This window comes from Ananas comosus, linkage group 10 (assembly GCF_001540865.1).
Source record: "Ananas comosus cultivar F153 linkage group 10, ASM154086v1, whole genome shotgun sequence".
NCBI lineage: Eukaryota > Viridiplantae > Streptophyta > Magnoliopsida > Poales > Bromeliaceae > Ananas > Ananas comosus.
Window position 1 is genome coordinate 2,202,404 of NC_033630.1, and position 72,089 is coordinate 2,274,492.

At 34.9% G+C, this 72,089-nt stretch overlaps 6 protein-coding genes across 9 annotated transcripts in view; 4 read left to right on the forward strand and 2 right to left on the reverse strand.

The window, feature by feature from the left end:
* LOC109716557 (tubby-like F-box protein 1) lies at window positions 5,558-9,945 on the forward strand. 2 transcript variants are annotated; one of them, XM_020242072.1, is made up of 4 exons: window positions 5,558-6,081; window positions 6,608-6,695; window positions 8,658-8,787; window positions 8,979-9,945. In XM_020242072.1, the coding sequence occupies exons 1-4, from the start codon at window positions 5,722-5,724 to the stop codon at window positions 9,583-9,585; spliced, it is 1,185 nt and encodes a 394-aa protein (XP_020097661.1). In that variant the 5' UTR covers window positions 5,558-5,721; the 3' UTR covers window positions 9,586-9,945. The 2 variants fall into 2 exon arrangements, with proteins under 2 accessions (XP_020097661.1, XP_020097662.1); XM_020242073.1 differs by having other exon boundaries at window positions 5,564-6,081; window positions 9,012-9,945.
* LOC109716614 (transcription factor LUX) lies at window positions 26,473-27,188 on the forward strand. The gene has a single exon (XM_020242150.1). The coding sequence runs from the start codon at window positions 26,736-26,738 to the stop codon at window positions 27,186-27,188; it is 453 nt and encodes a 150-aa protein (XP_020097739.1). The 5' UTR covers window positions 26,473-26,735.
* On the forward strand, window positions 27,350-29,276 carry LOC109716685. Of its 2 annotated transcripts, none has more exons than XM_020242231.1 (4): window positions 27,350-27,436; window positions 27,730-27,943; window positions 28,034-28,406; window positions 28,684-29,276. In XM_020242231.1, the coding sequence occupies exons 1-4, from the start codon at window positions 27,379-27,381 to the stop codon at window positions 29,059-29,061; spliced, it is 1,023 nt and encodes a 340-aa protein (XP_020097820.1). In that variant the 5' UTR covers window positions 27,350-27,378; the 3' UTR covers window positions 29,062-29,276. The 2 variants fall into 2 exon arrangements, with proteins under 2 accessions (XP_020097820.1, XP_020097821.1); XM_020242232.1 differs by having other exon boundaries at window positions 28,037-28,406.
* LOC109716452 (F-box/LRR-repeat MAX2 homolog) lies at window positions 37,032-39,708 on the reverse strand. Its single transcript, XM_020241915.1, has one exon. It carries the CDS (start codon window positions 39,380-39,382, stop codon window positions 37,229-37,231), a length of 2,154 nt encoding a protein of 717 aa, XP_020097504.1. The 5' UTR covers window positions 39,383-39,708; the 3' UTR covers window positions 37,032-37,228.
* LOC109716732 (epidermis-specific secreted glycoprotein EP1-like) lies at window positions 57,031-58,554 on the reverse strand. The gene is made up of 2 exons (XM_020242290.1): window positions 57,569-58,554; window positions 57,031-57,424 (listed from the first exon to the last, which is right to left on the reverse strand). Exons 1-2 carry the CDS (start codon window positions 58,458-58,460, stop codon window positions 57,033-57,035), a joined length of 1,284 nt encoding a protein of 427 aa, XP_020097879.1. The 5' UTR covers window positions 58,461-58,554; the 3' UTR covers window positions 57,031-57,032.
* Window positions 70,667-72,089, forward strand: part of LOC109715940 (SCAR-like protein 2) — a 7,605-nt gene continuing 6,182 nt past the window's right edge. Inside the window, exon 1 of one of the 2 annotated variants that reach the window (XM_020241174.1) lies at window positions 70,667-71,223. In XM_020241174.1, coding sequence (XP_020096763.1) covers window positions 71,066-71,223 — 158 coding nt within the window. In that variant the 5' untranslated portion in view covers window positions 70,667-71,065. The remainder of the gene's footprint in view (window positions 71,224-72,089) is intronic. The other variant, XM_020241175.1, reaches the window with a different exon arrangement.

Genomic DNA, 72,089 nt, shown 5'->3' on the forward strand with positions numbered 1-72,089 from the left:
AGAGCTCCTGAAGAGCCACGAGCTCAAACCCCAAGGCCCAAGACAAGTGCTGGGCCTCGGGGTTCGGATCGTGTTGGCGCGGCCCAAGGCAGTTGTCTTGGGCTTTGGGGCTCGGGCCGTGTTGGCGAGGCCCAAGCGGACCGTTCCGAGCCATAGGCCTCTCCTCATCCTGGCACGGCCTACCGGGCCGTACCGGGCCGGAGAGCCCAAAGGTAGAGGCCCCGCATGGCTCTGAAACTCAGGCTGAGCCGGGCCGTCACGGGTGCTACAGCACTCATGCCGTGCTGCAGCCTGGCTTGAGGCCGTGCTGGGCCAAGCGGTCCATGGGCCGCCCGACCCGTTTTACATCCCTAAGTCGAATGCAGTACTGATATTTTTAACACGCTCCATGGGCACGCGGTAGGCCCTCTAGCATGTAGCATGTACCCTGTTTGTGGTTGTGTAAGAATTAGATAAAATTGATTTGAATGATCCAACACTAAGCCCGATGAGAATTGAACGTAACCAAATTAAAAGAATCAAATAAAATCAATTTGGACAATCCGATGAAATTAGTTAAAAATTGGATGAAATTAGCTGAAACAAACTCGAATCAAAGATATGTTGAGGCGGGTGTGAAACAAGTACTAATATCATAGAAAATAATCATTTTTCTCTAGGATAGAGAGATACACACTCACATTTATATACACAACAATTATACGAGACTAACATTTTTAACAAATACCTGTTTAATTATCAAATACACAAAATCAGTGATAAAACGTCTTTATTTAAAGAAACTCTTATGTATGGGTATGGAGGAGCAAATCAGTTTCATTTTGTATAAAGCAAACTCGACATGGTGTATATATTAACGAGCAAAACACAATCTGAATCCCCAAACTAGAGGGGGTGGTTTGTTTTGGATGGACTCAAGAGGCGAACCAGCCAATGCATGTACCTTACAGCAGTTGGTGTTGAAAGGTAGTACTCCAGAAATTATATAGGATCTACATCTAATGTTGTTTCAGGTACTCGCGACATCGCTCAAATCGTTTGCGAAGTTGAGGATAAGGAGCTGGGGCTATCGAGGGCCGTGGTTCGTAAACAAACACGTCCTTAGCTTGCGAACCAAAAGACATGCGTGTTTCCGATAATGCTAATAGGCCCAATAGTACGAAACTGCATATGAGACTACGTACATGGAAATGCTCCTTTCGTCTAAGATGGGAGAGTTCTAAGTGCAATGCACCACTTTTAGCATACCTAAATATAATAAAATAAGCTCTCACTAAAACACCACTAGCTTGGTACATGCGATTTTGATCCATTGTTATCATCTCATATTATGAATCTTTATTATTATTGTTATACATCATTAATTATGACCAGACACGCCCATGTGCACTCATTTTGGCATCACATCATTGGATTTTTTTTTTATTTTTTTTTAAAATTTTTACTTTTTTTTATTGTTCTTATATATAATCAAATCGCTTTCGTAAAAAAAAATAAAAAAAAAAAAATTATACATCCTATATCAATCGAGAAGAACAAAACTCGCTACTTTATCGATGGCAATGTGAACACCCAGAGAGTAAACAAAGACTCTTTAGAATGTACAATTTAGATTTCGTTGTCACAAATAATGGAGTATTAAAATAGGTGCCAAACGATAAGATATTAAAAAAGACACCTATGTCACAAATTTATTGTACGAATTACCAGATTAGGGTTCCCAACAAGCACACCAATTATACCTAAACACCAAATTGGTGCACTTAGACTCATGTCTTTTTTATCCTTTTTTTTTTTTTTTTCTTTTTGTCGTTTACTTATACAAAGTAACTTAGCCATTGGCCATTTCAAAATTGGTCCTTGAAGTTTACTTTTCTCTGATTCTTTAATAGCGGACAAAATTTTGTCCAAATTTTAAAATAAGGTGTAAACCATATCATCCGAATTTCATTAAAAAGTAATATTAATTGTTGACATAGTACAACAGAATTAGATTATGGAGACACATTTTGAATACATTTTTATGTAAGTGTTTTATTTATATCAAAATCTTTTTTAAAAAATATATTAAGAACTAAATATAAAGTCCAATCCAACCAAAAATAAAAAATTTCTCTACTCAACTAATCTCATCCAGTTCACTCGACCGATTACAAATAGAAAAGAAAAAAAAAAAATTTATCACCATCTCCCCTTCTCCTCCTCTGCCGCCGTAGTTGACAAGGCAAGGTTCCGGTGGTTGGAGTTTGGCAGCGATCGAGGATCTCGCAGGAACTGTAGAGGGCTACGATCGCCACGTGTCCCTCCGCTGCAGGTCGCTAGAGGAGTGAGTGTCAAACATTAAGGCGGCCCCACATATAACGACCCCACATATAACAACACTTTTAAAAAATATCGTTAATTTAGCCAGCGATATTTTTTTTGACCTATACCGATATTTAAAAATATCGTTATACACCGTTTTTATTCTAGCGACACATATCGCATCTCTACAGCACAGGGTGATCCCACTTTCTTATATCCATCTACCATTAATACACATCAAATTAATAACTTGCATTTAAAACTCCGTCAAAATTTTGGTGAAAATTCATCCACAGTTATATAAATTCAATCGAAAAACTAAATTTCAGACAAAATTTTGACGAAATAGTTTGACATATCCCGTTAGTTCTATAATTGAACAACTATACAAATCACAAGTTATATAATATATCTAAATTTAAATAAAAGCTTTTTTAAAACTGTTTGTCAACTAGTGTTTGTAAAATTTTACTAGTAATTTTACAAATTCTTATAAAGTTTTGGGGCAAGAATAATAAGATAATTAATGATTTAAATAACAAAAAAAAGTGAAGCTTCTTTCAAAATAAGGGCCCCACGATTAAACTCAAAAGTCCACGCGCGAGAAATTGAGTCCTTAAAATCGATTACAAAACAAACGTTACAAAATTAACGGCTAAATCAGAGCGCCCCCAACTACTTTTCAACTCCATCGTACGGTCAACGCCGCGAGGAGACCGTGGACACCATCATTCCCTCTCCCTTATTTATTATTAGATTAAATTAATTTAAATTAAATCCACAACTAATCAGTGTTTTATTTAATTACACCGCCGAGCCACTAATTAAAGGCGTTCTTGATCCTCCTAACTTTTCTCTCCCGCGCAACAATTCCCTTTTATGTTTTATAAATATTATTATATATTATTATTATTATTCTCGAGAAGCTTTTTTTTTTTATTATTTTTGAGTATCCAAATGCATATTTTCCTCTGAAAAATAAAACAAAATTATTCTCATATAGTAATATAGTTAAAAAAAACTATTCTTGCGTTTTCTTACAAGATAAAATAAAAGTGTTTGTTTAGAAAAATTATTATATGTAAGTTAACTATTATTATAAAATATATTTTTTAGGACTGCGGCATACGAATTGATCAAAAGGTTTATGTTGCACGTAAAAAAACATTCAATCAACCGGCTCCACTTCAGTAAAAATGACGGAAAATTTAGAAATTTTTTCAGCACAATAGAAAAAGTTGTGATTAAAATTTCAGTTTTAAAAACAATAATCATATATTAGAAATTATAATATTGACCATTCAAAGATATTGTCTAATAGATTTAGTCAAAAGTATAAAAAATCACAATAATAGTAATTTCTGCTCCCAAGAATCAAGCATTTGAGCCCTAGATTAGCAATTAAGATAACAACTATTAGCCTAGTGGTTAGTTAATGATACTTTTATCACGAGTTCAACTTTTCAACAGTACATAGATAGTGTACACGACTAACTTTTTAGTTTTTAGATTAAATACTATTCTATCTTTCTTTACTAAACCTTTCATATTTAAGGTAAACTCGGTGCTGTCGAATATACCGTTATTCTACTTTGCGATATTCAAGGCGCCGCAATGGGTTCTGAACCGTATAGAAGCCTTGAGAAGATCCTTCTTCTGGAAAGGATGGCCCAAAATTTCAGGGGGTTCATGTCTAGTCGGATGGAAATCGATATGTAAAAGCAAAAAGGAAGGGGGATTGGGGATCAAGGAGATGGAAGCAATGAATACGGCTCTATTAACCAAATGGTGGTGGCGTTTCTTCAAAGAGCCGCAGCTGCTTTGGGGGAGGTTGATTAAATCGTTATACTATACTAGAAGACGGCCGTTACACGAGGGAAGAGCCTTCAGACCATACTCCCAGTGGTGGAGAAGTGTGATGAGATGTCGAGAGGTATTCAAATGTGGCGTTTCGTAATGTGCCGGTGACAGAGTAAAAACCTCAAACGGTCCAGATATTTCGGATTGAAGAAAAGCCCACTGAGTACTTCATTCCTGAACTCACATTCCAATATTGTCAATAAGGACTCACAAGTTCAACAATGGCGGAATAAAAAGGTGAGATGGCGATTTGATAACCAAACCTAGATATAAATTACGCCTAGGACAATCGCCACCAATGAATGTTTGTTCAAAAACCTACTTCCGTCGATATTGTCCATCGACACACCAGACACAATCAAATGGAATGTGACTTCGGCGAATCGAAAGTTTACTGGTTAAATCCCTATTACATTCATCACCGTGATCAGTTAGAGAGACTCTATGTACGTCCACTCTCTGGAGCTCCAAATTCCGACAAAATCAGAATATCATTTGACCTCCTTCGTAAAAATTGCTTGACCGCGGACAGATTAATCTCGACAAGCCAGCAAATGTCGAACATAAAATGTGTAACTTTTGCGCTAATAGCTAAACATGTGATCACACTATTTCGGATTGGTTTTCGTCAAAAGATACCTTTTAAATTCAATACGGACTGCAATAATAAGCGATCGAAACAGGGATTCCGCTCGCTTTTGGTCAAGATAGGGACATCCGCGAATGCCGGCTGCGTAGAGAAAAATCTAACCCGTTTGTGCAATCTGGTGGGTGGTCAGGACAGAGCGAAACAACATTATCTTTCGGGAGGTGAGTCCCAACGCTACCAGGGCGCTTGAACGAGTCAACTCCTTGAATAGAGACTGGACCGAGATTCCTTGACCCTTCAGGATTATCCCCTCCCTTCGTGAGGTGTTTAAAGTTACCCCGTTGTCTAGTCTTACTCTCACATAACGGTAGGTGCAGTGTTCTTTACTTTTTTTTGGTCGGTTTTTTTTTTTGTCGGTCTTTCTTGTACCTGTTTGTCGGTCTTTCTTGTATCCATTCGGACCTTTTAGGAGACCCTAGCTGTCTCCAACTTGTACGCTTAGTTCATTTCGCTTAATGAATGAAGCAGATAGCTTGCTACCTTGTTCTCAAAAAAAAAAAAAAAAAATTGACGGTAAATACCATCCACATGCTTTTGGAAGCGCTCTAATTAGGCGTCAATTAATATTGCTCTTATAACATAACATTATATAATAGTACAAGGAAAGATATAAATACTTTTTTAAAAAATAATGCTACTTTATATACCTAAAAATAGGTCCCCCACACGTCCAATGGACGGAGTTGAATTACTAGTTATATTAAGTGACCAGGAAATGAAAAGCTTCGAAAACCAACATTTTCTTGTGTATTTAAAAAGGCATCATGGGCCGCTGAGCCTCAAAGGCCCAAAAAGTTGGCGCGTTCCCTTCTGCTTGTCCCTGTTTCCCAGCGTTGCCCTCCGTTTCACTCCCCCTTCCACTTTAGGCGCCGCCTCTCGACCGAATCGAGCTGCTTCGAGCCACGGCAATGTCGCGGCGAAGCGCTTTTTACTTCGCGAAGAGCTTCTCCTCTCGCCGCGGCGCGATCTCCCCCTCCTCCTCCTCCTCCTCCTCCTCCTCCTCGGAGATCTCGGAGCATGGACGGGGCCTCGCCGTCGCCGGAGACGACGAGGGTGCGGCGGCGGAGGAGGGGCGGTGGGCGAGGATGCTCCCGGAGCTACTGCGGGAGATCATAAGGAGGGTGGAGGCGAGCGAGGAGCGGTGGCCGCTGCGGAAGAGCGTGGTGGCGTGCGCCTGCGTGTGCCGGAGGTGGCGCGAGGTCGCCACGGCCGCGGTGGCGCCGCCGCGGATCACCGGAAAGATCACGTTCCCTTCTTCCCTCAAGCAGGTGGAGCTAGGGTTTCTTTCTGTGGTCCCCCTCCTCTTATCGATTTACCCCTTTTTTAAGTTGATTGACATGGATTCCATCGCAAAATCATAGTTCTATTTGATTGTTCCTGCGATTTTCTTATGAAGGTTTTCTCGTTCCTTCTTCCGATTCCTTATTCATTTTGGCGGTATAGTGTTGCTGGACGATGGATTGCGTGAGTAGTGCTTTTGAGAGAAGTACTACGCTAAAATTCCTTAAACATATTTTCTCTATGGAAGTAGAAGCACCAAATTGGAGGTTCTACTTTTGGACTTTAGAATCTAATATCTGATTCCTGCAGTAGCAGAAGCATCATGATCAAACTTTCATATTTGTCAAACACTACTAAACACGGCTAAAAATGACATTTGGTAAAAGCAGAAGCAGAAGCGAAATCAAACAGGCACTTATTGATTGAACTATTTAGATTAGCTTTCCTTTTTATTATATTTATTGGGAATTTCTTTTCTTGACTAATATCTAGTTGATTTGATGTCAATAACAGCCGGGTCCGCGGGAACTTCCGATCAAGTGTTTTATAAAGAGGAGCAAGAAGAACTCCACTTTCTATCTCTACCTCAGCTTGACCCACAGTATGTGAAAATTCCAACTCAATTCGTATTTCTCTCTACAGGATCTTTTTCCATTGCCTTGTAGAATAGGGTAGATATTGGTCTGCATTGACTAAGTTTTACTTCTCCATAGATGGTTTGCAGTGCTCCATCAGCATGAAAAGTCAAAATCTGACCTTTGTGTTGTTTGAATTCAACGTTGCCATCGCCATAGCACTGTTCTTGTTATTAGTAGCATTCAAGTTTGTTAGTCTCAACACACCTCTAGAAGCTCTTTGCACATCTTAATCAGATGAATAAAATGTATGTGTAGTTGTTTTACTATCTCGATATTGTAACTTAGCCCTTATGCTCTTCATCCAAATGCTTTAATGCACAAAATTTTGTCCGTATTGCGTATTCATCCTTGACAGTTTGAAAATCTGACTTCCATTCTAAAATAATCTTTTAGTCCTACTTGAAATAAATTGGAGCGAGTCATTATGCCATGATGGGTTAAAATGGTCATTTTATGAGAAAAAGAGACTTGCATTGATGGCAAGGGAATAAAGTGCAATATATAGGAAATTTTGTCAATATCAAAGAGAAACATCTGGAAATTGTGTTATAATTGGTGAATAAAATGACTTGGTTGAGCCTAATATGACTAATCAGAGATGGTCAAGGTGAACATTTATCTATTCAAGTACGGACCACAACTTGGCTTTTTGTTAGCGGACTGCAACAGACACAGAACAATGTCCTTCCAGTACTTAGGCAGAGGTCAATATCCATGTGATGTGGTGGGTTGGGAGACGTTAAATGGTCTGTAATAAGTTGCAGTACATTTGAATATTGTATCTAAACAATTTTGCCCATAAGTAGTATCTTTTTCAGATGACTTAGATGAATCTGTTGGCTATGCTCAATTTTGATTGATAATGGTAATGCATGAACAAATGTAGTATTACTTGTTGGTTTTGTCCATTTTAATCCTAGGCATAAAGATTTTATGTGGAATTCACCCATATTTGTCTATACAGTTAAGGGGAAAGCCCTTGTTTCTGTTATACCTGGATAAATATTAACTTTCCAGTTATTTCTGTACATTCATGATGATTAATATTAGTTCAAACAAAAAAAAAATGATGACTAATAGTAGTGACTCTACTTTAAATGCCATTTGCTCATTAGTTTAGAGCTTTTGAAGGTAATAAAAATTTACGCTTCTTGGTTTATATCTAAATAGCTTGATTTATATGTACTACTATCTGGACTATGTCCCAATTGCTAAACTGCTAAATTTTTATATTGGTTTTTTCTCATTTTCTAGCTTGCCCAAGAAATTAGTTTCCTTCCTAATGATACCAACTTGTAGATTTACATGTACATATCTTTGTCACATTCTAATGGTAGGTACTTCTACACAGAGTTTGTTAAAATCTGTGCTTCTTACCTACAAAATAATGGTTAACTGCTGCTTTTCTCTGTGGTGTTATTTATTTGTTGATAGTGATGTTTTATTGTAACTGCTTTGAAATATCTCTTGTACATTCTGAAAAGATCTGTTTCCTTAGCCATTTCAACCTCCTGTTTGGTAAGTGAAGGGATCATAATAATAACCAAACAAGAAGTTCAGTTGCAACGCTATTTAGTTGTTGTCGTGACCCCGTGCGGTACTTCCGCTCTAGAACCATTTTAATGATGATATTTGACTGTAATAAGCAGCGAACAAAACAATTTATGGTGTCTATTAATCATCGAGTAGATGATATTGATTTTTGTTATGATGGCATGAGAATGGATGATACTGGTTTTTTGTTTCATTAATTCTGATATCGCATTGTACTATCTTGTCAAAGTCTCAGCTTGATAGAAGATGGTTTATACAATAGATTTTTCAGTTCTAGTAATAATCTTTTTTCTTTTAACTCCAATTTCCCTCCCTTGTTTTGCCACCAGTAGGAAGTCCAGCTTATATCATCTATTCTTGCATTCTTGCAGCACTTGTAGATAAAGGAAAGTTTCTCTTGGCAGCTCGGAGATATAGGTATGGCGCCTATGTTGAGTACATAATCTCTCTTGATGCTGATGATCTGTCGCAAGGAAGTAGCGCATATATGGGGAAGTTAAGGTGAGCTTGTTTGTTATCATCTTCAGTATTTTTAAGCACCTACACACACCACAATTGTAGCATCCCCTGCTTTTCCTCCTTTTTTCTTTCATTTGCAATAAATAGCACTGTGTTTTAAATTTGTTTTATCCTATCTAGAAATATCAATTGATATATTCAGATATTTTACATACGTACTGTAATTCCTTCAGGTCAAAAGCTATCTTTTCTCTTTCTTCTCACAGATCAGATTTCCTGGGCACAAAATTCACAATTTACGACAGCAACCCACCATTCAGTGGTGCAAAAGCCTCGTGTACCCGAGCTAGTCGTCCATTTGCCTCCAAGCGGATAAGCCCACAACTCCTATCTGGAAATTTCGAAATCGGTCAGGCATCTTACAAACTGAACCTCCTGAAATCAAGAGGGCCTCGAAGAATGCTGTGCACACTACAATCTCCTTATTCAGCCCACAAACCTTTGGGCAAGGAAGAACCACATAAGTTCTCAAAAGCAGAAAACCTGGATTCCGGCTTCATAGTTCTGCGGAACAAAGCTCCGAGATGGCACCAGCACTTACAGTGCTGGTGCTTGAACTTCCATGGACGGGTCACGGTTGCCTCGGTGAAGAACTTCCAGCTGGCGGCCACGGCCGACCCGAGCCAAGAAGGTGGCGTGGGTGACGAAGAGACCGTGCTGCTCCAATTTGGTAAAGTCGGGGACAATTTGTTCACCATGGATTACAGGGAGCCGCTCTCAGCTTTCCAGGCGTTTGCAATTTGCCTAACCAGCTTCGGCACGAAATTTGCCTGCGAGTAAAGCGTTCACTTGCTAGTCGTTTTGCTTGTGGTGCTTTTATGCTGCTGTGGCACTGATGTTGGGAGATAGGTATTTCGCTATCTTGCTATGTATCTTACACTAATCGCGTCGAAAGTGTTAACAACTGTGATAAATGTAGACTCTAAGCTACCATAAAGAAATGAAAAGAACATCTATCATATGCTTCTTTTGCGCGGCAACAAACACATCCCCCCAGCGAATACTAGAAAATCAACAAGGTTTCCTGACTGGCCATGGTTCTCGCCATGAGAAAATCCTGATGTGCGCTTCGGGAAGGTGTTTGTTGACGCGTAAAGAAGTGTTAGTAGTTCTTGTATTTAGTCCATCTTTATCATATTATACCTGGTTTAATCCATTCATACTATCTCATTTTGAGAATACTCTGCGGTTTTCAGAAATCTATTTGATTGCGTTAAAGAGTAGTAACAAGCAACATAAAGGGCCCAGTAAAATAGCTTAAGAAAAATAGGGTCTACATGCTTTCTTGTTGACCAGAGAGGATGTGTGGACAATATGATAATTTAGGAGGCATTTTAAAATTTAAATCATACTAAATTAAGTTAAGAAAGTATATAAAAGGCATAACCAAGGTGATATAAAACAAGGTTATTGTGTTGTTCGTTCATTTGTAACTCTAATTATAACTAGAGGGTTCATGTTCTGAATTTTGTCAGAAACAAATAAGAAATTTCTCTTGTAAGCCCTACAATTAACCACTGCTTGGCTCTTTTCTCTTCAATCTTTTGGCAGAAAAATGCATTTTCTTCTTCTTTTTTTTTTTTATGTTTGAGAATAACGAATAATGAATAGGCTGCTTGTACACCCCACATTCTCTATCGAATCAATTGTTTATGTAATAATAATAATAAGAAACCAACCGTCCCTAGAGCAAGTGACAAAGAATTTGGTGGTTGATACATGAGACCCAAGTTCGAATCCTAGTTGATTCACATTTCCAGCTAAGTTTATTTTTAAATAAAATAAACGAAATGGGTAGTGTGCTATCTATCTCTCAAAAAAAAATAATAGAAACAAATTCAAATTTTAGGCGTATGATATACAATGTTACTGACCGTACATACGTACGTTGGTTAAGTGTCTGATAATTGATATCCAAAGTTTTATATTTAAAACTTAGTTATTTTGTATTTCAAACTAAATTTATTTTTGAAAAAAAAAAATAGTGTTACTTTCCTGCTTACATGATGCATGGGCCTTCTGGGCCCATTTGAGTGGTTCTAATGATTACATAATCCAACTAAAGCGTCCAGCTTCTGGGTTTTACTCTATCAAGGTTGTTTTCACGAGTAGGTCTTGTGTGCTGTTAGGAGTACGGAGGTTTCCGTGCTCCTAAGCAGTTTTCGATAATAGAGCTTTCGAATCGACGATCGGCTTCGTTAGACTTGATCTAGCGTATTTGAAGTATCTAGAAAATAAATTTTACGATTTTTCAATATCATTTACCTAGCGATCGAAAGAGTTCAAAATCAACGGTTGAAAATAAAAATCTCCCAAAAAATGGTGATATAGCACTAAAATTTTCGATCAGAGATATTGATCTTGCTATAAATAGCATAAAAAATTTTCTAGCAAAATTTCATCCGATTTGAATACTTTTACACCGTTAAACTTGCAAACGGTATATATCAACCATTAAAAATTGTTGATTTTAAACCCTTTTGATCGCCAGGTAAATGATATCGAAAAACAGCAAAATTTATTTTCTAGATACTTCAAATATATTAGATCAAGTCTAACGGAGCCGATCATCGATTCGAAAACTCCAGCATCGAAAACGGCTTAGGAGCACGGATGCCTCCATACTCCGAATAGCACACAAGACCTACTCTTGTTTTCACTTTACAAGTGCAAAAGATATCCAGCTTTGTGACATTCGAACTACGGAATTTTTGGATTAGTGCAAAGATCCCCAATCTCGGAAGGAACAAATCATGGAATTATCTTAACACACATAAATACAAACATCTCTCCATTGTTTTATGCCCGTGTCAGATTATATATATAGGGATGAGCGTCGTGCGACAAAATGAAGACCATATATAGTTATATACTCAATGCATATTGTATATATTGAGATATATATGTACATATATAATAATTGGGACCAGAGAAAGAACGGGGTTAAGGACACAGTGGGTGAGCTCGGGCTAATAAAATGCCTACGTTTGCGGCGGGTCTTTAGCCAATGCAGACGAGCTTCGGTTCTCGACGATCCACCGTTGTCGGGTGATGGGCGTCAGTGCGCAAAAAGACAATCTTTTTTTAAGTGCGAGTACACGCACCCCTCATGTGGAAACTATATATTGAGAGAGAGAGAGAGAGAGAGAGAGAGAGGAAAAGGTTACCACTAAAATCTCTGCTTAGCACGCTTACCATTGTTTATTACTGGGAAAAGAATATTTTGGTAACTCCTAACCATTAGAGTTTCAACATGTTAGCAAACTCACGTAACATTTTAAGTATTGCATGTATTTATGAACTAATTAAAATTTTTCATGTCATGCATGCAAACAAATATATTGAATCAACGTTATAAAAAGGCTGGAGTAGTATATTTATTTATTTGTTCAAAAATCAGCATATAAATTTTAAATGTTGCTTATATGCTTGCAATCCCACGAGACATGTAACAGTACTATAGCATGAGTATCCAGGTCTTTAGTTTTCTTTTTTTCACATAGGAATATTTAACGCTCTTTATTCAACCAGTGTTTTTAATTTTAAATAGTAAAGTATAAGTAAAAAAATATAATTTGATGAGAAGAACTTAAACGAAGAACATGCAAACTCTTTCCCTGTAGAAATTGATCATCTCATAAGTGGGGGCGTAGTGAGGAATATTGTTCCGTTCCCTCTTAATTAGGTGTCCTAAGATCTTAAGAGTAGGGTCATCTCATGTGCTCTGCTTAAAAGGGTAGGTTTAAGTTGGTGAAAATAATAGGTAAAAATCGTTGAGGGAATATCTTGCTTTGTGTCTTTTTATTATATCCCAAGGTACTTTTAGAATAGAGCATTAATTAATTAATGCTTCCTCTACAACGTCCAGGGACGGAGCAACAATTTTAAATTTTGAAAGGGCCAATCAAAAAATTTATTTTAATGATTATATATTGAAAATCAGTAATTGATGATTAAATGTGTTTTTTTTTTCAGAAAAAAATTGATACAACCACCTTTGAATATCACTCCTTTTTTTTTTCCTTTAAACAATTAATTAGGGTCGAATAAACCTATAGAGATTGTTATAATCCTAGGATGAAGGATTGCACAGATATATTACAATCCAAAATGGATTGTAAACATGGTCTACAACCAAAAAGGATTGCAGGATTATAACACTTAATCTAAGAAATATTATAATTCTACCCTCTTGATTTATGCAACTATTCTTGAAGTTTAGTTATAATATAATTAAAAAGACTAAATAAGTCGTAAGATTAGAAATAAACCATCGGTCCCTAATTTTTATCTAATTTTTTGGCTCAAGTTTTTAAATTTTTAATATCGTAATTAAGTTCCTTATATTTTTATTTATTTAATTAAACTTTTACTATAAAAATTTTCATTCTCATGGCAAGATTTGGTGATGGCATAGTAAATATAAATATTTACAAGTATAAATTAGTGTATATATATAACAAGAAAAAGAAAATGCCAAGCAATAAGCTGGCTTTGCTCATGAGAATATTCTCAATTTTGTATAAATACACATCAACTACGCAAGGAACAAACATAAATGTAGTTGATAATTGACTTAGCATGCACATTATATTAATCCTTAGTTAAAGCCCAAAAGTTACTTAGTTAATCAACTAGTTAATGTGTACTTCATGAGTTTATGAGCTTATAATTAATATGCCCACCCAACTTGCGTTGGGTATTATATAATAAGCCAAATTAACTTTAATTTATCCACCCAACTAGTGCACAAGTATCCCACTGGCTAGCCTTAAGATCCCAATTAATATGAGTTAATTAAAAATAACTCTCCAAGGAATTTGGTAATTTGTGTTATAATTAATTTAAGAAGCTATATATCATTCTCCAGAGGTTGGCAACATGAAGTTTTCCTTACCGACCGTCCCTAGAGCCAGTAGCAAAGGGTTTGGTGGTTGGTACTAGAGATCCCAAGTTCGAATTCACATTTTCAGCTAAGTTTATTTTTAAATGAAATAAACGAAGAAGGTAGCATGCTATCTATCTATCAAAAAACATAACGTTTCCTTTTTTATGCATCCACTGTATATATGTAAAGTATTAATACAAGTATGAATAACTCAATATATAAAAGAATGTAAAAATGTATATATGGAGATCCCCTACCTATTTGTTATCTGGAAGTCGGCCTGCATTCTGAAACCACAATATTTCTTAACTTATTTTATTTTTGTTATTTTAATAAATTAAGTTTAGATTATATCTAATTTTATTGAGATTATTTCTAATTTTAGTGAATTTGTATTTTTAGTTAATTAAAATTTAGTAATTATTATAAATATACTTTTTATTCCATTGATTTAGTGTGACAGGGATGAAAGAGTATGATTGTATTTTTGAGACTAGAGTTTTATAAGATAGACATATTTTACACATCACTTGGATTATAATAAAAGTCTCCACTCTGTTTTCGCCCATGTAAATATGTGCTTTATTTTTTTCCTCTCTTTATCGGTTCTCTTTTGAAATTTTCATATCCGACGAATTTGATATTTTTCGCTTTTATCATAACAAATTGGTTTAAAAAAAAATCTGATATCGGTGTGAGTTGCAGATTTCTAATACCTTTCATTTTTTTTGTTGGACACTAGCTTTCTCAACTTTCCATTCGATTAATTGGAATTATCTTTCTAAATTAAATTATGGATTCATCAAAACTAACAACTCGGTTAATTAGCTATTAATCCTTAATTAGTAACTAATAAAATCGGCATATATTTCAGCTGAAAAGGGTTAGAAAGTAGCTAAATTCATCAAAATTAACATTAAATTTAGTACCGACCGTCCCTAGAGCAAATGGCAAAGGGCTTGATGGTTGGTACCCGAGACCCAAGTTCGAATCTTAGTTGATTCACATTTCCAGCTAAGTTTATTTCTAAAATGAAATAAACAAAACGGGTAGTGTGCTATCTATCTCTCAAATAAATTTAGTATAAAATCCAATTACCGATTTGATATATATANTATATATTAAAAAAATCAAAAGTTTTAAAAAGTCCCAATCAAAATAAAAATATTTATTCATGGGACGAATTTTAAAATGATCAATAGTTGAGGGGCATACATATACAATTTTTTTCCCCTAAAAGCAACTATCCCGAGATTCTCCCACTCCCTTATAAACAAACCCTAAAGTCAACTCTCCCATGCAGGCGTCGAGACAAATTAACGATCAAGTTAATTTGGAAATTGTAAGCACGAGACTCGATCTCTTATGACGTTATGGTCGATTATTTATTAATTGTTTATTATTATTATCATAATTTTAGGTACAACAAGGACAAATTAATTAGCATGATACTTGTAGCACATATATAATATGCAACATAATATAGTTGTTAATTGCATAGAATATTAGTTTGGGCCCTGGAATATTTGTCCTTTAATACCATATGGAATCTCTTAATGTGTGGGAGTATGCTTGTCGATAGCGCACACATATCCATATATATTTATATGTGTGTGCACTACTAATTAATTAAACATAATTAAGTTGAATAGTGCATGGAACTAAATCAGCTAACCCTCGGAGAGTTTCTTGTTTGCGTTATTATAGATATTATGTAACCAATTAATAGTGTATTACACGAAGTTCTACTTCTATTTTAAGTCGTTTTTAATAAAAAGATTTAATAATATAAAGAAATGGAAAGGCTAAAATAAGTTTTTGAATCTTATGAAAACTTTAGTTTTGAGTTTTGCTTTCACTCTATTTAGATAGAAGAGATTGAAGGTTAATTAGTTAGATGAGTTTTCCTAATAATTTTATTCAAATATTTTTTAACAAAACACGATTTGGACCCAACGTACAAATCCTCAGGTTAATAATTTTATTTGCTTGTGTCATCTTTTAGTACGTGTTTGGTTTGTCCTTTTTTGACTGAGGAATTGGAATCAGAATGGACGAATCCGTTTGTCGGTATTTGGTATGCGGGAGTTTCATTTCGATTTCGATTTTCGGAATTTTCGGGCGAATGAAAATTCTTCAATCATCTTTTTTTCCAATCTTATCTAGAAGGCCGAATTAAAAATTGAATTCGGAGAGAAAGAATGCACTTTACGAAAATATCTCAATTATATTTTATATATTTATTTAAAATTAAATTTAATCATTTGACTTTAATTTTTAATTTAAATTTAAATTTAGAAATTAAATTTCTAATTCTAGATTTTTATTTAGAAATTAAATTAAAATATAAATTGAATCAAGCATTTTGAATTTGATCTGTAAATTTAAACTTAAATTTAGTTGTAAATTCGAATTTGAATCAAATGAAAATTTAGTTTTATATTTTGAATTGTCCACTCAATTTTAATTTTTAATTTTTTTTGACATTTAAAATTTTAGCTTATCATTTCAATATTTTCATGTAAGTTTTTAATATTTAATTTTTAGTTTGAATTTAAATTTATAAATTTAATTTTATATTTTGAGGTGCAAACTCAATTTTAAATTATTTTTATATTTTGTATTTTAATTTTAATTATTTTTTGATTATTAAAATCTTTTAAATATTGAAAATACGAATCAATCGTACCAATTTCTATTATTATTCTGACATAAACATATTTGGAAGATATATTATATCGTTCCTTTTTCGATTCTTGTCCATTCCGATTTTCATTCCGACTCTATTTTTCATTTTAAACCAAACGCGCCCTTAAATTGCACTGTTTCCTTTTTGGTTAGATTCATATCATGGAAAGTTTTATGAGTTTTATTGGAGTCATATGCGCGCATCAACAAAAATAGTAACCACATATAGATAAGCTCAATGTATATCACTGAAAAAATTAGTAGGTTCTAATTCAGATAGAGATCAAATCAAATTAAATTGTGTAAAAAGATTCGGAGTCTCGAGATGTCATGTAGCCTGTCACCTAATCCTCTCCACGATTCCCTTCATTATCGTTGACCTCGTCTTCTCCCGAGGCCTAATTAATTTTGTACAAATAAATTAACCAATATCATAAAATTAGAATAATAATAATAATAACAATACTATTATTATTGTATAATTAAGGGCCAAAACCCTTCAATATATATCACATGCAACGACGTACGTACGTATACTAGCTCGCAAATTCACACTACTCTACGTTGCGAAAGCTCTAATTAATTACAGTTTATATGTGGGTTATTTGATTGTGTAAAGTTAATGGTTGGAACGATTAGGAGAAGGACAAGAGAAAGGGGATATGATTGGCTTTTAATTGTGAGACAAACCTTCCTGTTTCGATACTTCCGAGTATGAAACGCTCTCTCTCTCTCTCTTTTTATGTTTTTTTAATATATATATATATATATATATATACTTGGCTCCATGCCCAAAATATTCTGTCTTTTTTGTTTGAATATGAGAGGTGTACAAACATGTGATTAAAGATCCATAATATCATCAAGGGTTTCTTTTCTATTAGTCTAATTAATGATAGAGTTGTTAGTAGTGTTAAGACTGTAGATCTCAGTGCGTGCTATAAACTCATTTCGAATTGTAGGTCTTTTGAATTAATGATTTACTAATGAAGTTATCCGCATATTGTGGCGGGCTGATAATATAAGAGACAAAAGATTGACAATGTAAAATATTTTAAAATTTTTGATTTGTCATGAGAAATCAATAAATACAAACAAAAAATATGAAACAGATATAACAAAATTTATAATTTCAGCAAATAAATTATATATAATAATAATAAAAAATAGTAATAAAACACTACTCTATATACATCTTAATTATGCTGCGGATATCGGGAAATCGAATCTTGATCTTCACTTCTCATTCGCCGTCATTGTCAGCGTCGAGCTCCTCTTTAGTCATGACAATACATATCTTATTTTATTTATTTTTTTTTATAAAATTGATTTGTAAAGATAACGATGAATGTGAATATATTAATTAAGAAATAGATACGTGGGAAGACGAAATATCGCGCGGAAATAAAAATTAATAAATTCGATCATTAGGAATGAGGAAGAAGGTAAGGATGAAGAAGGCTTTGCCTCGTGGCAAAGTTTATAAGGAATAATATATAGAAGATATAAATATAAATGTTACTAAATTTGATGTAAGATAACTATCATTTTTACAAAGTATATATTGAGGCCTCACTAGATATTGTGTTTATTTTTAAATTTTTTTAAAAAATAGAATTTTGTATATTAAAAGATCTAGAAGTGGACAGTAAATGACTTGCAATATTTACTTGATAATTAATAAAAAAACAAATAACTAGTTGATGTCAAAAAAAATTATGACGTCTTTAGAGACTTCAAATATGAAAAATGTAATTAATGGTGTTGATTAGTGAATCAAATTATTGAACATTAAAATTGAGATTGTAGCATGAAGATCTTAGTGCTATTAATGGCACCCCGATCTAGCTATTGTTTAAGATTTGTAAAGTAGGTTGAAGTTTTTGCTGCAGCATGCAAAAAATAAAATTCTTAACCAATTATATTTCATAAAAATTATTAAAAATATTCTAATATAATCAAAGGCTCTTACTAACCACATGGGAAATTCTCGCTAGCCGTGGACTAAATTCCACATGACCCAAGGGATATATCAAGCTGTTGATCTCTGACCCTCTCCACCACTTCTTAATCACTTAAAAAGAGAAAATGATTCCTTAGATGATACATTGGTGTCCCAAAGCTATTCCAATGTTACCTCTTCATGTGAGGAAAAGAATCAGCATGGCAAGCACAGGATCATGCTCTTAAGATCCATTTGGTAGCGAGGGCTATTTAATATTATTAGACTGAAAGAAAATTGGAGAAAAAGGCATGTAAAAATGTGCTACTCTATTTTTTAGTGCGCAGTAAAGATTATATCTTAGTTGAATCTAATACAATCTATAAAACATGTTATTTTTTTATAGAAAAAAAAAACATAATATTTTTCTATTACATGCCTAACACATCGCCCTGCAATATCAGATGGAGCCTCAGTTGGCAGAGAGCCTGCATTAGCGGTCCTTCTATGTGAGTACGTCGGATTCTCGAAGACTCATCTCCAACTTGCCTCACAACTTGTCATGAGTATTTCTCTAAATTAATCCTGTATTTAACTACCACCTGCTATTGTCTTTTGATGTAGAATAATGCTAATGAGGATCATGACATATATAATATTTTTTTTTTTTGAGAATAGGTAGCGCGGTACCTGCTTCATTCATTAAAGATATGAATTAGGCTACAGGGATGAGACAACCAGGGCCTCAAAAAAAAAAAATAGTTTTGATCCGCATTCGTTGAAGATATGAATTAGGCTATAGAGGTGAGACATATATAATGTTTTGATCCGCAATATGTTACATTTTGGTGTATGTACGAGGCTTCGACTGGACCTGATTTTACTAACATATTTAAATTTTATTATCTAACTCCCTGTACCTATGACTTAAATCTTTTTCTTTGGTGCTTTATGAACGAGATAGTATGATAACAAGATGAATTAGCTAGGGTTGGAATCTATCGAACCTTAAACTTGTAGATTTGGACCAAACAATATATACATCGATATTATTCACTTCCTTCGATAAATTTTAATGTGGATTAACTATTATATATTCATATGTGTACATCTAGCAAGTTTATATTTAAAAATAAAATAAAATAAAAATAAGATAACGAGTAGCACTCAAGAATTTGGGAGGACTAGCTTCGCACTTTTTTATCAAATGCTTAATACAAGGAAATTGTTTGAGCATAATGACCCTAGTTACGTACTCGATCGGCCATTACGGGCCAAGAGTGCCACTCTTTTCCTTAAATTGGTTGAGCCATTGCGGCAAACCTTAGCTAATGCACTAGCATGGTTTGGTTTAGATCCAAGTCAAACCCATTTTACTTTACCCTGATATATATGTGTGTGTGTATATGTACACAAACACACACACACACACACTAAAGTTTATTTAATCTTATTAAAATTTGAACCCACCTTATTCATTACCAACACAATGCTACGCTAATGTAGGTGAAATGAAGAGAAACTTCTTGCACGGGTGGTTGGATCAACTTTCCACAAGTAAAACCATGAAAAACGTGAACAGTACGTTCTCCATGTTCGTTCGTGTCATCCTTTTTTAGCTCACCTTAATAATTACCGCATGCACACTATGCACCATCTCGAACCGTACGCCGTCCCCTTCTTTCCATCTATTTCACATCATGTTCAATCTTCATCGTCCAATATATAAAATATTTTTTAAATTTAAATATTGAAATAATAATTTGGATGATTAGATTTGAAATTAAGCATAAGATAAAATGAATGGCTAGGCGTGAAGGTGCAAAACCTGACATGATGCATTTAGCAAATGCGGTAATTGCTCGAAACATATGCCTAATGGATACTGTCTCAAGTTCTCTTGAAAAGCTACTGATGTTATATTATGTAGCGTGGTGTATAGTAAGTTAGTAATTGTTATGAATTAATTCGGTAAAGATAAGAATAATATCAGTAGTAAGGGCGGCATATATATNTTTATGATTTTACGACATCATTTGCCTAGTGAACGAAGGGGCTCAAAATCAACGGCTAAAAATAAAAATCTTACAAAATGTAATAATATGACATTAAAATTTTAAATCAAAGATATTGATCTTGTTTTAGATAGTATAAAGAATTTTCTATCAAAATTTCACGTGATTTGGATATTTCTACACCGTTAAACTTGCAAATGGCTCACTACAGCCATTGAAATTTGTTGATTTTGAGCCCATTTGATCACTAGGCAAATGATATCGTAAAATCATAAAATTTATTTTCTAGATGCTTCAAATACTCTAGATCAAGTTTAACGGAGCTGATCGACGATTCGAAAGTCGCAACATCAAAAATGAGCTGGAAGCACGGAAGGCTCTGTGCTTCCGATATATATATATATATATATAAGATGCTTGTAGAGTACTATACTTTTTCTGGAAAAGCTAATAATCATGATCTTTTTTTTTTGAGAAATAATAATCATGATCTTTCATTTGTCTTTGCTATCCTCTCCACCTAACCAAACCTACCATTCATGCCTTCCATGATTCGAGGATGGGAGACGTGCCATTAACTTTTGAGGAAATGGTAATAGAATGAGAGCCAATAACCTTTTATGCATGGAAACATTTTTCACTTTTAGCGAAAAGTTAGTAGTAGAAAAATGAATCACCCTGATTATAGGAATATACTTATGACGAGTGGAATGTGCCGAGATGGTTAATTAGCATATTATATAAAGAAAACAAAGAAGTAAACCATGGTTTCTCAATAAACAATTAATTAATCCGGCTGTGTCAACCTAATCTTTCAAATTAGAAGGCCTAACTTGAAAATTGAATGCCTAGCTAGCTACGACATATATATAACGTAACAAAACACTTTTTTGCGACAGGAATAATCGTATAAAATAATTGACAACTTGGTGTAGAAGAGATCGCATAGGAGTTAATCCAAAAATATTGTATAAACTTTCAACGGAAATGGTCTTTGTGCTTCTCCCTTGAGTTCGATGTCACAGTATCCGTATTCATCTTTGGTGTTTCGTAACTTACGATTGTTTTTTCTATATCCAATTTTCTTCGAGCCTTAAAAACTAAAGTATTAATTTGTTTTTTCCGATTGCTAAAACTACATATATGAATATATACAGTACTTCTTCAAATAATATTACTGAAATAGTATATTTTTATCAACTGCGAGAGCCAACAAACTATATAATTAATGGTGCTTGTATATGGAGAATTTTTTAATTTATCTGCCGCGTAGAATGTCAAAAACAACCTTTCTTACGAAACCATGTCGATATATATATAGATGTGGACGTGAATGTTGGAAACGAGAATAAAGAAAACAAAAAAGAGAAAAAAAAAGAAAAAAGGAAAAAGTTAAGCATGCATGGCGTGTAGCCATCCACCCATGCATTAAATTATGCGTAAGATACAAACCAAAGTCAACTAACAAAGCTAATCACGGTTGGGGACCTGAGATCCACGACAAGCTGTCAAAGAGGAAAAGGAAAATTAAGAACGAGGGCGAAGTGTTAGAGTTCACATGAGCCTCTGAGGACCAATTAAAGAAAAGTACTTAATTAAGTACGAAAAAAAAAATAAAGAGGGGTTTAAAATTGGAATTTTTGGTTGAGGTGCGAGCTCATGTAGTTTAATTTAAACATATATATATTTCTTAATTTTGAAACCTGTTACATGTCTCGTGACCCCCATTGCCCGTTTTTACGCTTTGGGTGGTTGAGAGGTCGACGCCTCATTCCTATTAAAATTAAGAGGATTGCTTGGATGGCCAGGATTTTATTTTGGCACAGATTGATGTTCCTCACGTGAGAAAGGAAAGAAGATTACATGCAGCACGTGCCTACGGTGAAACGAGTAAAATTAATTAATTTACTAATCATCTCACATAGTGATCGAATATTTGAAACTAGTTAGAAAGATGGATTAATTGATCGTCTCATTTTGTAATTCAAAAATTGCATACAGTGACCGACCGTTCCTAGCGTAACTGGTAAATGGCTTGGCGATTGATACCTGAGATCCCAAATTCAAAGCCTAGTTGTTTTATATTTCTAAATTTATTTATAAAAAAAATAAACGAAGCGAATAACATAATATCTTTTAAAAAAAAAAGAAAAAAAAGAAAAAGCGAATGGTGACCCTCTCTGTACCGAGACAATTGTCCATCACATGCAGTGATAGAATCTCAAATGCAGCATGGAAGGTAATGAACTTAGTCCTTATCTTTCGATCCCGAGAGCTTTTTTCTGTAGTGTTTTGTTTTTTTTCTGTAGTGTTTTGTTGAAGGTCATGAGGAGAAACTAGCTAGTCAAGCATTGTACTATAAATTTTTGATTTGCGAGTGTAGTGGAATTGTTTGTATGTGAGGGAGGTGGAATAGTGAAGTGTAGTAGAATTCTTACAATATCAAATAATTTCATTCGGACAAACGTTCACAATAGTCTTCCAACGATTTGAAATGACAGCTTTTTTAGTCAGTCATATGATCATCATGCACGTACGTACGCAATTTTCTGTAAAATAATCATTTCAACCTTATCTTTTCATAAAGTAAAGAATGAAAAAATTTTACTTTGTACGAGAAGTGTCAAATGGTTATTTGACAACATAAGTATCTAATTAATGTGGTGACATGTTACCGACCGTCCCTAGTGTAAGTAGTGCAAAAGGCTTAATGGTTGGCATTCGAGATTCAAGTTCCAAGTCTAATTGCTTCGTATTTTCAATCAAGTTTATTTCAAAAAAAAATGAATAAAACGGATAGCATGCTACCTTTCTCTCAAAACAAAACAAAAAAAGAAAAAGTGGGAAAGGTCAGGAATTAAAATGTTCAAGTAGCTAGAAAGTTTAGTTTTATGAATTAAATTGCAATATCTCTAGCATGGAAGATGTTATGTTCATGATGAATATATTTCGTCTTATTGAAGCACTACTCACGGATCTAAAAACGCTCAACCAGAATTTGTTTTTTTTTTTTTACCTTTTCATATATATTACAGGAAAATATATTGGATCAGACTCTCTATTTGTCTTTTGAGATCGAATAAATTTCAATCTATTTTGCAGCTTAAGGTTGATAATCATGAAAATTCACCTTTTAGAAATTGACCATGCATGACCAATAACTAGCATGCATACATATCCTCATACATATTAACAAGCAAAGAAAGTGTGTTACATATTTTCTCGTGTATATATATATATATATATATATATATACATGGCAACATATGTACATGCATATATACGAGTAAGCATCAATTTTTAGCTGCATTAACTCAGTTGATATATTTGTTTATGATGACTTTGCAGTTTATGACGACAATAAACTGATAATATATTGCAATAAAGTGATAGACTAGTAATTAAATAATATTCTCCATGGAAATCAACTTCTTATTAATAACTAGAAATGCTATTAGTCAATATCCAAAGAAGTGGAAGTGGTCGACTATATTTGAACTCATGTGCATCTAACATTGTTAAATTAAACAAAAAACACAAGGCAAAAACTATATCTTAATCTTTTTTTTTGAGAAATAGGTAGCAAGCTACCTGCTTCATTCATTAAGTCTAATGAACTGAGCATACAAGTTGGTGGCAGCTTAGGCCTCCGTGTAAGCGGCAAAAAGGTGTAAAAAAAAAAAAAAAAAAAAAGAAAAAAAAAAAAAAGGTACGTGAGGGCGTCAGAGCAATGTACTCCAATAGTTGATCAGAGCTTTGAGGCGTTCAAGAGACCCAGAAACCATGGGCGACTTTCCATTGAAAATAGAGTTGTTTCTATCTGTCCAGATTACCCACCAAGTCGCAGCCAGAAGGACCAAGCGTTGGTTTCGCAACTTGGCGACAGAAATTTCAGTACCTTTGGTTCATAGAGCTTTAGCATCACCAGTGTTGTCTACGTTTGCGTCCGGTAGTCCTCCTATACTGAGAAGAAGATACCGGACGTAAACACAGTTGTTAAAAAGGTGGTCGCAGCTTTCCGTATGAACTGCGCAGAAAGCACAGTTCTGGTCTACGTGCATGCCTCGGGTGAGCAGTCTGTCGGAGGTGGGTAGTCTATTTCTAAGGAGTAGCCAAATGAAAATTTTAATTTTAACTGGGATTTTGAGCTTCCAGATGTGCTGATTCGTCAGGACACGAAGTCCAGAATCCGTGATGAACTGGTAAAGGGATTTAACTGTGAATAGTTGGTTGGAGGTCCATCGCCCAAGTCCGGTGTGTCGCTTGGGCAGAGGCCTTGGAGCATGTCTTTAAGCATCGATACCTGTCTTCGTCTGTCGGCAGACGATGCCATCGTAAATCCCCGACAGATAAAGCGCCATCTCCACCCGCGTTGATCCCAACATTGGGAGATCCGGGCTTCTTTATTCCTGATGCTTGAAAAGATGTCCGGAAATAGAGTACGAAGTGGGGTTTCTCCTAGCCAGATATCAAACCACATCCTGATATTTCTTCCGTCCCCTAGCTCGTGGGTTACACCACAGGAAAACATGTCTCGACAGTAGAGCACGCTCTTCTACCACTGTGAATAGGGGGAAAAGGCTCTACCCTCAAGCAGCGGCTTACGTCTAACGTAGTAGAGGGATAAAATCAATTTACACCAAAGGAGGTCGAGGTTGTTAATCTTAATCTTTTACTTTGAGAAAATTGAAGTATATATTTCATTATAGAATTGAAGATAAGAAATAATACCGGATGTACAATTCACACTTGTGTCAAACTACGGTGGCACACAAGCTTAAATGATAACGACCACGAAGATAAAATACAAATACTTTACTAATTTTGATGGTAACATTAATTTGACTTGCTACATTATTTTAACAGGTCAACTTTCGAGTCAACTTGGTAGCTAGACCTTAATTTAGACCTAACTATGTGTGTACTAATTTGATCAATCTTTTCAACAGCACGAGTTGTGAAGAACATATATATAAAAAGATGTTGAAAAAGTCAGATTAAAACCGCACAATTATATAAGCACACAAAAGAATGTAAATGCATGTTCTTAATTGCTAGCTAGCTAGCAAGTCCAGTAAACTCGTTTGAATTTACATAACTATGATATTATATTACTCATTGGAATATTCATGTGTGGTGAGACATCTAATTTTGCGTTCAAGGTATTTCTTTTCGTATCCTAAGGAGCTTGCGCATACGACTCTAAGAACTAGCGTTTACTACAAAATTAACCTTGATCATCACACAACATGTGTTCACATCTAGTAGAGTTGACATGCATATATATATATATATACTTTTGATTGAATATACATGCGTAAAATTCACGACCATACATTTATCTGCCTAGTTCGATATAAAATACATTCAAATATCAATATAAAATTGCAGAGAGTTTGCATGCAAATGCTTTTGTTGAGGGTTCTCGGTATTTCTTTTTTCTTTTTTTTTTTTAAGAAACAAAAGAAAAAAAAACAAAATCTACATTGTGTATATTCGGCCATACTTTACCAGCTGAATCTTAATTTTTCATAGACAAGAGATTATTTGAGCTGCAAGTTATAGAAAGTTGTTTTAATTTTTTTTTATTCAACACTGTGGGCTGCATGTCTAAATAATGTCAATCCTTCTTTCGAGAAATTAAATTTTTGAATGGTTTATATAGGCAACATATTCAATTTGTTGAATATAAATATAAAAAAATTAGTGCTCTTAAATTAATAGCTTAAGTTTTGAAGAAAACAGTTGTTTCAATATCATAGCATCGGATCTAAACTTAAATCCCATCATATTTCTAGTTTTTTTTAAAATTTTTCATATTTAAATTCAAATTCTTATTTTGAGTTCAGAAACGAGAGAGAGTTTGGTAGCTTAAAGATTTTAAGGAAAAGTGTTTATTTACATTAGATATAGAACATAGCCAAAGAAATTAAAGGGGCTAGCTAGCTAGAGCAGTAGAAAAGTGGCTCATGTACAAGTTTATGTTGTAATTAACTACTAGTACCACTTTCTCTAGCTCCTCCTGTTCTCCTCTCTACATCTATTTATTCTCCTCTTCCCCACCCCTTAGCTACCTCCACAGCCATTTAGCCACTGTTCCTTTTCCCCCCGTAGATAAAGAAAGGAATTATCATAAGAAGCCAGTCAATGTAGGGAATGCTTGCTCATTTCTTCCTCAGTTTATATTATATTATGTCCTTTGTTTTTTATATCCCTTTGTCTTCCATCCCTTTTATAATATTTCTATCAATATTATTCTCCTCACAGTACTCCTCCTCTCTCCTTCCTTCCTCCCTCCTTCCTACTCCCATCATTCTAACCCAATTATGACAGCATAGAGAGAGAGAGAGAGAGAGAGAGAGAGAGAGAGAGAGAGAGAGGTGGCTAAGAGAGGAATATGGTAGGAGAGAAGAAGGGGGAGGTGGTGGAAATCTTTGAAGATGAGGAGGAGAAGAGCGCGGAGAGTAGGCGATCTCCGAAGCGGAAGAGGACGCCGCCCGCGGGGCTTGACCTAAATGAAGAGGTCGGCGAGAGCGAGGAGGGAGGAGGGGTCGAGGGCTGTGACGAGGGAGAAGATGAAGATGGGGGTAGCACCACCGAAGTCGCGGGCGGAGGGAGCTCAAGCAATAACAGCAGCACCAACGACAAGAGCTGCGGCAATAACAGCGAGAAGAACGGCGACGGTGAGGCTGAGGGGGGCGGTGAGCGGCCCTCTGTGCGGCAGTACGTCCGGTCCAAGATGCCCAGATTGCGTTGGACCCCCGATCTCCATCTCGCTTTCGTCCATGCTGTCGAGCGGCTCGGGGGACAAGAGAGTAAGCCTAAGATCTTTATTTCCTCTTCTCAATGATTATTATTTGAAGTTTTTGAGAAGGAAATGGTTGTTAGTAAAGTGATTATAAATTTAGTCCAACATATGTCCTAATATTTATTTCTTTCCCTATATATATATATATATATATATATATATATATATATATATATATATATATAGATCTTCTCTTGATCAATTGCTTCTTTCTTCTTTGTATTTGGATCAGATGTACAGAAGCAAGAAGCTCGACGATTCCGGACAAGAGAAATCAGGATTTTCTTCAGGTTTGAGCATCACTTCACAATTCTCACTTGTTAATTCTCAGTTTCTATCACACTGAAACTCTTTTACGGCTATGCAACAATTAAGCTTTATAGGACCACCATGATCCTTTTTCATGTTCTACTTAAATGAATCTAGCAATAGTTTTTTTAGGCCCATATACCATCTAATAACTAACTAAAGACAATGGTCAAAGAGCCTAGAAATTTCCATTTAATTGTTTTCTCTGAAGAAAAAGAAAAGAAAGTAAAGGAGTTTTCATATACATGAATAGTGTTTTTTTTCCTTGATACAGTTATATCATCACCCATGGATTTGCATCTAAGAAGAGGTGGTTACCCACATGAGATGTTCTATCAAAGAACAGGTTCGCCGCTACACTCGTTCGGGATAAAGAATGGGAGCTTCTTCTCATCAACAGGTATTAATGAGACCAACCGACTTTATGGCGATCTTTTTCTCCGACCGCACACTCAGAGGCCATTTGATTTCAAGAGCAGCAATTTCAGGTAACGCACAAACCAAGCAGCATGAAGAAGAAGACTTGGCTCATAAACCCTAACCCTTCTGATTGCTATACTGTAATATTTGTTTCATAGCAGTAGGCATCAAGAATGGGCTTTTAACCAGCAAGCAGCAGCGCGAGCCGGTAGTTCAATCAAATATCAAAGCCCAGCAAAAGGGTTAATACATGACATGATCTTTGCGAAGGATGCGAAGCCGACAACCTCACATCTGTTCGATGTGAGGGATGTGATTGCTGGAAACAGGAATCAAACTCTATCACAACAAATCCTCGAGGAAAGAAGGCAGTCCCTCTCCAAGGTTTTCCCAGTGGATCAATTCTCTACTGAAGGGAATAACAGTTACTATCATCGCAACTACAATAGTTCTACTCACTCCAACTCATCAGATCCTGTGGTTATCAATGAGAGACTAAAGCCTCAATTTGAAGACCCATTTAGAATTCAGGTATCCTCATCAACTCTAACATTGTGAAACAACTGTTATTCTCTAAAAAGCTTAAACTGTTAAACATTAATATCCTATTATTATTATTAACTAGCTTGAAAAGATTTAAAAGTCAGGATCTCCTCCTCTGCCGCAATGTAAAAGCATTAGAAAATGGTGTTTCATTATTTTATATTCAATAGAAAATACCATGCACTGTGATGTCAACTGATTAATATTAATTACTAGTGAAATGAGAAGATCCTAATAGTATTGCTTTATGATTTTGGTGGTGCAGATAGAGAGACAAGGAGAAAACAAATACATGAACAGCCTAGACGACATGTTTGAGAGAAGAGAGAACCCTACAAGAGAAGCGAAGAAGATGAAGATGACAACATTAATGGAGAGGGATAGAGAACCCAACTTGAAGCTAAGCTTGAGCCCCATCACAGTGGATGATCATGGAGCTAATGAAAGAAAGGGGACCGAGATCGAGGAAGAGGTCGATAGCGCACTCTCACTGTCTCTCTCACTTCCTACGAGCCTCATGCAGCATCAAGAAACTGAGAAGAGAAATGTTCAGTTGTCAGAAAGAGGCAGTAGCAACAACAACAAGGCCAATGTAGGGATGAGTACTTTAGATCTGACCATGTCAATTGGAGCATTGGAGTGAGATCTTTCAAGTACTTGTTTCGAGGCTTTTTGAAGTGTTGCAACTGAAATAAGGTCTAATCAGCCTAATTGAGACCAAGATTTACATTTAGTAGCCAGAGTTTAATTTACTTGTCATCATGAGTGCCATATGGTTATCTTAATTAATTTATTTTATTGTCATAAAAATTGATATTTTAGATATTTAACCATGCATCTACATATTATTGATACTTATACCTAGATATAAAAAGACTACATGATAATCTAGACCTTGCCATGACAATATTTTAACCCCCAAGAAAAAGATAAAGTAGCTGATCATAACTTACTGCGTTCATTAAATTTATCTTTTCACTTAATTTAAATATATATAATGTGTATTTTGTACGCACCCTTTCTGCCAATATGTATACTAAATGCATATATGTATGATATGATGTAAGCATGCGTCTGTGCGTGTGCGCTAATTAATTTGTGATTCTCACTTTTATTTTTTTTTAATTTTTTTTTTTTTGAGAGATAGATAGCACACTAGCCGTTTCGTTTATTTCATTTAGAAATAAACTTAGCTGGAAATGTGAATCAACTAGGATTTGAACTTGGGATCTCGGGTACCAACCACCAAGCTCTTTGTCACTTGCTCTAGGGACGGTCGGTTTCTCACATTTATTGATATAGAGAACTTGGCATCATTTTATATTGTTATTATAAATTGAAAAGCTTACAAAAATTGGATATAAATATAAGACGAGTATAAAACAAAATTTTCCTACATTTGAAGATGTTTTTTTTTTAGAGAAGGGTAGCACGCTACCCGCTTTATTCAGTAAGAAAGTGAATTAAGCTACATCGGTAAGGCAGCAAGGCCTCGGCGAGAAATGGATCGAAGACGAAAAAAAAAAAAAACAGTCAGTCGGGGGTAAGAGTCTTACATTTGAAGATGTTAGGCGGAAGAATGTAGATGCAAATAAATAGGATTGTCCTTAATTTTTAATATATATATATAAGATTGTCTTAGTGGTTAGATTTAACAATTTGATTCAATCACTGATCATAACTAGCGCAGTTGGCTAAGATCTTGATGGTTGGTATTTGAGATTCCAAATTTAAAATTTAGTTGATTAATATTTCTAGTTGAGTTTTTTTTTAAAAAAAATGAACAAAACAGATAGCATGCTACCTCTCTCAAGAAAAAAAAAAAAAAATGGTTCCATCATCTTGGGTTCTGTTCTTAGATCAATTTCATTCAAGTTTGTATTCTAATAGGTTGATTGGACTTCGCAGGAAGGTCTATTAAGATCAGACTCGTAGATGCATAGACACATATGCATTCGTAAGTATAGATATTAGAAGCACTATAATAGCTTAAAGTTAGAGAATAATGCTTTGTTTTTTCTCATATGATATAAACTGGTCATGAGTTCCAATCTTTCCGACTTTCAAAGAAATTTTATTTTCTTCTGTTTAATTCAAGTATACACCTTTGGTTTATAAAATCACATACACACACTAACAGATTTTTTATAAAATACAATGCCTCCTAAACCATTAGTCACCGCTGTAAAATGTTAGCAACATATTACTTCTTTTCTATTTAACATTTTCACCTACCTTTTTGAATAAAATTGTTATTATTTCGATCATAATTCATTATTACATAGTAACGAGATTCAATAAATCTATTCATAAACATCAAAATCAGCTTTACTGATAATATCACCATTCCCGTGAATCAGGTAGAAAAAGTTGTCTAACTTCTTTGTGTGTGCGTGTGTGTGTGAGAGAGAGAGAGAGAGAGAGAGAGAGAGAGAGAGAGAGAGAGAGAGAGAGAGAGAGAGGGATGGATTAGTGTTTGGTAGGATGAACCTTTAGATGTGGGAAGGTTTAGTTGATAACAAGTCCTTGTCAGTGAAGTCCTCCACAGTTTAAAACACAACCAACCACACTTAACAAGGAAGGATTGTCTTCCTATTAGGGCATGAAATTCTAAGGTGGGTCACAGATCTCGCTGGCCTTCAGCAACTTATGCCCAGAAAAAAAAACTACTTCCTTGACTTGGGAGCAAACTAAAATTCTCTAGAGAGTTTCTTACACCATGCATGTGTTATAAGAAGGGATTGAAAGTCCTCCCTCTCATTAATTAATGCTGTGAATTGTTGCTATCATCAACTTGTTAAAATATGCGAAATAATCATTTTGCTCCCAAACTTAATTAATTTAAAGTGTTAGAGAATAATATTTTTAATATTTTGAATTCAATACTCCGCTAATTAAATGAAGCAAGGAGGCAAGGGGGCCAGTATCCAACTTGCTATATCCTTTGCCAATACCATATTAAAGGATGTGAAATAATTGTTTATCTCTAAAAATTTAAACTTAAATAATAGTATTTTAATTTTTTTTATAAATATAACACAATTTTTTTTTAAAAAAAAACATAACTTTTAAGTCGAAATAGCAGTAATTGATTTGACAATAGGGATTGAGAACACTAGCTGAATAAAGCACATCCATCTGAGTCCTTTTTTTTTTTTTTCTTTTCTGACTGTAGAACACATGGTGATTCTCCCTCTATAAAATTTTTACACATAGCGCGCTGCGTACAAAAATGTTTAGTTTTCACTATGATCATGCTATTTTCTTCATCCTTGATTTGCTTCATGCACAACTAAGAATGACGATTTAATTGCGATTAAAATACTAATGCAATAGTGTACATCCTCTTCATAATTTTAGAGCTTGTTAATTTGACCTAGCTGCAGTCTCTAAAAGCTTATGGGCTAAAAAGCGTCGCTGTTGACCGCTTTTTCTATAATGCTATTTAATTTATATTAACAACTTCTTTATCATAAATTTTAATAATATTTATAAATTTTAAATCAAAATTTCTTCTAGTATCCCAGAAGTTCGTGTCATCTATTCAGCTCCATGTGCACAACAACAAAGTCTAAATATAAACTTCGTACCACAAGTGCACGGGTTTTACTTAAAAAATGTAAACACATATATGACTCCGATTGCTTCTGAAAATGTAAACTTTTCCATCATTGTTAGAAAAATTTAAATACAGGGAAATATTAATTAATAATAACATTACATAACACGAAAAAGAAACAAGGTATTTAATTTAAATGGTGTCACGTGTTGAGTTGGTGTGTATATATAGAGAGAGAGAGAGAGAGAGTCTGCTATGATGCTTTTAAAAACGCAAAGTATTTTATTCTTATAATTTTTCCATCGTTAGATTTACTTTTTTGATCATTTTCATTCGTTAGACCATACTATTCAAATAATTACTCACTCAACCCTAAAAGACCACTACTATTATTCTATCGTATTTCATTTATATATATATATTACTTCATATTATATATATTTAGTATATATAGGTAGCTGGTATCTTCGGTAGGTGAGGGCTCCGTGCTCCAAGTGTTTTTAATGATGCGGGTTCTAAATCGAGTCGAGGCTCGCGACTCCGGTACTATAGTCTTGTTTTCGATCTGTAGGGTGTTCATATCACGATCCAACCGTTAAATATGATCTAAGGTATATGAATGTTCTTAGCGCAATAAATTTTGTTTTTTTGACATGATTTACTAGTAATAACTATGTCAGAATGGACAATGAAAATTAAATATCTTTAAAATTTGAGCATAGGACTTTTAAATTCAAAATCAAGAATGTTAACCTTAATCTAGATAGTTTAAAGTATTTTCTATCAAACTTTAAAGAAATTTAGATTCTTCTACACCGTTAAACTCCAAACTCGCCATAGTAGCCATTGAAAATTGACAATTTTGAAATGGTTTGATCATAAAGTAAACTATGTCGAAAAAATATAAAATTTTATTTCTAAAACTTTAAATACCCTAGATCAGTTTTAACGGTGTGGATCGTTGATTTGAACACCCTAAGATTGAAAATGAGATTATAGTACCGGAGCCCCGATAGTATAAATAGTATAGAAGACTATATATATATATATATATATATATATATATCCGCATTATGCGCCTCAACCATAAGAATTTTCGTGGCCATGCATGCATCACCAGGCACTGCACGTGACGTATGATTCGAAAGAGACACCAAATTTTACTTTATGTAGTGAAATATACTCACATGAATAGATACTTTGCTCACGTTTTAAAGATATGAAAAAGTTTTATTTTTCGCTTTTGTTTCATGTAGATTTGATGACTTAACCCTAGAGTAGTTGGTGTCTTTCAATTCACACTTTGATTAAGAGAAAAAAAAAATCAAATAAAAAAATTTGGTCTGTTTTGGTTTAAACTTTTATTCTGTTTCATTCCCAAAATATTAAATTATCATCTTTTTGCTTGAATTCAGTTTGCGAAGCTCTATGGATACGGGATTTTGCAAAGACCAAAATCCATTTTTTTATGGATTTGGCAAATAGACCCACTTTTTCTATTACCTTTTTCTTTTTGCAGACAAATCAGATTTGTATTATTCTATCCTCGTTACGCATCTCAAAGTTGTTGTTTTTTTTTTTTTGAGAGATAGGTAGCACGCTACCCGCTTCATTTATTTCATTTAGAAATAAACTTAGTTGGAAATGTGAATCAACTAGGATTCGAACTTGGGTCTCGGGTACCAACCACCAAGCACTTTGCCACTTGCTCTAGGGACGGTCGGTGCATCTCAAAGTTGTTGATGTAAGTAGAGATATGGGTTAAAGAAATGCTACTGTATATTCAATAATTGGTGTGAATGTTACAACCATCCAAATGTGAAATTTTAATTTTTGGATGGATAGGATGTTAGGTTTAAACCAATCTTAATTTTGAGAGTACATATAACATTGTATGAAAAAAAATTAGTTCTTTTTTTAAAAAGATAGGTAGCATGCTACTCATTGTTTTTAGAAAATAAAAAATGAGAATTAATTAGGATTTGAATTTGAAACCGTAGATATCAATCATCAAACTATTTGCCACTTATGCTAGAAATAATTAATATATATATGTATAGTCCTTGAATGAATATGACGTAAGATTTATACCAAACTTTCAAGTATACCAATAGCACTGCTCTTATGCAGCTTGCAAAAATAATGAAAAAAAATAGAAGTTGCATACGGGACGTGACACGAATGGATGCTCATACAATAATGGATAAGTAAGGTTTAGAGGAACAAAAATTAATGACAAAAAAAAATCTGATATATATATATATTGAATTAGGCTAGAATATTATTAATAGCACCAAGTCATTAGTGCTACTAGGTTTTGGTCCTTGAATAAAGAAATGTTCGGTTATGATGATTGCAGTTTCCTAGAGTTTAGTAGTGGTTGGTGGGATAGTATCACTACAACAAAAATGGTCTATAGCGACACTTTTAAATATAGGTACATGTCAAAAAAGTGCTGCTAGCTAAAATTACCGACACTTTTAAAAAGTGTTGCTATATATGGGGTCGCTAGGTATATAGTGACAGTTAAAGAGTATTGCTATAATCTAAAAGAGTGCTGCTAATTTACCAACACTTATTTAAGCATTTAGTAATCGCCGAAACTCTATCTCGTTGGCTGCGGTGGCGGAGGAGGACGACAGTAAAGGCTCTTCGTCTAGAATTTCAGTGGATTGAGTGAAGAGAGAAGAAAAGATGGTAATTGATTTTTCTTTTTTTTTTCTTTTCTGTTTGTAATCGGGCCAAATGGACTGGGTGTGGTGGGTTGAGTAGAGTAATCTTTTATTTTTGGTTGGATTGGGCCTTATATTTAGCCATTTATATGTGCTTTTAAGTTTTAGCTAATAGGACACTTACTCAAAAGTGTCCAGACATATGTCCCTATAACTAATTCTGTTGTAGTGTTATATCTAACGGTGAAATTGTTAACTGATAATCTAACGCCAGAAACTTTGATAGTACTAAGTTTTTATGCTATTAATAACATTATAACTAGACTTATATATACAGAGAGAGTAGGCAAAACTAAAAATATTTGTGATTCCTTTTGATATCATGGTGGAAACGAATTTATAACACGCAATCGCTGGTCGATTGGTGTCATCGGGGTTCCGTGTGGTGCCATATTCGGTGATTTTAGTCTGCCCCTTTCTTGGCTGATTTCGTCAAACCTGCTTGGGCGGAGGTGTATAGTGAGGTTACGGCCGAACCCAAAAAAAACAAAAAACAAAAAACCAAAACAACAACGCAGCAGCAACAAATATATTATATTAATTCTTTTTTTTCTTCTTCTTCCTCTTCTATTATCTAATATATATATATATTATATATATTATTATAATATTATATATAATATATATATATATATATATATAGTATATATAAGTATACACTCACAATGTCCATGGGGATTCTAGGTCTTACTGGCCATTTCCGCCCTCCCGATTTTCAATCTGATCAGTGTGCCTTCATTGAACCCTTATTTGGGCCGTGCCCACTAGATAAATCTTATCGCCAGGTCCGAACTCATTAATTTATCGTGAAACCCTTCACTGTGCCGGCGCCGGTGGCTCGGAGATCTTGGCCTATCCCTCCAACAACCATTCGAGAACGTTAATTGCACGAATCTTAAAGTTACGTGAATGGCCTATGATGATCTCAATAGCGTACTGTACGCCTGTTTCTTTTGCAATGAAAGAGAAGTTTCTGTCGGTGTGTATTTAGCCGCACATTTTTGTATTGTCTGTGTTTTGTTTTTTTTTTTTTTTTTTTTTTTTTTTTTTTTTTTTTTTTTTTTTTTTTTCTTTTCTGCAGCTTTTGCCCGTGAAATTTTTTTTTTCTCAGTTACTGTTGATCAAAGTTCATGATTCTCTACTCGATGTAGTAAAATAATTTGTGTCATCAGTTCTTGATCAAATCTCTGTCCATGTATTTGCCATATTTACAGGTAAAGAACTACTACTCAGAGCTCTTTGTTGCAATAATACTGTTTCTTGGTTCATGAGCATGAGGCATTTATCATTTATTATCAGTGGTAGAGATTAAACTGCGTATTTGATCACATTAACATAGGAGATCGAAAATGCTCTGCGATACCTGAACTGTTTTGGCTTTTCCTTTTCTGTTCACTTGCATACTTCGCCTTTATCTCTTTTATACTTCACATGTGAAGTATGATTCAGGTTATAAGGATATCTTGTCGATTGCCCTTTGATAATTGTATCATCATGTAATTCGGCTTAATTAATACTACTTTGCCATCTCCGTGTCCGTGTAGAAATTCCGAATTCCGAAGTTGTTGTTTTCATCTGTCACAAGGGATCTGTAAAGAGTTACGCACGAGATTTCAATCATGTGAAAACATTTGACAGAGGCTGATATTACTCATCATTATATTCGTTTTCGTCATCATAAATAAACCTCGGAGGGTCAAGAATGTGATTTTTAACTGTCACAGATAATGGCAGATTTTGCAGTGAGTGCAAATGGCTCACTTCGAACGAAATTCTTCCAAACTCGCATAATACTCGACCAAATCGGTGATATATTCAGTCTTGGAATGATAATATGTGAGCTTCATGCTCTAATTCGGCCATGTGACGGCACAAATCCAAGTTTCTTTTCCTTTCTCCACAGTGCATTATACTGGGGGAATCACGAGCTTAGAACACAACCTAATGCTTGATTATTGTTGCTCTGGAAATTCCTGATGATCCTTTAGCAGCTTTTTAAGGTTCTTACATTCGGAACTGTTCATGTTTTGCTCTGCATGAGAATGCTAATATAGGATTCTGACACGCAGATGCAGCTTGATTCATCGGAAATATTGCAGCAAGCAAGCCTTGCAATTGATCATGCTGCAACGACACTGCAAGCATTGCGGCACGTTTTGTTTATTTAACACCTGTCCAAATTCTTACAGCATATACAGAGGTAACAGATATTTATCCAACTTACAAATATTCTGTTGCTTATCAGAGCTATTGTCAGTTTTGATACAGCAAATTGTGCTATAGAGCTTACTCTTGCTAACATTAGGCTAGACAACAATCATGTAATAGTTCAGATATGCAGCGAAGCATCACGTTCCAACCCTTTTTATTACTCGAGAAAAAGGCACAACAAGAACTCAAAAGTAGTGTTTGTTCTCTTATACAAACATGTAGATATACCTATATATATATATCTCGGACATCATTAGCATCTCCAGCAGCTATTGTAAAATTACTGGACTAGTTTCACGCAATTTTACCTAATCAGGAATCCTTCGGCTGTTCAACGCCTCCTCGAAGCGGCTACACGAATCGACCCTCATCTCGGTGCTCATGTCGTTCTCCGGCGCGGGGTAGTAGTCCTCCCGCAGCTGCACGTCCCGCAAGTTGGGCATCAAGAGGAAGAACCTCATGAAGTGCTCGTGCGTAGTTCCGTGAATGAAGAGCTTGCGCAGGGTGGTGCACCCTTGTATCAGCCCCGTGGCCGGGAGTGAGAGGCTCCTCTGGTTCACCTCCCGATCCTGCGGGGGCCAGTAGTCGAGCTCGTAGAGGTTCAGCCCGCCGATCCCGTGGAGGTAGAACCGCTCCCACAAGCTCAAATCCATCTGGCCGCTGGGCGCGGTCAGCGCGTACCCGATCGCCTCCCCGCAGTCCAGCTTCATTTTGGTCAGCTTCGGGTACTGGACGAGGGAGCTCAGCCCGAAGCCCTGATCCGCGGGCCTGACGCACGACCGGCAGTCGCCTTCGATCTTTATGCATATCTCCTCCAGCTCGGGGCAGCTGCCGAGCCCCGCATTCCCGAGCGGGGTGAGCACTTCCCCCGCCGGCAGCCAGAGCGACAGGTACCGCAGCCGGTCCCATTCCCGATACCACGGATAAGTATAAGCGCAGTCGACGCCGCCGCCGTTCGCGGCGTGATCGAATTCGAATTCGAATTCGAATTCGTATTCGTATTCGTCGCCGCCCTCTTCGCTGCACCTGCGCTTCTTGCGGCCGGCCGACCGATGATCCTCCGGATCAAATTCGTCGACCTCGGAGCCGCCATTCGCAGCTTCCGGGGCCCCCTCTTCGTCCGGGGGAAGGTGCGGCGGCGGCACCTCGGGTTCGTGATCGGGATCGGGCCAGACGCAGTCGACGTGGAGGCGCTCGATGCGGTCGCGGAGCGGATCGAGCGCGCGGAGCGACCTGGGGGCGTCGAGGAGCGCGCAGCTGGAAATTCTGACCTCCTTGAGAGTGGAGCGGAGGGCGGCGGCCAGCTTCCTGAGGCCGGCCTCGGTGACGAGGGGGCAGCCGCGGATCTCGAAGCTGGAGAGGCGGCGGCAGCCGCGGGCGACGGCGGCGAGGGCGGAGTCGGTGAGGTCGGGGCAGTCCTGGACGCAGAGGGACTGGAGGGCGCCGCAGACGGCGACGCCGTCGAGGTGGAGCCAGGCGGCGTTGCAGATGCCGTGGAAGCGGCCGAGCCGGAGGGCGCGGATGCGGGGGCACCTGCGGGCGAGGGCCTCGAGCGCGGGGCCGGCGCCGCGGACGCTGTGGCGGAGGTCGAGGGCGAGGTCCTCGAGGGCCGGGAGCGCGGCGAAGAGGGCCTCGAGGCCGGCGGGGGTGATCCGGGCGTCGTCGGCGTCGGCGTCGGCGTCGTGGTCGCGGGCGGAGGGGTCGAGGAGGTGGAGGAGGGAGAGGCGGGGGCAGTTGGCGGCGAGGGAGAGGAGGGCGGCGTCGCCGACGAAGTCGAGGAAGCGGGGGTTGAAGACGCAGGGGGCGCGGAGGTGGCGGAGGTTGGGGCAGGCGGCGGAGAGGGCGGAGAGCTCGGAGGCGCGGAAGCCGTCGGAGGCGGAGGCGAGGAGGAGGTCGAGGCGGGTGAGGGCGGCGGCGGCGGCGGGGTGGGCGAGGAGGGCCGGGGCGACGTCGTCGGTCCAGCAGTAGAACTCGGAGAGGTCGAGGGCTTCGAGGGCCGGGCAGGCGGCGAGCAGCGGGGCCAGGTCGGACCCGGGCGGGTGGTCGGGGCGGCGGTGCCAGCGCACGAGCTTGGCGCGGCGGAGGCGGGGCCAGAGCGGCGCGAGGGCTCGCAGGGCGGAGGGGTCGCGCGCGTAGACGGTGAGGGAGGCGACGTTGGGGAAGGCGAGGGCGAGGGGTTGGGGTTGGGCTTGGAAGGAGGGGTGGCCGTGGCCCCAGGGCGAGAGCAGGGAGAGGTCGAGGTGGGCGACGTTGGGGAAGAAGGTCGGGATCAGCCAGGGGCTGCGCGCGTGCCCGCGCAGGGCCAGCGAGCGCCGCGTCTGCCGCTCCAGGGACCGCCACTGCCGGCACACCAGCGACATGGCGTTGCGCGACCGCACGTCCCGCACCAGCGACAGCACCTGCACCACCACCGGCTCCGGCAGGTCCTGCATCTGCGTCCCCCTCTCCGCCCCCGCCACCATCACACCGAATTCCCAATTATTCACCTTAATTAATTAGCCGACCTGCTCTGCTCTGCTCTGTTCTCCTCTGTTCTGCTCTGCTGGAGGAGAGGAGGGCGGGCTATTGAGAAGGTGGTGGTGGTAGTAGGAATAGTAGTAGGAATAGGAATAGTAGTACTTAGAGATCACAGTAGAGAAGAGTTGGGAGGAGGCGAAAGAAGAGGAAGAGGGGAGCGAGCCCGATCGAAACAGGGCTCTTTCCACTTTCTTCTTCCTTCCGACTTTCTTTCTTTCTTTCTTTCTTCGACCGGCTCTGGGCCGTCGACAAACTCCTGCCTGCACCGGGAGTACAATTACCTCTCCTACTCCGCAATCCTAAAATTTTGTCGTAGAAAATTTGAAGCAGAAAATCTTAACTTATTTGATACGTCGCGTGGTGGTGACTATTCAATGAACCGGATATTTATTTAAGATAATAGTTAAACAGACCCTTTCTTTTGTCGGTAAATAAAATATTTTTTTTATTTGTCACTATTAATTAGTGAAATTATCTGATGTATTAATTATATTTTTTTCAAAACTTCACTTATTTTAATCTATAATTTAATTAGATGATGCAAATCATGTTTGTCGAATTGTACTTTTTTTTTTTTGAAAAAAAAATATAGTATTTTATTCGCTTTATTCAGTTGAAATTATTTTTAAAAATTATGTTGCCAAACATAAGTTATATATAAATACACTCGGTGCATGCGAGAGTTCCTTCTGGGAATCAATCTGTCAGAGAGAGTCGCAAAAATCGAAGTAGGCGGATCAAAGCCACGATAGATTATTAACTCATACGCTTGACAATACGTAAAGAACGCTAATTATTTTTAACTTAATAATTTAATATTTAAAAGTTTTATATTTCGTATTCAAATTTTTTTTGTGTGTGCTCTAAACTTTTGATTAATTTATTTGTGTCAATTTTAATAGAAAAAATTAATAATAGATAAAATATTAAAGAGAAAAATACAGACACAATAAAATTTAACACACCAAAAAAAATATATAATAATATATTCAAACGTCGTCTCATGGGACCAACTATGCATTTTTCATTCCCATCTAGAATCAAACAAGACTACAAGTATAGTAGAATTTGAACTAAGAATGTACTATTCAATTACGATATGAATTGTTAACAAAATAATTATTATTATAATTATAATATTATTTGTGCACAACAACTATGAATTTACATCCAGCATACAGCATGCATGTACATCGCGTACATAGATAATTGTTTACCTTAGTGCAAGTATTCTAAGCACGTAGATACTCACAATTCGACTAACCTAACATCATTGTCAAATCTTAATGGAGAAATGATAGTTGAGTGCTCTGATTATTGGAAGAGTGATACACCACGGTTCTGCATTTCTTGCTCTCATTTTAATCGCGACAAATTAGTCAATTTACTCTTTGCTCATGTTCGTTGGCATCTTGCAAAGTTTCTTTGTAGATCATTAAATTTTACCGCTTTCAAAAGAATAATATTTTATACCAGGCACTAATGAGTTTTTTTATGAGACCTATCTTTTGAGTATTTATTTATTATTAATAGTAGAACTAGGTTGCTATGCTATTTATAGCACTAAGTTATTAGTTTTATTGGGTTTTCGGCCTGATTCTCTAGGGTTGAATGAATGATTCGTCGAATAATATGATCTAACGGATGAAAATGATCAACGGAATAGATCTAACGATTAAAAATTTAGTAATACCAAGTACTTAGTGCTATAAATAGCATAGTAACCAAACACGTACTTATTAATTAGTATTCTTATTATTATTATTTTTGCAGCTTCTACATCCTTCTGTTTGCTGACATAACTAATTGTGACTTGTGTTCTAAAGAAAGGGACAACCGGACAACCCCGCAAAAAAATAAAAAAGGAAAAAAAAAGTGAAAGAGAGAAAAAAATAAAAAAATTATTGCACTATTTATACCATACCATTTGTATAAAATTACATAAATGTGCTTGGATTCTATTGTTTGAAAAAAGATTGAACTTTTTTAATTATTGCTATATTTTTATTTTTGTGTATAATAAGAGTTTATTTTTGGAAAAAAAACAAATATTTATGTTTGTAAATTATACTTTTTAAGAAGAAAATAAGTTAATACGGATAGGAGAATGAGAGAACCGAGAGAGAGAGAAAGAACCAGATATATTGGTATATTTTCAAAATTTATTTTTAATATATAAAATTCAAAAATATGATCCGTTTTTGCACACAAAATCAGTAAATTTTTTACACAGAAAAACTATCCTACATTCTTATCAATCGAAGATTAATTTTTACATAGTAATCTTATTACTTATTACTTTTTAATACTAAATTTTTTTGAAAAAAATTGTGTTAATCCTTAAAAGATAAGCGTAAAATTTACACTCACCAAATTGGGCATCCAAATAGCATATTTCGAATATTATATCCTACGAATGGTGGCGCACGTGGAGTAGCGTAACTGGCTCAGGATCTTAATCACTTCAATATTGTTTAATTATTACTTTGGCACTGCCTAAAAATAACATTGACTAAATAATATAGATGACTAAATATTAGCATGCTTCGCAAGCGATGATCATCTCTTTTTAATTGTTTGCAATGTCGGAAAAGTCTTATGGATATATTCTGCTAATGTCCAGCTTATCTTTATGTACATGGAAAAAAGCTACATGCGTATGATCTACAAATATCTTTAAAAAAAATTTAAAAAAAAATATTAAGAAAAGCTTAGCTGGTGAGAACGTCAAATCAAGAGAGATACAAAGTAGATTGTTGGGCTAAATATGTCACTTCTTTTTTGTGTAAGATAACATTACTATTCAATTCTCTGTATAGAAATGAAAAACTCACGCAAAAGTGAGTATTTGTACGTAAAATTATTATTTATAAAAAAAATTAGAGTCCAAGTGTGGGAGTGAGTTGATTCATTAATATAAAGAAGACGAGTATCGTGCTATAAATAAGTGGTGGTTTCCTTTTTCGACTGTCTCTAAAGCAAATGGCAAAGAGCTTGGTGGTTGGTACCCACGACCCAAGTTCGAATTCTAGTTGATTCACATTTCTAGCTAAGTTTATTTCTAAATGAAATAAACGAAGCGGGTAGCGTGTTATCTATCTCTCAAAAAAAAAAAAAAAAAAAAAAGACCGTTGAGGATATAGTGATTGGATAATAAGGAGAATTGCATTAGTAAGTTATCAAATCTTGCTGGTAATCGAATACTGAAGTCAATCGATTTGAAATTCTATCGAATTTCAAACAGAAAAAAAAAAAACTTTCAAATTTCTCACAAAACCCCCCAGTTTTTAGAGTACACACACGAGATTCGACACCTATTTGGGTACATTCTCGGACACGCCAAACTTTATCTATTTTTTATTTTTCATTTTTCATTTTTTTTTTTTGGGGAATTAAGTGCATGAGATTAGAGGGGGGATAAGATTGAAATTTGTCCGATATTATACTCAGCTTTGGTTGGGGGACATGCGATAGCTTTCACAGTAACCTCCCAATTCCAAACTCGTGCACCTCACCCTCCACCTTTCTCTTTCTATGGAGAAATTTATAGAAATTCGTTGAATTTCTTTCTTAAATTAAATAAGAAAAAACTTCAAATACCATCTCTGTAATTTTACATTTTCTCATTTTAGTATCCCGTGGTTTAAAGTGTATCAATTTAGTGCCCTGTGGTTTAATTTTTATCTTTCTATCATCGATTCCACTAATTTTTTCGTTAAATTAGTGACAAAGTTAAAACTAAAAGGTACTAAAGTGAATATTCGATAAACCTAGGTAGGATATCTGAAATATTTTGCATATGATTTAACGAAATATTAACGAAAAAACTGACTTGATACACTTTAAACCACATGATACTAAAGTGAAAAAAATGCAAAACTACATGGGTGATATTTAAAGTTTACACATTAAATAATAAGGTGTCTACAAATGAGAAAGAAAGGTGGAAGAGGCAGTTCAGTGTTTCTTGTCCTTCGTTCCATGGATCCCACCAGAGCCCACTCTGGAATTTCTTCTCTCAGTAGCTGATCTTTTTTTTTTCTGTGGAAAATTAATAGTGAAGAAATTATTGTGTGAGCTCAATGCGTTAGTAACTTCCATGCAACATTTATAATTTGATTTGATAGTGGTTGCGGCTTATCTGGTCAGTTCGATTGATCCATCGATTTATCGAGTCAGCTCTGAGAGAGAAAGATAGCATGCTGCATAATTTGTTTATTTTCTTAAAAAATAAACTTAGCTGGAAATATAAAACAATTAGGCTTCGAACTTGGGATATCGGATACCAACTATCAAATTCTTTGCCACATTATTTAGAGACGGTTAATTCTGAATTGTTCACTTTTATAGTGGGACGGTTTCAAATTGAAAGAAGCAAACTTAATATTTGTAGGGTTGGTTTCAGATTAGCAGGTTGATCAGCCTGGTAGACTCGTTGATTTTGTTGATTTATAGGCTAGGGGGTGGCTGAGTAGATTAGGTTGATGACTTATGCTCAGTTTGAAATTATGTTGTATAAAAGTTTTCGCTTTTATATTTTAAAAATTTTAAAAATAATTTTTTAAAAAAATTAACTTTTTATTTTCGATTTGTTTAGGATTAATTTGTTCTTGTAAATGCGGCAATAGCACCTGGACCGCATTTGCAAAAAGTTATAAAAAGGTCATTTCTCGTAATTTCGTTTGCTTATATTTTTAACATACCAGCAAACGATTTCTTCGCAATTAATAGGAGCTGCAACAAAAGTTAGTAATTCGCTGCTTGCTTCTGGGGGACTCCCATTCTGTTTTAAGGTTTATTTGATATTTAAATTCATCTAATATTTATAGATAAAACAGATTTGGAAAAAATATATATATAAAAATTTTTGCGTTTCTAGATGAGACTGTAGAAAATATGTCGTATTGATTCATAAACACTGCAATTCCAAAACAGTTCTTAACAAATTGATTTGATACACAGGACATATCGGATTTCATGCAACGCACCGTTCACCAACCAAAAGCAACCAAAATGAATTGACACAATTATGATCGACCCATACACGCATTATTACCCCACTCAATCGGATCTGAAAAGTAACCGAAAATCTACAATCACAATATATATATATATATAAATTTTACGATCTATTATTTAAAATTGTTTGGATATGGTGAGGACGTAGACAAATTTCCATGATGGAGGAGGGAGATATGAAAAGGACTCGCAACCACACACGCTAAACCCCCATGTGATGCAGTACCAATTTATGTTTATAAATTTGGGTCGGACCACCACATTGAATTGGGGTTCGATATTCTATCTGGGCCACAGCATTTCAGATCTAAATAATGGCCAAAGTAGCATATCTCAAGTCCGAGGTTCACGTGTGTAGGAAACAAAAGAAAAAAAAAAGAAAAAGGAATATACGTATAGCATGTTATCTTTCTCTAAAAAAAAAAAAATGACAGATGACGATCAGTAGAACGGGCTTACTTCTAAAACTCGACTAGAGTGAGATTAATATATTCATCTTTATTTACTTACTAGGTGTAGATCAGATTAGATCAATTTTGCTGGTATTTTGTGTTATGTATTTGTAATGCACAAAGATCGGCAGATTCGAAACTTGACTTGACAACAAAGTCGGGACCGGGGACTGTATGTGAGGTCGGATGCCTCCCCTCATATTCCGTACCGATGGTAAGATCCATCTTCGACTTCCGTTGCCGAAAATTGACACTTTGACAGTTTTTCGCTAATGCCCCAAATTCTAACATGATTTACACACGTTCAAACAAAATTTTATCGTCTTATATTTTAAATCATAGACGATAAGATTACGATCGTTAAATCAAGGATTACAAAGTATGAAAGGTTTAGCATTTCTATTGTGTCAAAATCTCTCCCGTATTGCTAAAAAATAGACTACGTGAGAAAACCTAATAATTTTTTTTAGGATCCCACGTCACTACAACAGAATTAAGTTATAGCGACACATGTTTGGGATACTTTTGAGTAAGTGTCCTATTTATTCTAAAACTTAAAAAAACATCTATTAATGCCTAAATAGAAAGTCCAATCCAACCAAAAATAAAAGATTACTCTACTTAACTCACCACATCCAGTCCATTTGGCCCGATTACAAATAGAAAAGAAAAAAAAAAAGAAAAATCAATTACCATCTTTTCTTCTCTCTTCACTCAATCCACTGAAATTCTAGACGAAGAGTCTTTCCTGTCGTCCTCCTCCGCCACCGCAGCCAACGAGATAGAGTTTCGGCAGTTGCTAAATGCTTAAATAAGTGTTGGTAAATTAGCAGTACTCTTTTAGGTTATAGCGACACTCTTTAACTGTCACTATATACCTAGCGACCCCACATATAGCAACACTTTTTAAAAGTGTCGGTAATTTTAGCTAGCAGTATTTTTTTGACATGTACCTATATTTAAAAGTGTCGCTATAAACCGTTTTTGTTGTAGTGCGTGAGAATAAAAATTATAATTTCCTAAGTTTCAATAATTGGGCTGAGAGCCCCAATAATTGGGCACACAGCTGGTCGAGCCGGATCAAACTGCGTCCAGGTATGTGATTCAAAATCAACCTAATTTCGACAAATTAATAATGTTGTCCAAAATCCGAGCCCGGATTCGATTCATCCGTAGCAGGTAATAATTCATTCACGTTTATGTTCCGTAGAGATGTGATCTTGAAGCTAGTAGTGGACAACACTATCTTTGAATGGTTTCCTTTAGATTTATCAGTTTATGTACAATAGTTCTAATACGAGAGAATAAATCAAATTGATAGTGGCTGCATCTACAAAATTGGTACCACACACGTGAAATAACGATCTAATAGCTTAATCTATCAATAAAATTTTAAAAAAAACAACTAGGAGTATGATAGGATTAAGGCTTAGTTTGGTATTGAGATCCATCTGATACTATTAAATAAAATAGAGTTCGAATAAAAGCATATAGCGATATGCTTCTGCGTTCTCCGGTGGGACCGTAGACTTCTGCGTTCTCTGGTGGGACCGTAGAAATTATATCGTAATCGACTCATCGCGATATGCGGAACATAATATTACGTACGAAAACAAATATGATATTTTTTCATCGTACTTTCTTACCGCACGTAATGCAATGTCCCCGGGTTTCGTTTGGAATCGCGTTACGTGCGGTGAGAAAGTACGTTGGAAAAATATCTTGTTTATTTTACGATAATGTCCCCGGGTTTCGTTTGGAATCGCGTTACGTGCGGTGAGAAAGTACGTTGGAAAAATATCTTGTTTATTTTACGATGAGTCGATTGTGATATATGTTTTGTAGTCCCATCGGAGAATGCACAACCATATTTGTAGATGTTTTTATCCTAACTTTATTTTATCTAATAGCGTCATATAAATCTCAATACCAAACCAAACCTAAAACTCACGATCAAACTTTTTATTCTGATGTCACGTAAAATGATCGTTTATTTTAAACTAGAAACTATGCCTAACAATAATAATATCTATATCGTAAGCTTTTCCGTACCAACAAATGTTATGTTCCTTTTTCAGATTTTCATGTACATTTGAATTGAATGCTAGTTGATGGTTATTCCACTAAGTTTAAAGTAGAACCCACACAACGTATTTTGTGGAACCAGATGGTCCAATCCCATTTGGGCATGAGAGAAAATAATGGAAAATAATTAAAATGAGATAGAACATGCTTTAGGATAAGACCTAATTTTTGAGATTTTAAAGCTATGCTTAAGTAAAAGTTTCGTTCTCCGTTTAGCCTCTTTTGGGAGTCTGCTCTTACTTTAGCACCCAAGAAAAAAAAAAAGCTAATAAGCCTTAAAAAAAAAAAAAAAAAGCCAAATGATTAACAAGATTTTATTTGACGAATGAAAGAGAAACAGAGTTCGGGCAAAAGTATATCGATATATGTTTTCTTCATTTCCCGATGAGATCTTAATATTAATTGGTTGCACTTTTGAACCGTACATAGAATATCTTCTCTGCAATCCCAAAAAGAATTTCAGATTAGCTTGCAACACGCCTAGATCAGACCTAAAAGCTATGGATTTAGCATTTGTTTAATTTTCTGACGTGGTGTAGAAATGACTTGTTTTATGCAGATAGGTATGCTAATGTCAAAATCAACCGACTCAATCCTTTAGATTTTGGATTAGGATAGGAGAATCGAATAACTCTTGATAAGAAATGATCTATATTTGGTCTCACATGATCATTCTCCGAAGACAAAAAATTTATGATTTGTTTAGTTTTATTCGAGTTTCCACAAAAGTGTTTTTTGAAAAACACTACTGAAGAATTCATCAAAGTTTATTTTCATTTTTTTGATACAGATTTAATTTGAAGCTTCTATTACGAAGAGCATAAGGTTTATCATTTGTATGTCAAAGTAATTAATGTTGGAGTGGAATATTTATTAATGGTTGGGGGATAGGACTTCAACTACAGGAGAGGCACTGCTCAACATAAATGGACTCGCCAACTATAGGATATTAATTAAAGGGTGCTTATTCGAAAAAAAAAAAAAAAATCATGCTTGTGTTATATCAAAAATTAGTATATATCTACAGCTAAGTAGATATATTCTTGTGATGATTCACTTAGAATTAGGTTCAAACATGTTGCTTAGATTGTGATTGATGGACAAACGCATGATTGCTAACTTGGATTGCGATCTTCAACTGTAGATTCTCCAAAGCTCCAAACAATGCTAGGAGTACTCCGGAGAAGCTCGAAATATATTTAAAAGTACAGTTGATGAATCAATTAATCAAGATAATTTATTAATAATTTAGGAGTAAGTACGGCTATAGAAAAATTATGTAAGGGTGTGCTAAAATCTTATGTACAAAAATATAAATTTTGTAACGACAATTTCCACTGTAGTATCGACTAATAAGAATTTAACATTCTCACCACAGAAACATTGTGTTGTGATACACATCGACCGTATCTCTAACGCACCATGCACGTGGGCCAGGCTCAGTCTCTAATTTGGACTCGAGCCGCATCGCATTGGGTTCGAGTCATATTAGCATTTAAGGATGCCCTCGGAATCAGTCTTGCTAAGATTGCTTTAAGGTCAAAGAAATTTTTTTTTTTTTTTTAACTTTAGACCAAAATATTCTCGCTCACTAAAAAGTGATTGTTTTCTTGTTTCTCCTATTATCGTTTCATCAAAATAGAGCAAATCAGAAAAAGCCAAGCCATTCCTTCGATACCTAGTATACATACAACCTAGCTAAGTTAAGGTGTTAAAGAATGACATTTCAGTGTAAGATTAAGATTTTTAGTAGGCTTAAGATGTGAATTTAAATTAAATGGTAAATAGTTAAGAATGTTTTTAGGATTGTCGATATGCATTATACATGGTTAGAAGGTGCTGTAGAATAATATCTTATTTATTCACTTCAAGAATAATCTATTGTGCAGATTGTATTGATTTGGTTATGTTGGATTATCTAAAGTCATGTTCCGAGTCGATATCACGGTGAAAACATTGAAAATTTGAGGTTTCTAGATGTTGGGTATCAAAATTTAAAGTTTCAATACCTGAACTATTGAGCACCTCAACAGTTCTTCAGAAGTATCTCAAGACCTGAAAGCTGAAAAACTATTTTTTATACTAAGTACCGGTACACAATTTGGAGTATTAGTACGCAATATTCTGTCTTTATATTGAGTACCGGTAGGCGACTTTGAATACGAATAAATAGTTTCACGACGGGTTGAATATATAGAGTTTGACTCTAAGGGCATGTTTGTTTTACAGAAACTGGACTTTGGGTTGAAGTGAATTTTGGATTGAAGTGGGGTTCGGTGAAAACTATTTCTTCCCCGCTGTTTGTTTCATAGTTATGAAAGTGAAGTTCCATTAGTTCTGCTGTTTGTTTGGTAGAAAGTGTATGATGTAAAAGTATAATTTATATACAAATAATAAATATTTTAATAAATAAAAATAATATAAGTATATTTTTATATAATTAAAATTTAATTTAAAAAAACTAAATAATTTTTTTATACATAAATTATAGTAATACAATAATAAAATTATAAAGTAAAAAAAAATTAATACTTAATTAATCAACTTTTATCATATTTTAAATGTACAAACTAAATAAAGAAAATATTAGAACTTAACTAATCAATTTTTATCATATTTTAGATATACTAAATGAATAAAAAAAATTATTAGTAACATAATTAAGTATATTTAAATATAACTATCTTTATCTATTATATTATTTTATTATTTTTTCTTCACCTCTCTTCACCGTAATTGATTTCGACCCACGATGGGGTAAAGTAATTTACGCCGTTTGAGGTTAACTCGAGTTTCGACCGTAACTTTTTAACGGTGAACCAAACAACGAAAGTGGCTGTTTAGGACGAAAACGGCTTCCCTCCTCTCCACTTCCACCCCACTTCCATCCAAACAAACATGCCTTAATTGGATCTAATCTTGTTCCAGAAAATTAGGGTTGTTCCATAATTACTTTTAAGGGAATTCTTAAAAGGATATCGATGGTTAGACGTGAATCGGAGACTCGGATGGAAGGCGAAAATAATTTCCTACTAGAATTGGAATTTTAGAGTTATAAAAACTTTTGTAATTAATCTTTAGAATTTGGAGTCTCATTGTTGGAAGTTTCTAGTATGAGCTTCATCGTAGATACCCTAATTCAGAGAAAAACATAGAGAGCTACTGAGAGAGAGAGAGTTTCTTGTAATCTAATTTACTTTTTTGTACTTTTGTATCGTAAATTAATCGGAGAAAATATTAAGGTGATCTTATCCGTGGACATAGGTCGACTCATGGTTGACCAAATCACTTAAATCTTGTATTCTTGTGATATCTTGTTTTCTTTATTGCTTTGTTATTCTTGTCTTTATTTTTTCTACAATCATTCTCATCTCTTACGTCTATGAAAGATCCTATTTTTTTTGTGCTCGTGTGCTGTGTAGATTTAAGGTGTGCTTGGTAACCTCACGGCCAATCCCTTCAGATTAAATTATAAATTCTGCATTTCTATTGAAAAAAATTAAAAAAAGTATAACTGTACATGCTTTCACCCCAATTCTCTTTAGCCTGATAGGATTAGACAAAGTTCTAAATAAGATTAGCATTTGAACTCAAGATTACTGATTTGGTAACAATATGTAAAACCAAAACAATTGGTTGCCACTAAAAACTTAAACTATTCAGAGAGCAGAATTCTAATTTATATAAAATTAACTAGTAACATTATTAAGGTAAAAATGTATAAAACTAATATGAATTATAGACTATTTTAATTTGATGATCCAGCCGTTCACAATTTTTATTTTAGTATCTAATCTATTAATTTATTTGATTTAAGTAATATAATGATTCTTCGGATACACAATTTAAGCTACTTGCTTATTATAATGAATAGTTACACGACTTGTATAAAATATATTATTAAATCTATAAAAATAAATAACACATTTAAATTTTAATATTAAAGAATCATTAAGTGACTCAAATGAAATGAATTAAAAGATTAGATAGCAAAATTCAAACTTTCAAAGATTAAATAGCTAAATCAAAATAGGTGATATTTAACTTAAATTTTATAATTTTATTTATTGTTAACAACTAGTATTTTTATTTATTGTTAAAAGGCATAATCCTATCCATTACCTGGGCCCACGCCGAAAAAAGCCATTTTTAAATAGTCACAACAATGAGATTTATCTCAAACCACGTAAAATAAAAAAGTATTCGACCAGAAAACTTCTTTTTTTTTTTGAGAAATAGATAATACGCTATCCACTTTATTCATTGAAATGATGAATTAGGCTACATGGATGAGGCAACGTCGGCCTCGGGTTGGAGCGAAAAAAAAAAAAAGAAGATTCGTCAACTATTAACCATTACTGTTAGCCTGACAAAATTTGGTCCCAAATCTTCATCAATTGTTTAATCTTGTGGACTGCTTGGATGGGGTCCGATTGGGTCTTCCTAAAATCACACCATTCCTAATCTCCCAAATAATCCATCAGCAAACTATCAATCTGGATATTGTAGTACACGACCGCTGTGATCCCTTCGTTGTCATCCGTATAATTATTTCTGCTGCACTTATTAGTAGAAATGTATTTTTATTTTTCTTTTAGATAGGTGTGCAGTTGTTCAAAACACACCTTTAAAATATATATATATATATATATATATATATATATATATATATATATATGTTGTTTGAAATGCGGAAAGAGTTAGTTATTGTGAAGGATCCAAAATATCGAGAATTCAAGTAACTCTCAACTTTTCGAATTAATATAGAAAAGTATTTTCTGAGAAAATTTGTCCAATAAAGAGGTCCACAAACACTCAAAAAAAAAAAAAAAAAAAAAAAAAAAAAAAAAATAAGAAGCTCCGTCCCTCTCACTTTACAGCTATTCTCTCTCTCAGGGGAAAAAAAAAATTAAAATTTTTTTTTTAAAAAAAAGTAAAAAAACCAAAGGAAAACTTTACAACTCAACACCCATATCCCCTTGGCACACGAGTAGATCGAAAAGCTCTTTCTTTGTCAAAGTCCTAGCTTTAAATTTACAGGAGGAAAAATGCTTAAAAAAAATTATGGCCTTGATATTATCTCCTGTTTTTCACTTCTTGATAATATATAAAAGCTAAATTTAAAACTTTTATTTTATACTTAAGTAGTAAGCCGAATTTTTGACTTGGGATAATTTTATTTAAATATTATTATTATTTGTAATTAAAAATTTAACTATTCTCAAAATTAAAAATAGAAAAAAAAATTGGTTATGCAATCAGTGTACTTAGACCTAATAAGTTTAATATATAATATTCTCCAATCTTAATTGAAAAAAAAATACTAAAAATAATTAGATTTTTTTTGAATTTGTATGAATAATATTTCTCTTGAAAATATTTTATTGTTAAAAAATAAACTTTTAAAAACATCCGTATGCAAATGCACCGATTAATGACTAGCTTCTCAATATAGAAAATCACCCAACGTTAAATCATCAAACATAATAATAATAATAATAATAATAATAATAAAACGGTATGGAAAGATTTATGTTATTTATCTTTGATCATAACAAATACTATTCTACCAATAACAATATTTTTCTAATAAATTACATTACCCATCTAATGAAAATATTTTACCTTGACATATCAGTAATTATTTTATTTTAAATTAATGAGTATCCGAATTGGATTGAGTCACGTTTGAAGCGGCGGAAGTTATAATTAAAACTCGAGGATGCTGTTTGTCTATACATTTTAAGTAAATTGATTGTCTTTTTATAATAACTCGGACTTTTAAAATTACTGATTAGTGCCAATAATTCGACGGTAATTAAACTGTCAAAAAATTGATAAATATTAGATAATTAATAATAATAATACTAATAATAATGGTTGAATAATTGATACTAATCATTAATTCTAAAAATTTGAGTTATTAAAAATATACAATCAATTCATTTAAGTGTACAAATACAACGTTTACAGGTCTCGATTGTGATTCGACCTAATTAGTATTACGCCACTTCGAATATAATTCGATCCAATTCAGTCTCATGCAATTTCAAATGTGACTCAGTTCAATCTGACCTTTCGTCAAAAAGAGCAGAATGCTGATCAATTTAAGCTAATAATAATATAAATCATGAGTCAATGGTTTTTTTTTTTCGCCCAGTTCGAGATCTGTGTTGTCTCACTTTCGTAACTTAATTCACTTTTTCAATAAATAAGATGGTAGCATGCTATCTTTTTCTAAAAAATAATAATATAAATGGAAGTACATAATTAGACAGCGCGAGATTGTTGACAAATTCGTGTGGTAGTCACGCAGATATCGTCGCTATTCCTATCTCGACGCTGTGAGAGGGGGAGGGAGAGTATTAATGCTTCTGTTTGTGATAAGGATGGTCCCCTCTCACTCTGCAGCAGCACACGTGTCCCAGAATATATATATATATATATATATATACACACGAAGTAGCAGCAGCAGCAGTAGCAGAAGTGGTCGTTAGTTTTGATAAGATGAAAATGCCAACTCCATCGCTTTCGCATGAAACCTTTCTCCTCTTATATCCGTCGCGTCCCCATCCCTGGGTGGGGACGCGAGCCTCGTTTGCCCCTATCTGTTTGTTGTGTGCATCTTATCCCCATGAGGATCCCAAAGGAAGCACTTGGATAAGGCCCCCTTTTTTTTTTTTTTTTGATAAAAATAAATTGAAAAATTTAAGGAATTACAGAAATTTTGATTCCATTGTCTGATCTTTTTAAATTTTTTTTTTTGAAAGATAGTAACACGCTACCACTTCATTATTTTTATTAGAAATAAACTTACTGGAAATGTGAATCAACTAGGATTCGAACTTGGGTCTGGTACCAACCACCAGCTTTTGCCACTTGCTCTAGGGACGGTCGTGATCTTTAAAAATGTTAATCTAATACTTAATTAATTTAAATAATTTGATTGTCGGGATGTGAGCGCATACTATTAATTCTATAGGCTGCGTTTGATTCGGGTATAATAAGAATGCTAGTCTAGGGATAGGTACAAGTTCAGGTATAAGGAAACTAGACCAAATTTTGCGTTTGATGAAAATTAGGTTGTTCCTAGAATAAAACAAATAGTGTTTGGATGGTTAGATTGGAACAAGAGGAATAAGAGTTATAATTTGAACTTAAAATTATATTATGTAATTAATAGTAATAAAAATATTACTTAAAAATAATAAGAAATTAATTATTAATAATTAATTATAAATAATAATTATTTTAAATAATTAATTATAATAATAAATTAATAATATGGATGATCTAATTAATTATTATTATATTATTATTAATTATTAATAAATAATAATATTATTAATTATTCTTATTAATTAATTATAAATGATAAATAATAAATATATTGATTATCTAATTATTAATAATAATTTAATATTAATATTTATTAATAAATAATAATAATATTTATAATTAATTATAAATAATAAAATAATAATAATAATATCCATTATCTAATTATTAAGAATAAGAATTAATATTAATTATTATAAATATTATTATTATTAATTATAAATTAATAAATTAATAAGAATACAATTATCTAATTATTAAATAAAAATTTTATAATTATTTAATAAATAATAATTATTATTAATTATAAATAATAAATTAATAATAATATCGATTATCTAATTATAAGAATAAAATTACTATAATTAATAATAAATAATATAATTATTAATTATTAAGAATTTATAATAATAAATTAAAAATAATATCTATTGTCATTAAGAATAAATAATAATTATTAATAAAAAAATAATGAATATTATTAATTATTTATAATTAATTATAAATAATAAATTAATAATAATAATTATCTAATTATTAATATTTAATTATAAATAATAAATTATTTAAATTATTTAATTATTAAAGTAATAAATAATGATTTAAATATATTAATTAGATTAATTAATAATTTATTGCCATTAAAATTAAATTTAGATTTTAATTAATCTTGTTCTCATCCAGGAGCAAGCTTGTTCCAGGAAACGGGTGGAACAGCAGTTCCAGCCTTATACCAGCTAGTTCCAGATTTCCGGGAACTACTGTTCTCGGGAACCAAACGTTGCGTTCGGGAATAAAGGGGGGAACAAGGGCTTATTCCCCCCCTTGTTCCCGAACCAAACACTACCTAAAAGTTTTAGCCGTTAGGAATACACAATCAACTAATTTAAAACGTACAGATATAACGCACACGAATCTCGGTTGTGATTCCGCCCTTCGAACATGATTCGGTCCAACCTGACCTCCGGTCATAGGGTAGGATGTTGGTCCATTTAAGCCAACATTGGTGACTTTTTAAATACAAAATTTAATTAAATCTGTAAAGATAAACGACGCATTCAAATTCTAAAGTTAGAAATTACTAATCAACTCAAATCAAATAATTTAAAAAATTATACAGTAAAATTAAAATTTTTAAAAGATAGATAGCTAAATAGAAATGGGCGTTAGTTGAGATAAGTTTTATACTCCTTTACCCCTTTTTTTGAGCTAGAATTTTATTTGTATTAGATATAGCGGTTGATTGAAGCATAAAGGGTCTCCTTATAAAGCCTTTGGGCTACTTTAATTTAGACACACGCCAGTGGATTTTTAGACGCTTGCCAAGAAAAAGATGTATGCGAAAATTTTTTGGGATGTTTTTAATTAATGTTGTTGGATAACGCACTAAAATAAGACGTATTAGCTAAGATCTTTGTATTGGAATATTGCATCAGTACATATCCATTCTCTTTTGTGCACTCCATGTATAAATAAAACAAACAAAATCATATTAAAAATTTATTTTATTATTCCTAAATAATATTTACAACTTACGTAGGATTGGAGGATAATTATTATTAAATACATTAAAATAATTAATGCGGACGCACTCATACAGCGCATGCACGTACACGTAAAACTCCACTCTTGTGTTCACTACTGAATATTGGCGATCTCATTACCTCTGTAGTTGCTTTCTTTCTTTTTCTCACTGATTCCCAAATCCATACGTAACAATTTTCTAATCAAACTCCACATAAATCGCACTCGTACATTTCTTCATTTCATAAATTATCAACAATGGTGGGGAGTAAACAGGCTCAAAAATATGAACAACGCAAATTAGTCCTTTTATTTGTTTTAATATAATATTAATCAGGCATAATAAAGGAAACAAAATAAAAAATAAAGAAGATTAAAAGAGGGAAACTTTCACACAAAAATGAAGCTTTAAGATTCGGACACGAAGTGGATCTTAGGACTGGCTAAACTGACTCAGTGGAGATCTCATTTGATGCCCTTATAAAATGATTACGGATTCGCATGCGCATTGTTGGTCAAGGATATATGAAATTTTTCGGACGAAACATGGACCGACCCGGCCCGCTATGTAGGCCTAATTAGAGCCCAAATCTAGGCCCGATATGGCCTGCAATATAAGCCCATTTAGGGCTAGTCAAAGGAGGTTAGGACTTGGGCTTAAATTTCAATCCCAAGCCGATATCGGATTTGAGCTCAAACGGGTCGAGTAAATCCAATAAAGAAGATCACAAACGGGTCGAGTAAATCCAATAAAGAAGATCACGTGCACGTATTTAGGATATTGTGGTAGATTGAACATTCTAGTGTAGAAGTTCTACGAGAATTTTCAAACCTACTAGACTCATTATAATTCAGTTTCAAATTTATGACAAAATATATTTAAACATAATTACTTAATTTATAAGGCGCATGGTTAATCACATGAGTTCACAAATTAAAGACCAAATACGTGATGGGGTAAAATTTTTTATTTAGTGTTCCCATCTGAAGCTTCTTTCGGCATTAAAATTTAAAAACAATAAGACTCACAACTCAAACTTCAAAAAAAAACACTGCAATAATGATGTAATTAGGAACTGTTGAAGTTGGACGTGCGCATGTAATTTCAATTACAAAAGTTTATATATTCAAATATATCTAAATAAAATACTAAATTTGAATCCAAATAGCTTCTATTTTATTTGTAGTACTTGACATAAACCACGTGCGAGGAGTTCTCCACCTTCCTAAGCGTGCCAAGCACCGGCGCCAACCAACACCTCCCTTCCTCCTCCCAATACGCGAACCCCTCGCACGTGCAACGCACGCGACACCTCCTCCTACACTCCTCCACGCCCACTCTCCCCTCCCCTCCCATGTACGCACTCACAAAGCTCTCCACCCCCACCACCTCATAGTAATCCGCCGCCGCCGCGGCACCACTGTGGCACCGCCTCGGCGGCGGTGGTGGCGCGCATTTCTTGCTCCACCCCATTAGCCCTCCCGTGGATGGGCACGCGACGCACATCTCGTCCTCGCAAACGCCGAATTCACCGCACTTTTGCGGCAATGCACATGTGCTCAGCAACCCTATCGAATACAAAATATTAAAAATATCGTTCTCTGCCAGTAATTCAAGTAATTAGTAATTCCATATAATATTGAAAAATATATATTGAAATATTGTTTTCTAGTAGCTTAAACTTTTATTAGAGTACTCCGTTGTTTCGATACCTATCTCATCGGAGAACAATGCGAACGTCTTCTCCCACGCCCGGTAATCCACCGGGTCGTAGTACGTGTACGCCGCCAAGTTCCCGTCTATCTCCAACCGCAAGAAGGATAGTTTCGCATCGTACTTTGGCCTCGCGAGGATGATCGTTCCTTGCCCCGTTGCTAGCCTTAGCTCGTACGCGAACGCGTCCTCCGTCTCGGGCCCGCACTCGAACGTGACCGAGTTCGAAGAGAAGCTCAGCAAGCCATCCGAGTAGTTGTAATACGTGAGGTTGTCGTTCATGAACAACGTTAGGCCACCGGAGCTCAAAACGAGACTATACGTTCCGAAGGAACCGTCGGCGGTCGATCTCCGGCTAACGAGCTTCTTCGGCCCCGCGACGAGGTTGAGTGATTGGCCGACGAGAAGCGTGTCGGTTGGGTGATCGAAACTCTGCCATACGAATCGGTTTTTCGCGTCGTAGAGCACGACATTGCCGCCGGGGACGATTTTGAGCCCGACAACACCGCGGTGTGCGGTGTCTGTGGACCACACGATGCGTCGGTCGGCGTCGGAGAGGACGAGGTTTCCATCGGGAAGGAGAGAGAAGGTGGCGTTGTCGCGGACGGGGCGGCCGCGGTTGGCTTCCCAGACCCAGCGGAAGACGGACTCGGATCGGACGGTGCCCATGCGGAGGGCGAGGTAGAATTCGCCCGGGGTGGTGTTGTAGAAGGCGAGCTGGAAGGGAGAGGCCGCCACGGGGAGGACGCGGTAGTCGGCGCCGTATTCGGACACATAGGGGCCGAATTCGCCGTTGTTTACGTAGGTAAAGGTTTGGACTTTGGATTGGGACGAGGCGATAGAGGAGAGTCGGATAGTTAAGAGAAGTGTCAATAGCAGTGTAGTGGCCATGGACGAAGAAATTGGAGCAAACGATCTAGATCGCGATGGAATGGATGGGATAAGAAATTTTGATTTATATAATATGCAGTATATATGAATCCTCAATTTTGGAACAGGTGGCGGCGAGCGCGGAGGCGCGGGCGGGGGTGAGCGCGAGCGCAGGGCGCTGGCAGGCGGGGGCGCTTGGCGGGGCGCCGCGTGGCGCGGGCGCGCGGGGCGTGGGCAGGCGGGCGCGCGGGGCGGGCAGCGGGGAGGCGCGGGTTGGCAGGCGGGCGCGCGTGACGCGACTCTCTCTCTCTCTCTCTCTCCGTCTACCTCTCCCCCCTCGAGGGGCCCCCCCCCTCTCTCTCTCTCTCTCTCTCGCGGCCCCTCTCTCTCCCCCCTCTCTCTCTCAGTGTAAATTTAAAATGATAAAATTTNTTAAAATATAAACTTTTGAAGTTTAAAATTTAAATCTTAAAATTTGAAATTGAAATTTTAATATTTTAAATTTAATATTTGAATTTTTTAATTCAATTTATAATTTAATATTTAAAAATATTAAAATTTGAAATTTAAAAGTTAAAACTTAAAATTTAAAAATTTTATATTTTATCTTAATTACTAAAACTAAAATTTAAAATATTCAAACTTTAAAGATTTAAAATTTTTAAATTCAATTTATAATTTAATATTTAAATATTACAATTTGAAATTTAAAATTTAAAACTTACAATTTAAAAATTTTATATTTTCTCTTAATTACTAAAACTAAAATTTTCAATTTTACATATTTTAACTTTAAATTTCAATTCCTAAATTTTAAATTTTACATTCTATATTCAAATTTTGAATTTTAAAATTTAAAATACAAAATCTAATATTTGAAACTTAAAATTTTAAATTTGATATTTGATATTTGATATTTAAAAGTTAAAAATAATATTTAAAATTTATGTCCGAAAGATGTTTATTTGAAATTTATCAATTTAGAATTTTAAATCTGAATGATAGTTTAAAATTCTACTCTAAAATTAAAATTTAAATTTAAATTTTAAATTAAAAATTAAAAATTAAACTGAGATTTTATGTTGTCGATGTTGATCCGCCGCGAAACGCGGGCCCTAACTAGTAAAGGATATTATTTATCATATATGACATAATTTTTATTTTATTTTTTATATATGAATTTTGATTCCATGACTAGTTTTGTCAAACATGGTGAGCAGGAGTCAATAATAATTGTCGGCTGTGCGAAACTAATTACCAGCACCCAGTGCGCCACGTCATCAGTACACCGTAAACTTTGAGCCCTTCATTTGTTTCCGTGATCCCATCCTCCACTTTGATCTCCGTCCATTTTAAAAGTCGAAGGTATTTTACTGGTTCATGGTTGGTGGACCAGGCTGTGGATGATGCCTTTGGGCGTTGGTCCATTTTGACTGCTGACGGTCAAAGCCATTCTATGCTTTAAACTTTCTATTTCTCGTATCTGACAATCCAATCCAACGGTCAAGATGGAATCGTATAAAATATTCATTTTATCACTAAATGCCTTCTTATCATCAATGATGATATGCACGAAAAAGTACAAAAAAAGAAAAAAAAAAAGAAGGTAGGAACGATTTTCGACGTGAGATTATCTTGTTCACTATTTTATTTTGAACTTACATAATATCTATTTTTAATATAAAACTACTTTATTAATTATTTATGCAGATATAAAATCTATATTATTTTTGTACCAAGAAAGTCTCATTAACAAAATTTATTAAAAAATAACTTTTCTTTATTTATGTACCAAGAAAGTCTCATTAACAAAGTCTCATTAACAAAATTTATATTACTTTGTTGCTCTCTATTATATCAAACAAATTTATTAAAAAATAAATTGCACCAAAATTTTTAATGTCCCAACGTGTTTCATGAGCTCATTGGCGCATAATATAAATTTTTTTATACACATAATAACTTCTCTTTATTTATAGACGCTTTATAGTGTTATAATAAGCGGCCATGTATACTAGGCGAACCTTTCACTAAACTTTTGTTTTTTTTTTTTTGAAAGATAGTTAAAATACTATCTGCTTCATTTATTTTATTTAAAAATAAATTTAGCTGAAAATATAAATCAATTAAGATTCGAATATAAAATCTCGGATACCAATCATCAAGTGTTTTGCCATTTGCGCTAGGAACGGTGGGTTCCACTAAACTTTTGTTGGATACAACGCATGACACTCAAACATGTCATGAGTTACTCTACTGCCCAAGTGTGGATAAGGTTAACTCGTGAGACATGTCGGTGTCTCAGCAAAATTTCTCCACAAAAGCCAACACAAGCTACTGTTACAACACCATCCACCCTTTCACACAGGAGCCACGTAACATGTCTTTAATTATTAGATAGACCTTTAAACTTCCACAACTAGCTAGGATTTATTATTCAATAACATCAGATGCATCTCGAAATGTCTAATATAATTTTTTTGAGAGTTAAAAGCATGCGCGTATGTGATAAAGCAAACTACAATATGTTTTTTAATATTATTTTTTTATAATATTTGGAAGATTATGTGCGTGATTAAATATCTAAAAGTGAAATAACATATTCCGCCTTTAAATGTTTATTCAAAATCGGGCTTTAGTGCCATGGGCTTGTTCACAATGGACCGAACAGGCCCATAAAATGGATGGGCCTGAGCCTATAGTGGACTAAACTGTGTGGAATAGCTTTTATATTAATTTGATTTTTTTTTGAAACCAAATATATATATATATACACCTGTTTCTTAGTGCAGTAGTACAAGTGAGTGAATGTAAAGTGGTGGTAGGATTGGTGTATTAATTCGAATTGGTTCCTGCGATTGTACATAATATGATGTATGAAGGAATATTAATAATAGCACATTAAATTATATTATTATTAGTGTACAATTTTCTTAGGCAATTTATTATTTTTTTTGAGAGATAGGTAGCACGCTACTCTCTTCGTTTATTTTATTTAAAAATAAACTTAGTTAGAAATGTGAATCAACTAGAATTCGAACTTAGGTCTCGGGTACCAACCATCAAATCTTTTGCCACTTGTTTTAGGGACGGCCGGTTCTTGCGCAATTTGTTAGGTGCATATCATTGATGGCAGTGTAAACATTTATCATCGACCTTAACAGGATTTCCAGCTGAAGTACACCACTGACATAAATCATCATGTGATTGCATGTGATTCATTAATCTGACCATGATGTTCTTCTAGCCTTGCTAATTAATTAGCTGAGTAGTTGCCTACATATAAATATATACGTATAAGTGTAAATATATTCTTCACAAATATGAATACTCACACGCTCGCACGCACGCACGCACGCATGTACTAAATGCGAAAGAGTAACTTCCTCTCTTTGCTTAAACTTTTTTCGATTGATCTGGATTTTTAATTTAACACAATCGAAAAAAAGATTATCATATAGCCAATTCCATAGTAGTAATCAGTACTTCTATACTTATACATTATTTTTCTTAAATTTGTTGCATGGCAATGTTTCTTTCATTGTTGAGTGCGCACTCTATCTCGAATCGGTTCAAGTCCTTCATGTATATATATATATATATATATATTTTGCTTAAATCAAATTGAATTGTTTTTTTTTATTTGAACCGCACTGATCATTGTTGAGTGTGAGCTAGCACTCTCCCAAACTTGCTCAAGTTTTTTACATGTTTCCTTATTTTTTTGTTTAAACTGAATCTAGTTTTCCTTTTTCTTTACTTGAACCGAACCGGATTGATCAACCTGTTGCATTGAGCCGAACCAGCCAAACTACTCCACATGTTTCCATCTTTGAAACGAAATTTTCTCTTTTTACCTTGAACCGAGCCAATTAATGTCTTGTGTGAACTACAACTTGAATCGGCTCAAATTTTTCTTCTTTTTACTTGAATCGAACAAATTTTTTTTTTTTTTTGCTTAAACCAATCCAGGTCACTACTCCATTAGGCATAATTGTTTCTCTTCCTCTTCCTTCTGCTGTTATATTTCTTCATCGACAAGATGAATTCCACCCTTCATTATCGATTCTTTTATTGCTGTTTTCTCTTTCTTTGTCGTCGTTTTTTATTTTTTTTAAATTATCGCATCGCATGGATTACTACACTAATAAATATGAAATTAAGGAGTTGGGTTAGAATACTATTGATAGCAAAAGGCTCTTTTTATTATCAAGTTTTTAGCTTTTGAATTAATTTCTTTCATCATTTCTAACCATTAGATTAAATATTATAACCCAGTGGGAACCACTCAATCCTAGAGGGACCACTCAACTTTAAGGACCTAATATCATCATAACTTTACAATTTTAATCTAAAGGTTAAAAATTTGATAGTAAAAAGAATTTTTTACTATCAATAGTATTGCAGCACAACTCGAAATTAAGAATCCTCACTTAACAATAGTTCCGTACAAATTTGGAAGGAAAAAAAAAAGGGATTACCTTGCTAGCTAACTACGTACTTACATCATCTTCCTTGGCTTATATAGAAAATGGTTAATTAACATCAAAATTGTGGACCCTGATGCAGGAAAAGAGAAAATTGGCACACAACTTTTTATTTATTCAAGGCTCATGAGTGTGACACAATAGTTCATGTTACGTATAATGTAGCTTGGCACATAGTAGAGATAGTTGCTCAACAACTTTGCCTAAAAATAGACTTAGAATCTACTCAACCTTAGTTATATATGTAACGAAGAAATATTAAATACATGAGATTTTACGTTGAATAAGTGACTTCTAAGGCAAGGTTTGGTAAGCACTAGAAGAAGGTTTGGAGCAATGAGGCTCCCCAATTCCTGTCTCATTTGTCGGTGTAGAGTGAACGCACTCGGTGCATCCGTACATTTTTATTCTGATGATCTAATCTTTGTATAGAGAAAAATATCATAACTTATTGTACGATAAAGATTAAAATATATGAAGGTGAAACAACAATGTGTAGATTATTTGCACGGATGTAAGGATGCAACAGGTTTGCGCAATGATTCTTTTTTTAGTGACCTGATGAGTTGATATTTCCCATTAACTCGGATCTGTTGCTTTCGAACCGATCCGAATATGAACATATGCGATCGATTGGATGGTTTGGATCTCGCGAGATTATCTCATGATGATACCCTGGACTCTTCGAAGATCGCAAGGATATGCATACTGGACGCAACTTGAAGTGGAAACATATATCAATCTGTGCAATAGGATTCGAACCATATGGCGAAACACTGTAGTACAAATACACAGGTTGATATTTTTCTGAGTATCAAATATGAGATTATTATTTATAACAATTGGTGCATTAAATTTAGGTAAATATATAGAATAGATTAAGTTGTCATTGACTCTAGGGAATCGCTAGCTAAGTAATGGAAGGATTTCTAGCGGACTGTCATAATTTACATTAGCTAGTAATTATTTTTTTATTTTTTTTATTTTTTTTTAATTGGATCTTGTTTGGAATGTTTATGATTCTCGGAGCTAGTTGTCCCACTTTTGTAGTTCAGTTTATGTTCGCTATGAATGAAGCAGATAGCAAGTCTATCTTTCTCTCAAAAAAATATATTTTTTTTATTTTTTATTACTCCACACTCAAAAGCAGTGATGGAGTATTTTGAACTCATAGCAGCTTCCAGGAGAAGTTGATCATAAAAGAGTTTTTGCTCCAAAAAAAAAAATTTATTGTGCCACACTTGTAATACATCATCAGTAATAAATATATTTTTTTTTTTGAAAGAAAAGTATAATAAAAATAATTTTCTATTAATTATGATAGAATGGGTGAATTCAAATAAAACAATTTTATTAGTTAAGAACGTCATGTCGGTAATATAACTTGTGCATTCTAGACAATTCCGTTCCAGGAAATAGCACGTAATTAAGTGCAAGGACAAAGATAAGAGATAATCTATCTATACTTTGAATTGAGAACCCGAAGACGGTACAGCAAGGGCTCTTCGCGAAACGCGCGAGCCGGCGCGAGCCGGGGCGGGCGAGCGGGCGCGGGAGCGAGCCGGCGCGCGTGCGGAGCGGGCGGGTGAGGGTAGCGGCGCGGACACTGCTAGCAGCGGCAATCCGTTCGCTCCGCGCGCGAGCGCGGGCGAGCGGCGCGCGCGGGCGCGCGGGCACGAGGGAGCGCACGTGCGCCGGCGGGGGCGCGCGAGCGCGAGCCGGCACGGAGGCCGGCGCGAGGCGGGGGTTTTTTTTTTTGTTTTTTCCTGTAGATCCACTCCTCTCTCTCTCTCTCTCTCTCTTCTCTCTCTCTCTCCTTCCTAACTTCCACTCCTCTCTCTCTCTCTCTCTCTTTTCTTTCTTTTTTTTCCTTTTCTAACTTCCACTCCTCTCTCTCTCTCTCTCTCTCTCTCCTCTCTTCTTTTTTTTTCTTTCTAACTTTTTTTTTCCTTATTTTGTAGTATTGTGACTCACATACAAAAAATAAAAATTTAAATTTAAATTTTAAATATGAATTAAAATTAAAATTTTAAATTGAATCGCTTATTTTGATGGATTGCGGCGTGCGAGCGGGCACGAGCCGGCGCGGAGCGGGCTTTTTTTTTATACTTTTTTCCTGTGGGACCCACAAAATTTAAAAAAATTTAAATATAAATTTAAGTCACATACAAAAAATAAAAATTAAAATTAAAATTTTAAATGTAAATTAAAATTTAAATTTAAATTTTAAATCGAATCTCTTATTTTGATGGATTGCGAGCGGGCGAGCGGGAGCTGGTGCGAGCCGGCACGGAGCGAGCTTTTTTTTTTTTGCTTTTTTCCTGTGAAACCCACAAAATTTAAAAAAATTTAAATATAAATTTAAATTTTAAACTGAATCTCTTCTTAACAGAAATTAAAATTTTGTAGTTAATTTAAAGTTTAAATTTTAAAAAAATTTTAAATTTAAATTTAAAATATAAATTTATTTCTATATATCCTTTGAATCGAAAATCCTAAGCGGGTACGGCCGGGCTCTCCACGTTTCAAATTTTAAACAACTCAGATAAAGAAGACAACTCAAAAGAATTATCATTTAATTCTATTAATATGATATATAATAATTTACTGTTGTATTGTCTTCCCGCCGCATTGCGCGGGTCCGTACTTAGTAATGAATTAAAATGTAACCCCTTCAATTAAATAATAATGTGTTTAAAAAAAGGTTTAGATCCGCCATTAAAGCTGAGCAAGTGCACAAAACGTTCCACCACTACGCTTTAGAGTCAACTATCTTAGTTTGTTAACTAAATTTTTATTTAAAAATTAATATAATATTAATATAATTAAATTAATAAATCATACAGGGATATATTCTATAACGTATGTAGCTTCGTAAAACGTTACATGCAGGAAATGACAAAATAAACACATGGGTACATGTACCAACGGTGGCCATTAAATAGCTAGCACATGTAATCTACTCATGCTGTGTTCTATTGTGGGGAAATAATACTAGGAACTATTTACCTATCTAGCCTCTTTACAAAAAAATATTTCCTATCTAGCCTTCTTTTGAAAAATATTCCCCATCTAACCTTATTTTCAAAGATTAGAGAAAAAAAGAAAAATTAATACCTTTAATATATATTAAGGAGTTAAGTGGGGGAGATTATCTTTTTCTCTCTCCTCTCCTATTTCCCGAGATCCCTTCTCATTCTCTAATTTTTGCGTATAATTTATCTCATATCGATTTATTTCAAAATAGAAAATTTTTATATAGCGCATCAACCAATTCCAATTTTTTTATATTTTGATGGAAATATTATGCATGGTTCGGAAGGAGTTGATTATAATGGTCCTGATTCAAAACTATTTGGATTTCTCGTACTTTAGGTTTTAATACATTAAAACATAAAATTTATAGGCCGAATGGGATCAAGATTATTTTGATATAAAAATTAATGGGAGAGGAGAGAGAAAAAGATAATTTCCCCCACTTAACCCCTTAATATATATTAAAGGAATTAATTTCTCTTTTTTTCTCTAATCTTTGAAGATGAGGCTAGATNGAAATGAAGGGAAAAAAAGAAAAAATAGGAAAAAAAAAGAAGAAGAGTCTCAAAAGTGCATCGGAGAAAGAAGAGAATAAAAGAAGAGAGAGAGAGAGAGAGAGAGAGAGAGAGAGAGAGAGAGAGAGAGAGAGAGAGAGGGGGTTCTCTTTTTGTATGAGACATCACATTTGAGTTTAATTTTAGTAAAATTTGAATGACTTATATGTTAATACCATATGAAATAATTATTTATCTTTAAAAATTAAATTATTAATTAAATAAAAGTAATTTTAAAATTTATGTTCAACCCTGAAGCCTGATTGCTTGAATGGGCCCAACATATTCCTCAAATGATAATGTGGGACTAATTAACTAATTACTATGAAACAACCGTTATACTCTAATAAAAACTTAAGTCCTTCTCACGTTTAGGCTCGAGACTTTTTTTAAGCTCATGACATATACTTGAATTAAACGGGAGAAAATTAATAATGCTAGGAGCTGGCGTAACTCGAACTCAGAACCTTCTGCTTTGATACTATGTGAAACAACTATTATACTCTAAAAGTTTAAACTATTAAAAAATAGTATTTATATATTTTTATATTTAAAGCAACATCTCACCTCATAACTACCGGTGTCAGGCATCTTCCCTACTTACGTTTATATGCAGGTGGTGATGGAAAAAAATTTAAAAATATAATTAAAACCAATTAAGAAGGCTAATCTAAAAAAAAAGAAAAAAGAAAAGAAAAAGAAAGTTTGAAATATTATGTATATGGTTATATGTTTATGTATCAAGTAAATATCATATCCTGAAAAATATTATGATCTACCCATAATTCCTGATATGGTGGGTTAATTATTTTTTTTTTGAAAGATAGGTAGCACGCTACCTGCTTCGTTTATTTCATTTAGAAATAAACTTAGCTAGAAATGTGAATTAATTATGATTCGAACTTGGGTCTCGGGTACCAACCACCAAACCCTTTGCCACTTGCTCTAGGGACGGTCGGTGTGTATTAATTATTTTAATGAAGCTTAATTTTAGTTTGGAGTAAACTGTGTGATTAGTTAACTATTCCAATAATTGCAACGTAGCAAGAATAGCCTCATGATGACCATTATATGTTGCTAGCTAGCTAGCTAGTGCAATTGACAAAAACAAATTTGACACCTTATGCATGCAATAGATCGTGTTAGTCGATCACCTTTATTAAGTTATATAATTCAATCATACTAAGAAAATTTAAAAATATATATAACTAGTTCATGTAAATTTGATTATTTGCACTTTAGTGATAAAGCGTTTATATGTAGGAGGAAGGAAAAAAAAGCAGTCAACAGAGAGCTGTGGTGAGCAGTCCTGATCGAGGAGGCTGCCAAAATATTCACGATCTCATTCTCATAGTCGTGGATTCTTTGCGGGACGAAAGTCTGGTGGACTGCTGCAGCAACAGTTGGAGAGATGTGTGATAAATGGAAGCCTCCATCTCCTTCCCCATAGTTCATATATATTTGATAATTTACATTTTAGTCAATTCAATCATGTTTATATATCCTATATACAGTATTTCAAATCTTAGGAATATCATATTTCTTTTTCTTTTAAATCCTAGCGTTTTAGTCAGGCTCAAGCATACTTACAAATAGCCGGAGATGTGGGAATTATCTCATTAGTTTTAGCAGACCTTATGAAGAGTCGCGCTCTACCCATAATAATTGTTAGTCAGGGAGTTGCGATCTACTTGCTGTATGATTCTAACTCAACTGAGACTCATATCACACTTCCAGCTAATTATTGACTCTGATACTAACTGTGACGCCACGCTTCTCAGAGCGAGGGTCAGCCATCCTATAGCTACTCTAGCCCAACACTTTTAACCCTTTTAACATCTTGGATCCAGCCAGTGTCCAAAATACTGCAACCTATGTATAAAATTATTTCGAAATCAATAATCATCTATACATAGGATATACCAAAATACTATAGCCGGATTAAGAACTAAGCCTATAAGACTCGTCTGGTTAGTCTTAGCTGATCTTTTGGAGTTTTCAATTGTTGACACAACTCCTACTGTTATGTACATTAATTTTGGTAAAAAAGTTGTAACATACCAATGATCTCCTAGCAACGGACCAAAAAAGTTGAGAAAAAAATCACACATTTTACGCGAAAAAAAAAAATCATTTTGCTGCAAAGGAAGTATCTACTGGTTGACTGTTTAAATATTTTGGCAATACCAAATAATAATTAACAAATCATTTTGCGTGAACATAATCGTAGACATTTTATATGAACGTGGATCAGCTTCATTTATTCTTCAATAAAATCGAATGTCAATGCCTATTTATTATTCCTTTTGATAAATAAGCAACTATTGCCTTCAAAATTTCCATTATGTCACAAATATTGTGTTGTTAATTTTGTAATGTGGGCATATGCTTAATCATTAGATTAATGGTTGTTATTTAATGTCCTTCATATTCCCTAGTATACACACAATATCATAGGAATTTCATTAATTAACAAGGCCCACATTTTCAGACAATAAATGTTACACTTTTCTTATTAGGTAAAATAATCCCAAAAACTTTAGATAAAAAACTTTATTGGAGCTACTACACAACTCCGATAATAATTACAAAGTATTTAATCGTCACACAACCACAACTTATTGTAATTTTCTATAATGGAGGCAAAAAAATAATTTACCCCCACCCTCATAAATAAGGAGCTGTCACACCCGTATCTAGTAACCAACAACAAATGAAACATTTAATAATTATTATTACCCTGTTTATTGCATTAATAAATGAAGCATTTAATAATTACCCTATTTATCGAGCCAGTAATTAAAGCTTAGAATCTTTCATTGTGGGGGGAAGGGCTCTGTGGTCATTTCACTTTGGTTAAATGTACGAAAACACCCTCGAGTATGCGCAGAGGCGTTGTTTCAGAATAACCTATAGTTGAGGGGATCAACTTATATTTTCCCTTTTATTTTGTTAAATTTATCTAAATTTGTACGGATCACTCTAAAATAGCTCCCTCACTTTAATTATTTTTAATTGACACTCTTTTAACTTTCAAAACTTTTTAATCTAAACTTTCCCACTATGTTAATTTTTAAAATTTAATAGTTTCACTAGTAATTAGTTATTATCTCTTTAATGTTATTTACTAAAAATAATCAAAATTTAAAAATTGCCAATATAATAAGCCACTCATGAGTTTAATAAATTTTTTTAATTAAATCGATAAAAATAATCATAAATAAATTAAAAACTAAGAAATATGAATTGAAAAAAAAATGTTACTTGTATGCTTTATAATAAAACCTGTATATATCTTACCTTATACTCCATAATTCTAGAATTTTAAAATTGTATATTAAAAAAATATTAATAAGACACGCGAGTAAATCCTATGCTGAGAAGTTAAGAATATAAACTTTACACATATAAACTAGATATATATAGAATGTTGCTCGTCTTAAAAATAAAGTAATATAAAAATGTATGTAAATTTTACACTCTTTTTATCTAAAGATTAAAAATTGACTTTTGTCTTGTCAATTTTTTTATAAATATAAAAAAAATTTAAAAAATTTTATGACTCGCTTGGATGAAAAATGGTGTTCGTGTAAATCATAAACTAGCTTTTCAGATATACAAGGAGCAATTTACTAAAAAAAAAAACTTCAAATAACACTCTCGTGGTTTTATACTTTCGCACTTTAGTACCCTATAGTTTAAAGTGTATTAAGTTAGTATCCTATGGTTTCATTTTTCTCGTTTTGTTAGCACTTTCGTTAATATTTTATTAAATTATATACAAAAAATTTCAGATACCCCATCTAGGTTTATAAAATACTTACTTTAGAACTTTTTAGTTTTAACTTTGTCACTGGTTTAACGAAAAAAATTAGTAGAACGGATAATAAAAAAAGAAAAATGAAACCAAAGAGTACTAAATTGATACAATTTAAACCACAGGGCACTAAAGTGAGAAAGTGCGAAGCGTGGTATTTGAAGTTTTCCCAAAAAAAAAAAAAACAATTAAAGTTGAAGGGGCCATTTCAGAATTCTATATAGTTGGGGGGCATCTCCAAACAATTTTTATTTTTATTTTATTATTATTATTTTTTAATTTTTCGTCCTTTCTCCTGTAATAAGCGATGATAGTGCTTTTGCAACCTTTCGTTGTTGTGGCTGCTGCTGCAGTTGTTGTTGTGGTTGTGGGAGCGTGTAGAAAGGATGCAAGTGTGTGGTGTGGCGGTGCCTTGCGAACACGGCAACGCGTGACGCCCCAAATCCCCGGCGCCTCCCTTCGACAACGATACTCCCAGACTCTGGAGAGTGACCCAAAAGTGAGAAAAAACAAAAAAGCTCACATAGTGCGGCGCTCTCGCGCTCGTGCGGAGGTTGCGCCATCGCCGTCGCCATCGCCGTCGACGTCGACGTCGTCGTCTTCGGCCGAGTCTTCTTCCTATAACAGCGCGGGCCTCCGCCATGAGAGCCCCGGCGCGAGCTCTCGGCCCATCCGGATCGCGATCGGCGTCTCCTCGAGCTCCGCGGTGAGGGGGAGAGGGGAAGGGGGAAGATGCCTCTGGTGCGGTTCGAGGTGCGGAACGAGTACGGGTTGGGAGATCGGGAGCTCTACAGAGGGGCCGCGAAGCGGGAGGAGCCAAAAGCGCTTCTCGATGGGGTCGCCGTCGCGGGGCTCGTCGGGATCTTGCGCCAGCTCGGGGATCTCGCCGAGTACGTGATCCTCTTTTCGTTTTCTTTATTTGCTCGGAGTGGAATTGGGATTAGCGGTTAATTTTCTTCCTTTTTACGCTGGATTTTTTGTTGAATTTGAGTTTCGGATTAGATTTTTCAGCTGCGTGCTTCAGCAATTCTCTTAATTAACTGGAATTTGTGTAATAATTGAGGGATTTGGAATTTTGGCTTCAACTGTGGAGCTAGATGGGATAGAAGATCGGTGATTATGTGGAAATTTCGGCTTTTAACAGTCGAGTTGGATGGTGTAGCTTTTGTATGTGTAGATCCTCCTTGCTGTGGACTGAAATTTATGGAGGATTTCTACATATGCGGTTTCCTTTCGAGAATTTCTAGTAGTAGGAATGCTTGAGATGCATTTAGAAATGTGCTCAACCGGAGTGGCGGTAGTGACCAAGACAGAAGATATTTGTACTTGGTTATGTAGGTGCAGCAGATCTTCGGGATTCAGTGACGTAAACGTTAGTGGCTTGAATTTTATCTGCATGAAAGCATTTATTATTGGGTGGAAAGAAACGGCTTATGGCGTAGAAATGGTGATTTTATTGAGGTAGCATCGAGACATCCCTACCATTATAGGGCCAATTATCTGACTAGAAAGACAGTCTGTTCGATTGGCCAATGAACTGGTCTGTAGAGAGTTTAGGCTTCTGGAAAGATCGAGAAGAGAGGTCGATCAGTTTGGCATTACCATCAACCGGCTCAAAGCATTTCATTTCCTAACTAAGATGTTTTAATTTGGTGTGGAGTCATTTTTTAAATAAGCATTGGGGAGACTGATTTTTTTGTCAAAATGTCTTTCCTGGTATGGCCTGCCGAAAATGGTAAACTAAAATAGGACGACA

Coding starts and splice junctions, on each gene's coding strand:
- LOC109716557 (XM_020242072.1), top strand. CDS start 5,722: ATGTCGCGGCGAAGCGCTTTTTACTTCGCGAAGAGCTTCTCCTCTCGC. Junction 6,082..6,607: donor TCCCTTCTTCCCTCAAGCAG/GTGGAGCTAGGG, acceptor TGTCAATAACAG/CCGGGTCCGCGGGAACTTCC. Junction 8,788..8,978: donor GCATATATGGGGAAGTTAAG/GTGAGCTTGTTT, acceptor TAATTCCTTCAG/GTCAAAAGCTATCTTTTCTC.
- LOC109716614 (XM_020242150.1), top strand. CDS start 26,736: ATGGTAGGAGAGAAGAAGGGGGAGGTGGTGGAAATCTTTGAAGATGAG.
- LOC109716685 (XM_020242231.1), top strand. CDS start 27,379: ATGTACAGAAGCAAGAAGCTCGACGATTCCGGACAAGAGAAATCAGGA. Junction 27,944..28,033: donor TTCAAGAGCAGCAATTTCAG/GTAACGCACAAA, acceptor TTTGTTTCATAG/CAGTAGGCATCAAGAATGGG. Junction 28,407..28,683: donor AAGACCCATTTAGAATTCAG/GTATCCTCATCA, acceptor TTGGTGGTGCAG/ATAGAGAGACAAGGAGAAAA.
- LOC109716452 (XM_020241915.1), bottom strand. CDS start 39,382: ATGGTGGCGGGGGCGGAGAGGGGGACGCAGATGCAGGACCTGCCGGAG.
- LOC109716732 (XM_020242290.1), bottom strand. CDS start 58,460: ATGGCCACTACACTGCTATTGACACTTCTCTTAACTATCCGACTCTCC. Junction 57,425..57,568: donor ATTGTTCTCCGATGAGATAG/GTATCGAAACAA, acceptor TGTATTCGATAG/GGTTGCTGAGCACATGTGCA.